Source organism: Phoenix dactylifera, chromosome 10 (genome assembly GCF_009389715.1).
Source record: "Phoenix dactylifera cultivar Barhee BC4 chromosome 10, palm_55x_up_171113_PBpolish2nd_filt_p, whole genome shotgun sequence".
Classification (NCBI taxonomy): Eukaryota; Viridiplantae; Streptophyta; class Magnoliopsida; order Arecales; family Arecaceae; genus Phoenix; species Phoenix dactylifera.
The window spans coordinates 15,558,051-15,630,139 of NC_052401.1; the positions used below are offsets into that span (position 1 = coordinate 15,558,051).

The 72,089-nt window shown below is 36.1% G+C and overlaps 3 protein-coding genes across 9 annotated transcripts; all 3 read right to left on the bottom strand.

Annotated features, from left to right (window-relative positions):
- Window positions 1-3,484: 3,484 nt before the first annotated feature.
- On the bottom strand, window positions 3,485-5,644 carry LOC103723185 (zinc finger protein WIP3-like). The gene is made up of 2 exons (XM_008814022.4): window positions 5,027-5,644; window positions 3,485-4,250 (listed from the first exon to the last, which is right to left on the bottom strand). Exons 1-2 carry the CDS (start codon window positions 5,465-5,467, stop codon window positions 3,795-3,797), a joined length of 897 nt encoding a protein of 298 aa, XP_008812244.2. The 5' UTR covers window positions 5,468-5,644; the 3' UTR covers window positions 3,485-3,794.
- A 15,992-nt stretch (window positions 5,645-21,636) lies between these two features.
- LOC103723182 (chaperone protein dnaJ 20, chloroplastic-like) lies at window positions 21,637-25,562 on the bottom strand. The gene is made up of 3 exons (XM_008814017.4): window positions 24,965-25,562; window positions 22,037-22,184; window positions 21,637-21,927 (listed from the first exon to the last, which is right to left on the bottom strand). Exons 1-2 carry the CDS (start codon window positions 25,451-25,453, stop codon window positions 22,038-22,040), a joined length of 636 nt encoding a protein of 211 aa, XP_008812239.1. The 5' UTR covers window positions 25,454-25,562; the 3' UTR covers window positions 21,637-21,927; window position 22,037.
- A 29,016-nt stretch (window positions 25,563-54,578) lies between these two features.
- On the bottom strand, window positions 54,579-67,139 carry LOC103723181 (serine/arginine-rich splicing factor 11-like). Of its 7 annotated transcripts, none has more exons than XR_005513730.1 (6): window positions 67,031-67,139; window positions 65,822-66,803; window positions 59,507-60,011; window positions 57,242-59,123; window positions 57,002-57,074; window positions 54,579-56,229 (listed from the first exon to the last, which is right to left on the bottom strand). XR_005513730.1 is itself a non-coding variant. In XM_008814014.4 (4 exons), the coding sequence occupies exons 2-4, from the start codon at window positions 66,777-66,779 to the stop codon at window positions 58,229-58,231; spliced, it is 2,358 nt and encodes a 785-aa protein (XP_008812236.4). In that variant the 5' UTR covers window positions 66,780-66,803; window positions 67,031-67,139; the 3' UTR covers window positions 55,958-58,228. The 7 variants fall into 7 exon arrangements, 1 of the variants encoding a protein (XP_008812236.4); XR_005513728.1 differs by having other exon boundaries at window positions 55,958-56,229; window positions 57,169-59,123; XR_005513731.1 differs by having other exon boundaries at window positions 54,579-57,369; window positions 57,577-59,123.
- Window positions 67,140-72,089: the final 4,950 nt, after the last annotated feature.

The following is a 72,089-nucleotide window of genomic DNA, read 5'->3' on the forward strand; positions in this document are numbered from 1 at the left end:
GCAAGCACAACTTAGGCCCAAAGGGCAACCTCGAATTTCTCTCAACATGGGGAGAGGTGAAGGCTAGGGTCAATAACCTAGCGAAGGATAGGATGGAGGTGATGTCACCTAAGACATCAGGTTGCCAATGATGCTAAGGGTAGGTAGGCACATAAGAGGCTAGGTGTTGCCAGCCATGTGGAGCCGATAGTGGCCAAATAACCAAGGGGTTGTTGGAAGTAGTGGTGGAAGAAAGAGTTGTTGGCGAAGTTGACATAAGTGGCAACATAGAGGTTGTTGCTCCAAGTAGGAAGGAGGCTGAGGAGGAGAGAGGTGTTTACACCTCATCTCAACAACCTAGGTGATAGTTAAGAGCAAGCATTATGTTGATCGGGTTTGATGAAGCTAGAGCATGTGAAAATCACATGACCCTTGCTAGATTGGGAGGGTTCAACTATGATAAATTTTACCAAGTATCGAGATATACATCGAAGGAGGAGAGTTTTAGCAAAAGTAGGCCGAAAGCCTAGAACCTAGCTATGATCAATCACAGTATATGACAATAGATCGAGGTAACTAAAGCGGTCTTGGGTATAGTCTCAAATGAAGTTATACCGTAGACTAAAAAGATATGATTATCAACCTAATAGTTTTAGAGCAACTATGTGATGAATATGTATAATAGAGAATAAATGACATCATCTACCAGAACCGCCACGAGTGGAGACTAGATGTGAGAGCAACCGCCCAAGTGTACAGTTATTATATGTTAGTATAAATAAGTAGAAATTGTACTTTGTAAAAGGATCCTTTGACAATCAATCAATGCATCTTGATCTTATCTTAACTTTATCTTTTATCATAGGAGTAGGTATAACTTACCTTTCTACAGTAGCCCAATACTACATCCTTCTACTGTAGCCTAGCGTTACACCCTTTTATAGTAGTCTAATGCTATACGTCTTATACATTGAACGGTGGTCTGATGGTGGCAAAAGTCTTTGAAAATTAAGGCACCTAAATCGATACTACTCTCTATTCTCTATTTGATCGCTTTTCGGCTGATTTGACACCACTGACAAGCCCACACGCACCAACCCTCAGTATCTAGCTTATCTTCAGTCTTTTCTTCTACATCCAGATCACTGACATGCCATATGACATATCCGGATGAGATGGAAAAAGCACCAACAAGCCTTGTAGCATGCCTTGTGGGACATCGTATAGTCATTATCACACTGTCAAAGCAAGCCAAAAAACTAGCTATAGAGAAAGCGGCCGCTATACTAAGATGAGCGGTATACAACATCTTTGGTATTGGTAGCTGAACAGTTTGAAAAACTTGTTTACTTGGTGTAAAGTCGATATGCAAAGTTACAGTACATTCCGATGAGTTCTACAACAAAGATGGTCGAACCCATCCTTGCGATAGACAAATTAGCTTATCAACCAATGTATGGAAGTACTATAGTGTATGAAGAATCAGAATTGGAGACTTCGACTCATGAGGAGATAATAATCGAAGATGATGCCATAGAAACATTGGAATCTACTGATGGAGGTATTGTAGAAGTCATGCCAGCAAGGTTACAACCGACAAAACTATCGAGAGATGTTTCAGTCAATACCGATCGAATTTTGAGATTGTCGGTTATGGTGCGCTATAGAGGATCATTGGTGAAGTCAGTAAATTCTTATCAACATTAGTTCTTGATCGCTTACACAAGAGCAACGGGCAAAAATATAATGACTTTATAATATCATCCATAAATGTCGCAAGGGTTGGGCGGCAACCTTATCGAAGGATTATTCCAAAAGTTTTTTATCTGATGCGTATTCTATGTACGAGGGAGCAACATAATAGCACAAGGGTCGATTTGTACTGGTACCCATAATTACTAATGATCAAGAATCCTCGAATGCATTATAGAGAGTGTGATCTCAATGCTCCACCGAAAAGCTGTTGGAAGATCGAAGAAATAATGAATTCAGCACCGAATGGGACTCTACCAGTAGACATTGCGAAACATCTAGACAGGATGGAAAGAGCGCCAACAGGAGGTCTTGCCGATATCATGGGACTCGTGGAGGAAGATAGAGAGCAATGGGTTGTGACATGTGGTAGTGTTGCATGTGGTTCTTGAGCGTTCTCTTTAGGATCGGTTGTGGGATGATCCACCATGCCCTCACCATTGCCCATGCTGCCAGATGTCCTGTGGCACCCCTTGGCTTCCTTGTACGAGGTCAAGCTACCCAATCCCTTGATGAAGCAAGAGGAGACCTAGCATTTGAGGAACTAGTCCTTGATGAAGCAAAGAATGAGAATAGACTTCCAGGTTAATGTATCACCTAATAAGACCTGGAACTACTAAGATCGAGATCAAGCATTAGAGAATTGGTACTAAAGCTAGAGAAAATTAAAGGCAGGGGACTGAGAGGAAGCTATGGTTGACTCACGAGCTTGCATTGGATTGTTGTGGGTGATGGTTGATATGCGAGACTCACATAGAGCTTTGATTAATATGAAGGACCAAGAGGAAGATGGGGTTTTGAAGGGAGGAGAATCAATTGAACTCATACTGGGCGTTCTCCACTCTCTACCCTATACCCATATTTTCATCCTTTGTGGATGGTTGTCAACAACATTCTAGAAACGATGGCTAGAAGGATCAAAACAACAACAAAATATAATATCGGGGATCTCATTAAAAAAATTTGAAGTGAAGGAGTGCATATGAAAAGTGGATAAAGTTGAGGGAGTCAAAAATAATTTTCCCGTATTTATTTTGAAATGAAATGCCTATGATGGCTAATAAATATCTCTTGTAATTAGTTTTCTAAATTTTGATGAACATATAAATCACCAATCAAACCTAATGTGTACTTGGTAGAATTTACCAAGGGTAGCGACACCTATACTCATTCAACCTAGTACACATGGAATTCATTTTTGTTTTTATTTGGATGACAATTTACCCTAGAGATGTCTGCAAGAGTAGTAGATGGAATACGATGCCCACCACCTGGACACCAGACATATACCTGGTGGAATCTGTGAATCACATTGCAAATTAGTCAACATACCATAATTCACAATGAACATTGTTTTGATTCCTAGTTCATGGGTCAAGGATCATGAACACCTGCAGTCAAAGGGACCTTCAAGGCAATTAAACCACATCAATTGATGTACCCCGAGCATGTGTACACAAAATGGGGTAGTATTGGATAAGTCAGGTGCCTTTGGGCCTCAAAGTTGGACTGGAAAAAGTTTATTACCTAGACTATAAAAACAAGGCATAAAATATGGGTTTTAAATGATTGCATCCATAATTTATGCTTTGTGCACTTGACCTAGTTCTAATGACATGTTCATGTTCTCATTGTATGATCATACCTCCATCGATCTTACTTATGGTTGAATTGCAGCTCAAGAAAATATATATTTGCGCGGGAGTAATAGAAATATGCAATGAATAAAAGTTCATCATTGTAATGACTCAAATAGTCTGTGAATTTGGGAAATTTTCTCCAATACAAAGATTACACATGAGTTATTTGGCCACAGAGTTTTATGGCACTTATAACCTTGAGACAGAAGAAAATTCAGCTACTTCACAATCTTTTCATAGGTATTCTCTCTTTTATTTGCTGCATAAACTAACCAAGACACCACATTTTAAATAGTGTACTCATCATTATTCTAGTGCTCCACAACAAACTACTCCCTTCTATAGTCTTCTAAAGCAAAGACATCCCTAGAGTTTTTTTTGTTGCTGAGCACAAGATTACATAAGCCTAATATCTTCGAACTTTCATGCAGTAGAACGATATTTTCCTTTGACCATTTCATCATCAAAACTTATGATGCATTCCTTCTCTACCTCAGAAATCTTTGGAGGAAGGTAATGAGAGTGACCCTTTCCTAATGATCTTATATGATCACTGAGCGACCTTTTGTGTTTGAAATCAAACCCACATGTACAAAACCACAGCTTGCCACAGTTCTTCTCATGGGTTCTCCAATCTCCTCTCACAGCAAATGGCTTGCTGCACTTCTTACACTTGAAGGGCTTTAATCCATGTTTCCTCTTGTAGTGAGTCTGAAGGGTTTTGAAGTCCTTCAGTGGCTTCGCTCGAGGGTTATTGATGTTGTTCTTGCACTCATGAGCACAACAGTAGCAAGGAAGTTTGAGTATTGCCATCGGCTGTGTATCTTTAAGAGATTCTGGTCCCTTTTTATACTCTGATCCATGGCCCCACATATGCATCTATAACAATAAATATCACAAAGCAATTATACTTAGCTATAAAAATGGAGAAGAATCAGATGGTCTCACATGATTAATCAAACATAGTTATTTAATTACTTGATCTATCTTTTTCTTTGGCTATGTGTTTGCCAAGGACACTGCCAATCAGTCACTAAAACTAATCTGATCAAACAAGATGAAATAAACAGATAAAATAACAAAAAGGCTACATAAATTGTAATTTCGATCAGATATTTCTTTCGTATTAAAATTATTATGTTTGTGGAACACTTGTGAAAATCAAAAAAATAAAATCATAGAAAGAAAATTTGGACCAGCCTGAAAATATTATCTGCATATGTGATTAGAAGCATAGAGAAAGTGAAACAATTACAAGTATTCGATTTGTCAGACTGCAATTAAATCTACATTTTCTTCACTTCAGAATTTTGGAATATATGCTTAGCATCACAAGAGGTTGATGCTGCTCGAAGGATAAAATAAATTTATAAACAGTTCTTTCCTAATTCTCAAAAGATCTGATAAAACTCATCAAACAACTTATAAATCCTGTCAATAAGAAAAGAAAAAAAATTATAAAAAATTAAATTTCTAAAAATTGAAAAATAAAATAATTGGCCTTCGTATTTTTAAGAAGAATATTTAGTCTTCTATGGATTCAAGTTTGGAAGAATAAAGTTTTACACATTCAGACACCATAATTAGAAAGTAATAGGAAAAAGGAAGCAAATCAAAGGTTCAAATATATTTCAAGGAACTGTTGAGAGGCCAACCTGCATATTATTGTACCGATTGAAGCTCTTATTGCACACGGTGCAGGAAAACTGCAACGGCCCTGTGAGGATTTGAGCTGGCGTCGGAATCCAAAATCTTTTTTCTTTGCCCGAATCGCAAGCCGGCGATCCCTCCATCTCCTTCTCTTCTTCTTTCTTAGAGTACAAAGGATCGGTCCCTCCATCAAGCTCTCCTGAAGCACCTGGCAGTCCAATGTTCAAGGCCACAGCGACCTTTTCTCGGGGGACATCCTTTCCCAAGGAGTCATCTTCTTCCTTGATGGTCTTCTTGGGCTCTTCAAGCCTACTCAAAAGAGGCAAGCATTCTGATGCTAGGGGTGAGGATGAGGAGGAGGAAGGTGGCATGAGCCATTCAAAGAAAGGAGGAGATTGGAAGCAGAGACTCATGTCTTCATCCATGGAGTACTTCCTTAGGCCCATGTTGCCAAAAGCTTCTTCTTCCAAGTCTCCTCGGTGAGGGTGGAGGATGGAATCCCAGGGCTCTTTTTTGTCAAGGCATGCAGGCTGGAAGAAGTGGGGAGAAAGCTAAGGGGAGGTGGCTTGGTCAAGTCTTTGAGGGGAGGTTTTGCTGCGCATTTCCGGGTTCTTTTGTGCAAGAGGTTTCACATGAGAACCTTACTTCGCAGCACACCACTAGTGTTGTATCTGTAGAAACACAGAGGGGTTAGGTGGGACCTAGAAGGGAGACACTTGATGAAGGTGACATATAATGGGAGAGTGTGTTTAATCTGTTACTTTTTGTGGGCTCAATTCCTTTGGAAAAGTGGTACCACATTAGTTATCTTATCAATTTGTCCCACCTAGCTCAAGTTGATTGTAGCGTGTACCGGCTGTTGCTGTCGAACATCTGACGAGTCATATAATTTGTTGGTTGTTTTCTTTCTAATCTTCTCATGTTTGGACATAAAAGTAGTGCTTGATTCATTAAAAAGCATAAATAATTTGAGATGGAAAGATTAGACTCATGTTACTTCTCATTTTAATGTAGTATGTATGATTCTATGCTAGGTCTGCCTTGGATTCTCAAGTGGGGGGATTTCAATATAACATTTGAACTAGAACAAAGTAGTCGTAGCTAACAAACTTTTTTCGTGATATCTGGCGCTTATGTGAAGGCCTTTTTATAGAGCCCAGAGAGCTTTGGACTGGAGCTACTTGAAGTCCATTTTGAGTGGCCTGAGCATTATGGGGATATTCTTCCCTCTTGATGTTTCATGGAAGTCCATCTTATTATATATATATATATAGAGAGAGAGAGAGAGAGACACAGAGCTGAACATAGCGGATCTCTATTCAAATTCAGTCATAACTATATTTGATAATGAGGGTCTCACATCAATTATCCGAGTTATTGGATGTGATCTACTACCTCTAAATTGCTTATATAATTTGGAAACTTCTAACCTATGCATGCATCAGAGGATCAGAAAATTATGTGATAAAAAATCACATACTTTTTGTGTACAAACAGTTTAAAGGTGGTAGATCATGTCCAATGATTCGATTAATGTGCGGTCATTATCATCCAATATATATACATAAAGAGAGAAAACTAAACTAGGCTACACTCGAGTTGATCCCCACTTAGATTTGATTAAGTCTAAATCTAACAATGAAGTTCCACTTGATGATCTGAGTTATTAGATATGATCAACTACATCTAAATTATAAATTCACTGAAAATTATATGATTTAGAGACCCTAGCCTATGTATCAAGTAATCATATATATATATATAATTTCATATTATTTAGATTGTCCAAATTTTTTGGACACTTGATGCAGAGGCTAGGAGTCTCTAAGTTACATAATTTTTGGTGTAAAAGTAGTTTAAAAATATTAGATCACATCCAACGATTCTGATCATTGATATGAGAACTCTATCGTCTAATCTAAATCTGACTGGATCTGAGTAGAGATCTACTTGAGTGGAGCCAAGTTTAGCTTTCTCTCTCTATATATATGCGCGCGCGCGCACACACACATATAATATATATATATATGTATATATATATGTGTATATATATATATGTGTGTGTATATATATATATATGTGTATATATATATATATGTATGTATGTATGTATATATGTATGCATGTACATACATATATACACACACACACATGACACATCTCATACCTAACTAGTATTTGTTTTCTTTTTCTCATGCTTTCTCTTAGTTAAATTAGTTCTCAATTCATGCAAAAGGATGTACCATTTGTATGGATGGCTAGAATTAGACTCAGGATACATCTCAACTTTATGCCATGTTTATAAATAATGGGGTCGTAAATGATACTCATAAAATCCAAGAACCAAGCCCAAATAAATATTTCATTAATCTAATAATTAGATAAATGAACTGATAGATTATTGAATTGCATCTAGATGTGACTCATAAGTGAACTGATAAATTAATGGATAGTTTACTCAACAATAATTTCTGTGCAAAAATAAATACATACAAATTATGTACTAAGAGATTCTGTATATATATCTGCATTTCACGTATCAATCTATTAACCTATCAATCTTAATAATCAGAGCTGTTGTTATTAAGATATTTAGGATCAATAATACATACATACATACATACATACATACATACATACATACATACATACATATATATATATATATATACACATACATATATATATATATATATATATATATATATATATATATATATATATATATATATATATAGAGAGAGAGAGAGAGAGAGAGAGAGAGAGAGAGAGAGAGAGAGAGATCTGGACTTGGCTACATTAGAGTGGATCTCCACTCAGATCCACTCTAATATATTTATATATTTTTAAATTTTGAAATACAAAAAAATGATTTTGGAAATCAAGTAATCCAAACTTTAGGTTTGAGTATCATCACAGGCATGAAATGGGCCGCCTCCTTTCTCCGTTAAAGTCTGAAACAAAGATGTTTCTTGCTGTGTTTCTTTCTTTTTCCTCATCATTAGTCACACATCTGCAATACATATCTTGCACTGAATGGCTACAAGATCTTAAGGATGCTTGGTCCAATATCTATGTTTAAGAATGTGTTCATCCTCTATGTACAGTAGCTACTCACTATGTCACCAGTATTTGATGTATACGATTCAAAAAAGGAAGCTATAGATAGCAAGATACATCTTGGCTTTAAATTCCTTGTACCATAAGAGAGGCATATATTGCATTTGCTTCTACATTTAACATTTGCACGATTATGTTACAAATTGATTACAATATTTTGCACAATTTTTTCTCTTCTACACATTGGGAGTGGTCAAAATTAAGGGTTTTTTGCATGAATACCCTCCTAAATATCGAATTGTGCATGAATACCCATCCAAAATTGATTTTTGCATGTATACCTTCGTCAACCACTTGTTTTATCATTCTACTCTTTTTTTATTTTTGTTTTTTTGCATATCTACCCATGCTATCTAACGATATTAAAAAATTAATGGTTTCAAATTAAAATGACTAAAATATCCTTAATGGGTAGACATGCAAATAGATCGTGATCCCAATAGCAGAAGAAGAAGACAGGGGCAATTGCGTAATTTTAAAATTTTATTTTATTTTTAATTAATATAAATATGATTTTTTTAATACCGTTATATTACAGGCATGTGTACAATAATAGAGTTTTACAAGGGTATACATGCAAATATTAATTTTGGAAGAATATCCATGCAAAATTCGATATTTAGAAGGGTATCCATGCAAAAAACTCCAAAATTAAAGAGGTCTAAAACATGGGAATGTGACATGGACAAATTGAAAAGGTGCGTGGGAGACACTTTGCGGTGATGATTGAGAACTATTGCAATTTCGTAGTGCCATGCCTAATCTGATGCATGCTGTTGGTACTTGCTCTAGTTCTTCTTAGCCTCATACGGAAGGTATGCTTCTGGTAGTGCCCTTACTTTTTCTTTAGAGTGAAGTAGCTGATCAGGCACTCCAATAGTTCGATCTATAAGTTAGATTTTAACAAGCTTGATTCTTCATCCAAGAAGAGGTCTCAATAGAAGTCAAAGTTTTAACAAGCTTAGATTTTTCATCCAAGAAGAAGTCCCAATAGAAGTCAATTGACTGTTTTATTTTTGAGCCAACCAATTGTCTAGTCAAGGGATGACCTTCTCATCTTTTTAATGTTAGATTTTTTGACCCATATAACCAATCGTAGTTGGTTACTAGATGATTATAGTAACTGACTCTCAAAGAAGTTGTTATAACGCCCTTATCTCTTATGAAAAGATAAATAATGAAAAACAAAACGGTCTCTCTCTCTGCTTATTTAAAAAACACAAAAACAGCCTCCATCACAAGTGTTAAACAAGGTCAAGAGGGAGAAATAACGAATTTCATTGTTCAGATTATTTTAATGGATCCAGATACACAATTATTTATAACATGAAAAGAAATTTAAACAATTATAATTATTCAGATCCTGTGAATTTTTGTTAACATGTGATATCAGAGCGGGTTTATGAATTTTTTAATTATGATATTATTGCGGATCCAGAACGAGATAAACTCCTCTATCATTTTCATATCTCGTTGTTTTCATTCTGCAATGGGGTGATTCGTTTCTTGTTGTATTTGAGAAATTTTGGTGTTTTCGAACTATCTCTCTCTTCTTTTTTTTTTTAAATTTTTCGGATTTTGGATTCTTCCTCATCTATGCACTCTTCTCTACGGCTGGTGGATCCAGCTGTTGCCTGCAGAGCATCCACCGTTCCCTAGAAAGAGTAATGCTACGGGGCCCAACCATCGTGGGAACGAAAGAACGAGCACTACACCATTTCACCCAAAGATCTAGTTTTCTCATCACCGACTGTAGCTTTTGACTTCCGCTTTCCGTCCGCAAATACTAGAGGAAGGGGACGAGTGCGCCCATTGTGGCTCTGCTTGTTCTAGATCTGGAAAAGTAGATCCGCGTCGTCTGGTTCTGTTTCTTCGATCCGCGTGATTCCCATTCCCTGCTCATAGTCTTGCTACTGAGGATGGATGATGGTAATAATTATGGTTATCCTTAGTTCTGCTAGGACTAGCATTGGCGGGCTGTGACGAGGGTTTTGTTTTCTTATATTTATAATAACTTGCTGACTTCATGGATCTTTGTTCTATCATATTGTTGTGGGAAGGGCCTGAATTTAGTCCCATACCGACTAGGCAGCGGAAAGGTCTGTGCCTTATAAGGAGGGAAAACCTCTTTCCTCACGAGGCGCCTTTTGAAGGATAAAACCGTGCGGGTATCCCCCGTCAGCGCTAGATGCGCGGGGCGGAGTCCCAGAGCGGACAATACCTCGTAGGAAACGCGGGCCGTTCTCTATCGTCAGTTGGTTGAGACTGTGCTGTTGTCGGGTCGGAAGGCCTACAACAGATGGCGCTAGAAGGAGGGCCGCCCGCACATAGAAACTCTTCCTAGGCCTGGGGGGCTGTCACTGGGGGGGCTATGTTGTAGGGGACGCAGGCCGTTCTCTATCGTCAGTTGGTTGGGACAGTGCTGTTGTCGGGTCGGAAGGCCCGCAACACAGATTATCTGTTGTTAATCATGACCAGTGATCAGACCTGTTATTATGGGTTGATGTTCTTCTGAAATTATAAGTAAAATTATGTACTGTTGGGATTATATACAACTATCTCGGGTTTTCCAATGCTGACATGATGACCTTGATTTTATCTTTGCCTCTAGTGCATGGACGGTGGTTTGATCAGCTGGGTTGGGCTTTCTCTAGATCTCAATCTATTTCTGTTAAGGTTTTAGTTACCTTTCTTCATAACAAGGAGTTCTCTTTTGAAGCCAATGATTTCTCCTGGATCTGAAAACTATTTGTACCCATGCGAATTAAATGTCTTTGCTGGAAACTTCAGTAGCTTAGCCTTGCATATAAAGACTTGTGATTTGGCAGACCTGTGGTATAGATTAGTATACTTGATAGTTTGATATAACATACATTGTGATCATATATATTGGTAAAGAATTATTTTCATGAAGTCATTACCAATTACTATTGTCAACTACATATTACGTTATATACATATGAAATATAAATTCCATTTTAATTGTCATATTATAAATTGTCAATTATGTGCAATGTCATTATTTTAATTTGATGCCTATGTTATGACATGGTAGTTGCCAAAGTGACCCAACTAGAATATTTAATGGATATCATGTCGTAAAAAAAAAAAACCTTAATACCCTTATCCCAGGTATAAGATAATGAATATTAAGATAATGACTTTGCGAATTATGATTTACAGTTTTCAATCATGAGATATTATGGATTAGCCCAAAGGTACCACTTTCGAATGATTGATTTATTAAGTTAGGATGATTAGGGAGTATCCTTGATTTAATAGGTATTGGATGCTCGAAGGTGACAGGCCTATTTGAATTTGGACCTATATCATTAATTATTTCTGGGTGAATCACTATAATAGTAATTTAGTGTTTCATAATTACTACCCAAAGATATATTATGGTAACACTGTCTATGTTATTCATTATTATTATTGCTAACTCAAAGTATTAATGTTATAAGCAATTTTCTTATTACAAGTATTAATGTTGTAAGCATTTTTTTTATTGCAAGTATTAATGTTGCAAGTATTTTTTTTATTGTTGATTTTCTTATTGCAGTATCTATTCCTGTTTCGTTTTATTCGTAGGCTTCTTTTGTTTCGATCTTTAATGGAACCAATTTCTCAGAGTGGAATGAACAAGTCCAGTTTCACCTTGGTATTCTGAATCTTGATTTAGCTGTCCTAATTGAGAAACCGACTGATATTACTGATACAAGCAGTGCGGAAGAAAAGGCTTTCTATAAGTTTTGGAAAAGATCGAATAGACTAAGCATTATGTTTATGCGGATGAGTATAGCGAACAACATTAAGTCAACACTTCCTAAATGTGACAGTGCTTAAGCACTAGTGAAAACTGTGAAAGAACATTTTCAATCTGCTGATAAGTCTCTAGCAGGGACATTAATGGCTAAGCTTATCACCACGAAATTTGATGGTACTTGTAGGATGCATGAGCACATCTTTGAAATGACTAATATAACCGCTAAGATGAAGGCTCTTGGGATGAATGTGGATCTTTTCTGGTTCAATTTATTTTGAACTCCTTGCCTCCTTAATATGGATCATTTCAAATTGACTATAACACCAATAAGGATAAGTGGAATGTGAATGAATTAACCAGTATGCTTGTCCAAGAAAAGACAAGACTTAAACAGCAAAGACATCATTCTGTCAACCTTTTAAGTCATAGAGCCAAAAAGAAATAGAAGCCAAAAAAGGGCATAAAAGGTGGACCATCCGAGAGTAAAGAGCCTCATCATGATAACAAGGGTCACAAGAAGAAAAAAAATAATGATAAATGTTATTTTTGCAAAATATCGGGACACTATCAAAAAGATTGCCATAAACGCAGGGTATGGTTTGAAAAGAATGGTGAGCCTTTGAATTACATATGTTTTGAATCAAACTTTACTGAAGTTCCTTCTAATACTTGGTGGTTCGATTTAGGTTCTAATGTTCATGTTTCAAATACGATGTAGGGATTCCTTACAACCCGAATGCGAAATCCAAATGACAGTTTTATTGTTATGAGGAATGGGGTCAGAGTTTCAGTTATAACTATTGGGACCTATTGTTTGTTCTTCAATACTGGTTATCATTTAGATTTGCTTCGGACTCTTTATATTCTTTCTATTTCTAGAAATTTGACTTCTGTTTCTAAACTTGATGTTGAAGGATATTTCTTCAAAATTGGGAATAGAAGTCAAACCTAGACTTTACCTATCTCAGTATCTGTGTGGATTGCATTAAATGAAAGCAAACTAAATACACAAAGAAAAATGCCACAATAAGTGAAGAACTTCTTGAAATTATCCATACAGACATTTGTGGATATTTTGACTCCCCATCATTTGGTGGAGAGAAGTATTTTATTACTTTTATTGATGATTTTTCACATTATGGTTATGTCTATTTGTTGCACAAAAAATCTTAAGCGCTGGATGCCTTAGAGGTGTACATTATTGAAGTTGAAGGCAATTAGATAAAGAGGTAAAAATTGTCAGGTCTGATAGAGGTGGTGAATATTATGGTTGGTATGATGAAACAGGACAACATTCTGACTCATTTACTAAACTCTTAGAAAAGCATGGCATACGTGCTCAATGCACTATGCCGAAAATGCCACAGCAAAATGGTGTAGCTGAAAGACGTAATCATACACTTATAGATATGGTTAGAAGTATCTTGAATAATTTTCTATTACCCATATCGTTGTCGATGGAAGCCATTAAGACCGTTGTATACATATTAAATCGGTTCCTAGTAAGGCAGTTATAAAGACTCCTTTTGAGTTGTAGACAGGAAGAAAATCGAGTTTAAGACACCTGCATGTTTAGGGTTGTCCAATGGAGGCTAGAATTTATAATCCGCATGAAAAAAAATTAAATTTCAGAATGATCAGTGGATACTTTATCGGTTATCCCAAAAAGTCCAAAGGGTATAGCATTTACTGTCCTAACCATAGTATGAGAATTATAGAGATCGGTACTATCAGATTCATTAAGAATGGTGAAACTAATAGGAGTGATAAACCACGAAATGTAGAAATTCAACAAGTTAGGGTACAAGTCTCTTTACCTATGATTTCTAAGAAATCATTGTTTCTACAGTTGTCACACAATTTGACAACATTGAACAACAAATTAATGACCAGACACTCCATGATGAAGTTATCACCGCTGAACAGGTTGTAGAAGAATCGCAAGGGATGACATTAAGGATCTTAGAGAGAAAGAAGATCTGCCATTCCAGATGATTATATGATTTATCTACAAGAATTTGATTTTGATATAGGTACAAGAAAAGATCCAGTTTCTTTCAAACAAGCCATAAAAGGTGTTGATTCTGCAAAATGGATTGATTCCATGAATGATGAGTTGAAATCAATGGAATAGAATGAGGTCTAGGATATTGTTGATTTGCCCGAAAGTTGTAAGACAGTTGGATGTAAGTGGGTCTTTAAGACCAAGCTCGACTTAAAGGATAATACTGAACGATATAAAGCCAAACTAGTAGTCAAATGTCTCACTCAGAAAGGAGGTATTGATTATAAAGAGACATTTTCTTTGGTGTCTAAAAAGGACTCACTCAAAATCAATATAGCTTTGGTTGCACATTATAACTTAGAGTTGCACCAAATAGATATAAAAACTGCTTTTCTAAATAAAAATTTAGATGAAGAAGTCTATATAGATCAGCCCGAAGGTTTTCTATTAAAAGAAAAAGAGCACATGGTTTGCAAATTAAAGAAGTCAATATGTGGACTTAAACAAGCTTCCCGACAATGATATCATTAGTTCAATGATACCAATACTTCCTTCGGTTTTTAAAAAAATGCTGTCGATTGGTGTATATACCTGAAGGTCAGTAGGAGCAAGTTTATTTTTGTAGTTCTATACGTTGATGATATTTTGCTTGCCAACAGCGATCTTGGCCTATTGCATGAAACTAAGAATTTTCTCTCAAATAACTTTGAAATGAAAGATATGAATGAGGCACTAAAATATTTTGTGATCGATCATATGAATTGTTAAGATTGTCTCAAAAAGCATATATAGACAGAGTTCTAGAGTTTTGGTATGGAGAACTGTTCAGCTAATGTTGCTCCAATTCAGCAGGGGATAAATTTAGTCTCATGCAATGCCCACGGAATGAATGAAAACGTAAGCAGATGGAAAAGATTTCTTATGCTTTAGCAGTTCAAAGTTTGATGTATGCTCAGACCTGCACTAGATCGGACATCAGTTTTGCAGTTGGAATGCTAGGCAGATACCAAACTAATCCAGGCATGGATTACTAGAAAGCTGCAAAGGAGGTGATGAGATACTTGCAAGGAACAAGAATTACATGCTTATATATCGAAGGTATGATAGTCTTGAGATGATTACCTATTCAGATTCAGACTTTGCTGGATGTGTAAATAGTAAAAAATTAACATTTGGCTATTTGTTCCTATTAGCTGAAAGAGCAATCTCATGGCAAAGTGCCAAACAGACTAGCACTGCTTCATCCACCATGAAAGCAGAATTTGTGGCATGCTATGTGGCCACGGTTCATGGTTTGTGGCTGCGTAACTTTATCTTGGGACTTGAGATTGTCAATTCTATTGCCAGGCCGCTGAAAATTTTTTGTAATAATACTGCAGCTGTTCATTTCTCCAAAAACGACAAATATTCTAATGGTTCTAAGCACATTGAGCTTAAATATTTTGTCAAGGAGGAAGTTTAGAAACAATATGTGTCTATAGAAAATAAAAGGACAGAGCTCATCATTACAAATTCTTTGATAAAAGGTTTACAACCAAAGACAATTAAAGAGCATGTTGAAAGAATGGGTCTTTGTTGCCATAATGTTAATTGAGGATCGTATTATGTTTATTTCTTTGACACTTGAAGCTAATTAATTATGTTTCTGATTTTTCTATTCTTCAAATGTTGTACATGCATGAGTTTGAATGTATGACCACAGGAATTGTCTCTAACAAAGACATAATGTTTGACCATTATGGATACTTCTCATTTATGGACTGTGGTTAAATAATTTGCTGATATTGTGGTACTTGGAAGGAACTTTGTCACTTTGGAGATATGGAACCGCCATGACTCGCACTAGTAAGTTGTTTAATTATGGTATTATTATGATCAAACTAATTGTGGATTGGAATGTTGTGCGCCTAATGTTATCTCATTCTGTTCAAATAAATATTATGATCATATAGGCCAAGTGGGAGAATGTTAGATTTTTTGACCCACATGACTAGTCGTGGTTGATTACTGTATGGTTACAGTAATTGACTCCTAGAGAAGTTGTTGTAACTCCCTTATCTCTGATGGAAAGATAAATAATGAAAAACAAAATGGTCTCTCTCTGCATATTTAAGAAACACAAAAATAGTCTCCATCAGAGATGTTAAAACAGTGTCAAGAGGGAGAAACAAATTTAGACAATTATGATTATTCAGATCCTGTGAATTTTTGTTAATATCTAAGTCCATGAAGCTGAAACAAGATCTGATTTATTTGTCCTTTTACTTGTTCTACTCTCATCAAATTAGCAACAAACTTTAAAGTGTCGCAGAAGAGACATGTTTCTTTACTATTATGAATCAAATTGGGTAAAAGATAAAATGCCCATATCCGAGCTGCTATAAGTTTTGCTAATTTCCAAGAATTGATCCAAATTGAAGAGATTTTGTCCCAAAAATCTAAATATTATCCAACTTCAAAAGAAAAAAACCACTGAAATCAGATGCTATGTGTGAGGATTTGTGCCGGAATATGTTTGGTTTTATATCGGCTATGCATTGGGTAGATCTTGAGTACTTATATGGGGCCAAGCAATCCAAATAATATCTACCGACTAGCATTTTTGGAGGGAGGTCCTGGGATGTTACAAACTGCTATCAGAGTGGATCCGATCCATAACCTATGTGGACTAGCGGTCACTGCAAAACGAGTTTACAAGGGCTGACCATAAGCTGATTGTGGTGCTTGTGATTAGATTTAAATAGATTTGGACCTTTAGCCTAGTGGAGACGCTGAAACTAAAATGCGCGGAGTATGTGAAGATGTATGTGCTAGGTAAATCTTGGATACTTATACAGGGCCAAAAAATCCAAATAATATCTTCTGGCTAGCCTTTTTGGAGTGAAATCCTAGGATGTGGCATCATGTGGAAAAGTTATGATTTTTGAAAGTTGGGCATCACTATCAAGTCGTGGCTCTTGCTTCCAAACCTCATCCAGACCTGTCCAAGATGACCAAATCAATCCGTGGTGGATCCGATAATCCTTTAAAATCAATATAGAATAAATACAAATTACATATCAAGGAAATAATAACAATAAAATGATATAGGGGCAGGGTGCAGTTCTTACCAGGCCTTGGACAGGTCCAGTCCGAGTTCATGTATTCCTCTACTCAACGATCATTCTAATGTGATGCTTCTGAACACAAAGTGCTGTACCTTGAAGTGTTATGGATGCACATATCAATCTTAAATCCAAAATTTGCAGCAGAGCAAAGGCGAGGTCGGGCCCAAAAAGCTTCAAATCCAGGCCAAGGTAGTGGCCCATTTGCTTTCTTCATGTTTCATATAGTAACATCGTCCATGGACCGTGTCCAGCTTAATTTTTCCGCTGGAGGACTCCACATCTCTTCTCGTGGTTGATTTGTATGGGATGAACGGGTCAAGAACGGGGCTTGATGAAGAAAATGAGAGCACACATGCCCACGGATGTAACCGTGTATACTTATTAACATACGTGAGATTACGGCTCTACATGCCCAAGGTGATGCATGAAGATTTTTGGGACAAAATCTCTCCAATTTGGATCAATTCTTGGAAAATTAACAAAATATGTAGCAGCTCGGATAAGGGCATTTACCTAATTTGATTCATAATTTTAAAGAAGCATGTCTCTTCTGGGCCACTTTAAAATTTGTTGTTAATTAGAACGGGAGTAGAACAAATAAACATATGAATAAATCAGATTTTGGTTGATTTTGTTTCAGCTTAATGGGCTTAAAAAGATATAAGGCCAGGAGGCAGGAGGTTATCCATTGACTAAACAATTGGTTCGTTCAAAAGGAGAAAGAGTAAATTGACTTCTATTAAGACCTCTTTTTGGATGAGGAATCAAGCTTGTTAAAACCATACTTATAGATCGAACTACTGGAGTACCCTATCAACGGCTTCACTCTGAAGCAAAAACAGGGGCACTACTAGAAGTATATCTTCCATATCAAGATCGTGATTCAGATCCAAATACGAAGCTAAAAAACACTAGAGCAAGCACCAAAAACATGCATCAGATTAGGCATGGCACTACGAGATTGCAACAGTTCTCAATCATCATGGTGAAGTGTCTCCCATGCACGGGCTTAAAAAGATGCCAGGGTAGGAGGCAGGAGGTCATCCATTGACTAGACGATTGGTTTATTCAAAAAGAAAAATAGTAAATTGACTTCTATTGAGACCTCTTCTTGGATGAAGAATCAAGCTTGTTAAAACCATACTTACAGATCGAACTACTGGAGTACCCTATCAACGGCTTCACTCTAAAGCAAAAGCAGAGGCACTACTAGAAGCAAACCTTCCATACCAAGATCGTGATTCAGATCCGAATACGAAGCTAGAAAGCACTAGAGCAAGCACCAAAAGCATGCATCAGATTAGGCATGGCACTACAAAATTGCAATAGTTCTCAATCATCAGGGCGAAGTGTCTCCCAGGCACCTTTTCAATTTGTCCATGTCACATTCACACGTTTTAGACCTCTTAAATTTTGGCCACTAACCTCCAATGAAGAGGAGATGACACAAGATATTAGGCAAAGTCCCAATCGGTAGAAGAGAAAAAATTGTGCAAAATATTGTAACTAATTTGTATCATAATCATTCAAACAAATTTATCTCTTGTCAAATTAGTAGTCAACTGCTAAGAGGGCCAAAAGAGCACATGAGGAAAGAATAGAAGCAAACCAAGTGTAGCATGTAGAAGCAAATGCAATATAGGCCTTTGTTATGGTAGAAGGAATTTAAAGCCAAGATGTATCTTGCTATCTAGACTCTAGCTCCTTTTTCGAATCGTATAAATCCAATACAGGTGACATAGTGAGTAGCTACTGTACATTGAGGATGAACACATTCTTAAACATAGATATTGGACCAAGCATCCTTAAGAACTTGTGGCCATTCATTGCAAGATATGTATTGCAGATGTGTATGTCCAAGACTAATGTTGAGGAAAAAGAAAGAAACACAGCAAGAAACTTCTTTGCCTTTAGACTTCAACAAAGAAAGGAGGCAGCCCATTTCATGCCTGCGATCATATTCGACCTAAAGTTTGGATTACTTGATTTCCAAAAATCAATTTTTTGTATTTATAAAATTTAAAAATATAAATTTAAAGGATAAAACTTTTAGATGCATGAAAATTTTACTTAATTATGATTTTATAAGAATATATCATATTTTTATTTTTATTTTTAGGAAGAATTCATATTTAGGTGTTGTGCAATGATTTTAGTCCTGTGTCTAAATATGAGAGGTGCAGTATCAAATATTAAAAGTATGTGTATCTACAGTTCAATAAATATATGTCAATTATTTTAAATTTATATATTGCCCATCTTGTACTTATACCTAGGGCGAAAATCATCCCAGAACCTTTAAACATGTATTCTTAAAAAAAAAAAAATCTGATCTTTTCTCGTGAAGTTGATATTTTTTAAAAAAAGTTTCCGCAGAATTTATAAAAGCTTATTCACTCGATTACTTATTGAAATAAGCATTGAGCCGGGATATGTAATAGCCTAAGAAAGAGAAAGAAACAAAAAAAATCAGACTCAAAGATTGAATTTTCAATTCTATGATTTCAAGGAACTTTTACGTGCTCTACTGTTACTCCAAAATTGATACAAAACAATTATTAGAAGGAATTGAAATGAAAGCAAACAAGGAATTGAAATGTTGACATCTGATGCACAAATATCTTGACATGCAACCAGCCAGGAGCTGGATGTGAACAAAATGGCTATGCACAAATTCAGAGAAGTAGTTCACTTATTAGAGAAGAGCGCACCTACTGATCTCACTTTTTTGAAAAAGATAAGAACTGTGATACTTATCCTGTTGCATCTCCACAGGGTTATTAGAACATTCAAGGCAAAATACCATTATTAGAATATTGGAGGCAAAATACCAAAGGCACCTGAAGAAAGTAGATTTGAGCTACTGAAAATTTAATGATCCAGGATATTTTATCAAGTTGATATTTGACAACTGAAGAGTCTATTCAATGATCCAAGGAGAACCTTTATGGCTATCCAGATAGGGTTGTCAAGCAAATGGATCGCCCAAGAAAAGTTTGAATCAAGCTTGGTTTGAAGCTAAACAAACCAAGCTAGAACAAGCAAAATAGGCTCGAAGTTAATTTCAAGCTAGGTCTATAATTGTCTCAGCTCAATCAAGTTCCGCTTAATAACACCCGACTTATCGAAATTATACAATATGGGTTTTATATATAAATAGATCATTGGAATAAAATTTTAGTTGCTATAGATTTTTCTTCTTTGGATTAATTAACTATTAACTTAGACTAGAATCAAACGTTTTTGAAGCAAGCTTGAAACCATTAATCAAGATTTTATTGAAGCGTGAGCCAAGCTTGATTTAATCTCAAGATGAGTTCAAGTTTATTTAGAATCATCAAGCTGATCATGTAAACTTGTGTTCAGCTCCATTTGAACTTAAGCTCAAATTGAGCTTGAAATAACATTAAATAGGTCAAGCTTGAACTCGAAATCAATTTCAAACCAAGCTTAGACACAAGCTTGATCAAACTCGGCTTGGTTGCACTCGTGTCCACGACCATCAATGGAGAGAACCAAGAGTACAATAAAAAAAATTGTGTTCATCACTGGCATTTGTTCATTCAGATGACAGCATGGATATGGATCACAAACATGTTCACAAATGCCAGATTGTTCGCGAATGCAGATACCAAGCCATTAAGAGATGATAAGTGCTCAAAGATATGGTGTAGTAGAAATAAGGAAAATATTCTTTAACCTGAGTTCTTGTTGGTTCCATCTGTTCCGGAAGCTGCAGCAATGCATCTGATAGCCACAAATGACAGATGCTTTCTGACCTGAAAGTGGATGGTGAAACTTTGGTTTGAATGTTTGATAGACTCAAGGGAGCCAAGGCATATGAAACAGTCAGTTTAAACCTAGATATTAAGCAGATCCTTTAAAGAGTTGTTATCAACCACTTGGGAACAAGGTGATTTTGATGGAATTTAAAATCCACATAGATCTTTGGAAGATCATATGACAAACAAATGACAAGGATCATATATTAAAAAAACTCACAGAAAATGTTACATGGTACCAACTGACGTTTTTTTTGTATTAAAAATATGAAGAGAGGCTGAGAAAACAATATAGCCCAAAAGCCTTTTGATTTGCCTAGGGCAGAGAATAACAATGCACAGATGGCTATGATACAAAAATTAATATGTTTCAATATATATATATATATATATATATATTAGAGGATGACTGCACTCTCACTTTTGATTGCTCCACTTCTTTCATCTGAACAAAGAGGGAAAAAAGGAGTTAAGCCAATAGGTGACTTGGTAGAGATGCATGTCACAAACTAAGCCCTGGAAAATAGTTGAATGTCCCATTGGTCGATTAGACATCCATCGAGTGTTTCCTTTATATGTGATAATCATAGAGATTCTTGCATGCAGCATAACAACATCCACCCAGATGATGATGTCTCTATCCCTTTGCTTTTTGCTTTATCTACCAACAGACCAATAAAATTTCTCAATGTTCTCTGCTATTGCTATTCATAGAGTCAGTGGCTGCCAACATCCAGCTAAATAGAGATCTGAACACAACATAAGCTCTCCAAAAATGCAGAGAATCTGATCTACATTGGTTGGAGTTAATTCCTGCGGAGCGCCTCCCATGCATAAATGAATATAATGTTTTAACTAAAACAGCACAGTTATAAAAATACATAGAGCTCCATTATATACACATCTAAAAGGAGTTAAGTATTTACATTGGAGGATGAAAAGTCAAATTAACAGGTTCATGCTGACAGAAATTTGCAAAAGGAAAATAACTCCATGTGGCATGGGTCGATCAAAATATAAAGCTTTTCTTTTTCCTCCTTTTTCTCATCCGAATCCACAAAAGAAATGGTGCATGACTTCAGTAAGCTTGTCAAGTGATTCCATAGGAGGGTGTAGGCTGATAACCCTGGGTTGATGATGAAGTAGATGTCGTGTTTGGCATAGTGAATAACCACCAAATTCAAACTTTCAAAAGGAAAATAAGGTAGAATACGTGTGCATATTATGATAAGGACCCTATTCAATAGATGATTCAGCTCTTCGCCTGCGCATTTGAGCTCCCCAAGATAGGTTATCCTCTGCATCCTTGTTCATGCTCCTCCGCCCTAACTCTGCAATCTGATCCTGCCAACGGTTCCTCCAACCAGATCTCTCATCCAACTCCTACTCAGAAAGTGACAACAACAGCAGCAAAAACTCAGCATATAGAAAACTAAAGTAAAATGCCTTTGGTAAAGAACACTGAGAAAAGAATGATGGAGATCACAAATACTAACAAGAAAACCAAGTACATCGGAATAAACAAATGGTGATGCAGATTCTGATCACCATAGAGGTAAAGGATCACAAACTGGTTAACTTTCTTAAACATAAAATAAATAGGAGTTGGTAAAGTAGACAAATAGCAACATAAATATAACAATAAGACAAATATGAAAGGCAGGATTCAAGCATCTGAAGCTCTAAATGCCCAGGTGAATAAAGTTGAAGGAGAGGTAGCATTAGCACATTAGCTGGAGACTACAGAGTTCTAATAGTAGAGTGAATGGTGCAGACACATAATATCAACTACAGTAAGGGGCACACAATCACATGAAAGAACAGGAAGGGGAGGAAAAGAATTAAACAAAGTTACGGATGTCTAAATATCTGAGGAGGTATCCAATAATTAAGCTATGACCCAGTAAAATACAATGCAAAAATGGAAAATCAGATTATAAGAATAAAAAACTTCAAACTTAACTAATGCTTAAATAATTAGTTAAGAGAGAACAGCTCTTGCAACACAGATTACCATAATAAGATATTCAGACACAGAGAGCAAATGAAGAAAATCAACATATCTTCTATCACTCAACAGATCAATGAAGGATCACAAGCAATAATAAGAAAAACCCCAAAGACCCTCTAGAAATTCAGTCTTTTAAAATTCAACAAACTTCGCATCATTTTAGAACTTTGGTTGGCAGGTCAAGGTAACCAAAGACTATTATTGAACAAATCAAATCCACGTCACCCTAACTCTGTTTAAAAATATAAGTATTCCTGGAGATCCAAAGTAGCTTCATTTAACTATTAGTCGACAACCATAGCCCACATATGGATGACAGATGATAAAAAAGTACAAACTCTTCTAGAATGACAGACCTTCTAATACCACTGACTTCTAGAAGTCCTCTGGAGAGAGAGAAAGAGAGAGAGAAATCTAAGAGAATATTCTTGTAAATTAAAAAAGGACACAACAATCCTTTGAGGGCCAGATCAACTCTCATCAATGATTTAAAGAAACAAGTCGGAATTTTTAACACGAAACCTGAATTAACAGATAATTCCTGAAATCAATGATTTTCTTGAATGACATAATAAATATCAATTCATACATGAATCTCTAAAGAAATCTGTACTCTTTCACACACAGCCAAAAAAAAGGATCCCAAAAGTCTAAACCTTGCTTATTGGAATAAAATTATAGAAAAACAAAGAAAATCTACATAACCAGATCAAATAACAAAGACTTTAGAATACAAGGAAATCTTCCATCAATTTAGATGAAACCCAGAAAATTCTGTTTCATGTTGGCAAAAAATGTAGCCTATTAATGATGAAGAGCACCACCACAGAATTAGATAATTCTCAAAATGTAAAATATTATAAGAATACCAATCATGTAAGCTTCTGATAGACACAAAATATTAGTTGACAAAAAGAAACCATGTACAGGATCCACATATATTTGCATAGTCAGCAGTTATTAAAACTCTTCAAGACTGTCAGATCTTTTGCCACCACAAATTTCTCAGGCTAGAGAAAAAGAACAAAATCCTAATCAAGGGATAACCTTCATATAAAGAAGGGAAAAGTTTTATAATATGGACAAAATAGGATAAGGCCACCTTCTGGACAACTACATCGAGGTTTAATTCCAGGCACCCGACCCACTTATTTTTGTTGCCTATATAAAGCCATCCCATCAGCTCACGATGGTCCCCTTCTCCCCCGTCCTTGTATATAGTGTTTCTTCTTATTTTTCAAAAAAAATATATATGTAGTAAATCTCACCTGAACTTAAAAAAGGATCCGAACTCATACATACAACAAAAATCAAAATCATGGAAACCCATATTTCTCTTGACTCAAATAAAACTCAAGTGCATAAGTAGATCATATATTGGCTCTCAACTATAAACAACTTTTCCATTATTTTTGATGAAACTGAGAAATTTCTCTGCTAGAACTGAAGAAACCAGATTTCTTCACCCCATATTAACAAGTAGAAATATTAGATAATTCTGTGCAATCATCATATCATACTTCTAAGCTGAAATACCCAATTCCTACTAGAACCATATATCTCAGATTCTCCGAAAGCCCATCTTTTAATCTCTCAGAAAAACAAAAACCAAAAAAAAAATATTTCAAGCAAACACCAAAATCAATAAATACATACTCAGAATTAAATTTAGAAGACAGAAATTCAGATAAGAACCCCCGCTACATAATTATCTGACAAACGTAACATTATAGATAGTACAAGTTGCATAAAAACCAAGAGTCAAAATATAATAGTAAGTTCTTTTCAGAAAACAGCATGATTCTTACGAAAACCAGTACACCAGTTACATATTGCAGCAACAAAAAAAAACCAAAATTGTTCTAATTTCTCCAAATTCCATGCCAATTTATATCTATCGAATGCAAAGAAGAGAATCAAATTCCCGCATGCTAAATCAGAGTTGATTAAATTACACAGCTGAAAAAATCCAAATGCTAAAATTCAAACTTTCTAGCAAACCACGAAAAGTGTTTCAGATCTCAGCAATGAAAAAAGATTCCGACTTTCACAAAGTGCTTATCACAAGCATTAAATTTTTATCATTTTAACCGAAAAAATAGCCCAAATTCTTGAATTCAAGAAGTAATGGAAGCAAAGAAACCAAATTCACCTCGTCCAATCGCTTCCTGGTGGAGAAGGCAAGATGAAAGCCCCGACATAAATCGCAGTCGTAGAGCGCCCTCCGGCCGGGGTCGGAGAGCGTCTCGTAGGCCTCCTGGACCTCGATGAAGCGTCGGGTGTACTCCTCCGTCCGGTCGGGTGGCGAGACGTCGGGATGGTACTTCCTCGCTAGCTGCTTGTAGGCCTTCTTGATCTCGTCGTAGCTCCCGCCTTCCGAGATCCCCAGGAGCTCGTAGAGGCTCCCCTTCGCCCCCACGAACCCCCCTTCCTCCACGGCCGCCAGGGTCCTAAAGGAGGAGGAGAAGGAGGAGGAAGAGCTGAGCCCCGCCGCCCATCCCCTCTCCCTCCTCCTCAGAGCCACTCGCCACGCCCCGCCGTCGCCGCCGATTCTGGTGGCGGGGAGGTGGGCTTGGAGGTGGTTTGGGCAGGGATGGAGGGCTCGGCTGCTGCTCCCAGGAACTACTACTCCAAAGCTCATCCTTTTAGCTCTCTTTCTCCGTACTCTCTTCTGTGATCTCTTTCTCTTATTAGTATGTTACTATGATGCCTGCAGCTTGGTATTCTTGCGGCTTAGTGGGTTGGCCACCAAAGTAGTATGAAATAAATAAGGGCTGGGGGAGAAGGGCAGATTGGGTTTTGGTCCCTTTCAAGATCTGAAGATTATCCAGCTGGAGATAGCTGTGGTTTTGTTATTTATAAATTTACATACTTTTTTATGGTAAAGTATGTACAATATTTTATAGAGAGCGGTTAGATTACTTACTAAGAAAAACGATAAATGTAAAATATTAATTGAACTCATCTATGGGAACAAAATATAGGACAGTTTATATTAAAAAATATATATATTTGTCCATCAAATACATAAACTTTTCCTTGGAAAATTCCGAAAAAGATAGTACTGAAAGTTTTATGGAAGGTAAATTTCCTATTTTATGCCTTTTCCTCACAATTCTCACACTGGGAAAACTCCCATAAAAAATATAATAATAATTGGACTTTTGGCACAATATAATAATAATTTTAGCTACTTGTTTAGGTCCCGGCGTCGGAAGAGTTTGTTGTTGGCATTTATCCAGAAGCGAGGATTGAGGACGGTGGTGGCCGGGCGGGGCAGTTGACGTCGGAAGTATGTCTTAAGAATTTTAAAAATTTTAAAAAATTAAATTATAAAATTTTTTTGACTTCTTTTGTATTGTTTAAAAAGTTTTAAAATAATATTTCTTTTTAGTTCCAAATTGAATATGTAAAAACAAGTCCACTTGTGCTTATATAGATATCCTCGCTCTTGAAGCCCAAGTTGGGCTTTAAGGGTAATTGAAAGTGAATCCTAGGTTCTTCGGTGTTAAGCATGCTGATTTTTTTTTTTTTTATAAACCATTGCTGAACCTGATCGGGTTGCCTACGTACCCCTTCATAAGAGGGATCAAGCCATACGTAGTTCTTTTTAAGTTTCAAAAATGCAGCGGAAAAATGAATCAAACAATTTAATTCATGCATGCTTACAAGATCAAATTTAGAAATCAGCACATTAAGAACATATAGGATTATGCCGAAATCGTTTAAACAATTATGCTAAAACTTTTATGCATGATTAACTATCAGATCTGAAACTTAAGAACTCTATTTTAATTAATCTCCGAATATCCATCGAATGGATTCTGGAGATATCTCCGTGAGGAGCCCCAAAAGAGGGTAAAACCTCGAGGAATCGGACCTAAACCTTGACACCATAATAAATGATTAATGCTAGATTAATATCTTTTATAATGGACGAAACTTATGGATCTGATCCTTGACTTCGCAGCCACGCACACGAATGGCCTCTACGAGAAGTACACGCGAAGCCCTAGGTAGATCGTCTTCTGCGGGAGTGCTAGCTCGCGCAGGAACGCTGCAATGGCTGAAGCTTTCTCCTTCTAAACACTCAACCTTTGATTGTTCTTCAAGGAGATGGAGGATGGACGTGAGGAAGAAGGAGAAGAAGGGATGGAGGCCCTCAGAAAATTTTTTCAGAATTTTTTGAAACCTCTAAATATGGTATATTTTGAACCCAAGGCATGGGGGTCTTTTATAACCAAAAGACCACCCCATGCCTCACACCTATTTTAGCCAACTAATTTGGCTGATAAAATTTCCAAAAAATTCTGGTGGTTTGGCAGCTTAGAGGAGATAAACATATCCAAATTTCGTGCATTTTGAATTCCTAAAAGATAGAAATTCATGCGTCCAAAGTTCAGCCGCAGACCACCCTATTTCATGCACCATGCAATCCCTACAAATTAGAAAATTCATCTAATTTTTCTAGAAAGATTTAAGGCGCCATTTTTATAAGAATTATAGCCCCACGCCTTCTCTCTTCTCACGCCAATTTTTGGCCAAAAATAAAGAGGATAGGCGTAGAAAATATTGAGAATAAATTAAGGTGTCATTCTTCTCCAAGAAGATAAGGATGGGTTCCTAAAATTTAGGGATTCTTCTCCTTATCCAATTCTGATTATTTGGACTCATAATCCTCAACAAATAAGGTCTTCTAATTGATTTGGATCAAGCCCAATCCAATTGGGTCAAGTCCCATCAATTGGGTCAAGCTCAATCTACTTGGGTTGAATCCAATCTAATTAGGTCAAACCCTGATGCAGCCCAAATTGAATCCTATTCAATTTGGCTCAACCTAAGCCCAATTTACTCAATCAAATTGAGTTCATTAGCAATCTAATTGCTAATTAGTCCTCCAATAATTTAATAATTATTTTAATGCAACTTTTGCTTTGGATAATTTGTCAATCGAATTGACCAAATTACCCCTGAATGATTCTTAATCATCAATCAGCCATTTGATCAACCTAGAAACTTCTATGCGTGTGATCTCATAGGTTCGAACCTAAGCCGGTAGTATAGGAACGTCTTCCTATACTAATCGATGTGACCATCTAGCAATGGTACCCGATGTCCGGATAGGCCGAATATATGCGAAGCAAATATTCTGAAACCCTAGACTATGGTTACTGTATAATTCAATCCCTTTGACTCCTAATGCCAAGATGACTTAGAGCTCACTGTCAACCCTATAATTAGTACATCCATTATGTGATTAACTTTAGATATCCCGTGACTCCTCATTGAGATTACCCTGGCCAAGGTTTTGCTAAATTAATCACAAGACATTATCTCCTATTTTCAGGAGGGGTCAATTCCATCTTAACTCACAACTAACTACGCAAGTACTTGACTGCACCCAGTGACCTTCCGTCACTGAATTAGAAATTCAGGTAGTCCGGTACCAAAGTACAGTGAGTTGCTTGCTAGTCACAGGTTGCGGTCTCAGGTCAGAGGGCCAAACTTATACCCATATCCACTCGAAACATCTCTCGACAGTAGAGCATTCCGGAATTGGTCACGTTCAGTGAAATGTACTCCTACACTTCACCTGTATGGCATACCAGTGTCTCCACACTCCTTGGTTAAGAGGACAACCAACGTATATGTCACACAACGACTTAATCTCGATAATGTTGTCGTCCTAGTAACAATATATCATTTGGTCGCGAACAAGTTTAAGGACTCAAAGATAAATCCTTCTTTATCATAATATAAGTCCTAAGGACTTCATCATATAAGAGTTCATTTGAAGATGAAATGATGAATAATGCCAAATAATACTTTATTAATTTATCAATTTATTTACAAAATTCAATCATCAATATGCTGACGATTGACATTTAGGATACAATTCTCAACAGTAATGGGCTGGGGGCCATATGCATGCATGCTTGACTCAGCCAGCTATGGTGAGGCACATACATTTTTGCCGCTTCGGTTCTTCGGACAAAGTCTATAAATAGACTCTAAGTCCACGGTTAACCAACACATCCAATCTCGTCTGTGCACTCTGCGTTTCTAAATCTGTGCTCTATGCTGCTAAGCCCAAGAGAGATTCTCTTCCTACTCATTTCCATTCACTCTCTATTTTTTTTTTCACGGTCTTAAATCTTCTGAGCAACTAAAGGAATTGATCAGGTCTAGCCTCCCAAATGATCATGTTCTTTATTAGAGGATTAGTCCGGGTTATTGTATATGCATGCATGCTTGACTCGGTCGGTCATGGTGAAGTGCACACAATGCGAATGCATACATTTTTGTCGCGTCAGTTTTTCGGACAAAGTCTATAAAATATGATCTAGGTTCAGAGTTAACCAACAAACCCATTGTCGTCTCTATACTCTATGTTGCTAAATCCATGCTCTATGCTGCTAAGTCCAACATTTCTTTATTAAAAGATCAGGCTAGGTTATTGTACCTTAGGAATGTAATTGTCACAAACCTGCATAAAGGGGCGAATCATGTCTTTATGCAATGTTCTTCACATGCCTCAATCCAGACAAACTTTCCATCAATTTGATTTGTAAGGTTTTCTAATTATAAATTTGTCTTGAAATCATTATTTTATTGCAATATAGTAATTTCTAGGTGTCACACCGCCGACAAACTAAGAATGTGATATGTAATCAACCTAGAAACTACTACTAGTTGCTTATTTCAATAGCTTGTTACGTTTGCTTTGATTGCATAGCATTAGACTTATTTGAGTAGCTTGTTACATTTGCTTTGATTTGTATAGCATTAGAGAGATTTCTCTATTATAAAAAGGCTGTATTTTTCACAAAAATTAGCCTTCAAAGAAAATTATATTGCTCTAAAAACTATGAAAAAGAATTATTTTTCAGCTTTAAAATCTGTGTAGAAATTATTCCAAATTTTTTTTCTTTCTGCTTTGATAAACATGCAGAAATTAAAAATTTTTAATTTTGCTGTTATTTTTATTCTTTGTTTCAGTGCATTTATTTCAAATCCTGTTATATTATTGGAAGCCATTAGTTAACTACTTGAACATATAGGAATAAACCCTCCTAAAACTTGTGCTTGCCGAACCAATGAATCAACCAAAAACTTCATAATATAGCTTCTTTTGATGATCATAGTGCCATCAAACTCGAGAAATTTAATGGCTCTTTCTTTAGAAGGTGGCAAAGCTAAATAAAATATTAGCTCACCATATTAGGCTTGATTTCTGCCGTAGAGTTTTTTGATCCCAAATCATCTTCTAGATCTACTTCTCAACCTTCCTCTTCTCCTAGTTCTCAAGAATCTAAATCCACTAGCTTTCATATCAAAACCCCTAAAGAAATTATCTTCCATTGTCACTATAGGATCCTTAGTGTCCCTTTTGATTTATTATATAATGTATACCATCCCACATAATCGATTATGGAACTTTGGGATGCCCTTGGAGCAAAATATGGAATGGATGATGCCAATCTCGATCGATGCATGGTATCCAAGTTCTGTAAGTATTGCATGATGGAATCCAAATCTATTAGTATCCAGATCTATGAATTTCAAGATCTTCGTAGAAAGGTTCAGCTAACTAGTTGCAATTTTTTTGAAAGTTATAAGGTTTAAAATCTTAGTTGATACTTTTCCTCCATCTTGGTCAAGCTTTTCTAGTGAGCTAAGTCATAAGCAAGGTGACTTAAACTTAACGGAGATCATTAACTCTATTAAAATTGAAGACAAGCACCGACTTAAGCTAAAGCCCAAATCTGATTCTGGATCCAAGGTCCATTTGACTGAATATAATCAAACCCATTTCAAACGTTCGAAAAGAATAAAAACCAAAATCAATCAAACCAAATCTCTTCCTCCAAACCTCGTAAAAGCCAAAATTGACCCAATTAGAAGCCAAAAAAAAAGAAGACCTACTTTGTGTCCGAGCGAACTAATTATATGGCAAAGGATTGCTACCATAGGAAGACTATGCCATTGAAAAATGGAGCACCTAAACATCAAGCAAACTGGTCAAAGATGGTCTTAAACTTTTCTTTAGGTTAAATAATCAAAACCCTTTAGTGAACCTTATCCATTTATCTTGTGATTGGTGGCTTTATTTCAGAGTCAATGTACATGTTTGTTTTGATCATTCCTAGTTCTCTACCTTTCAGGAATCAAGTAGAGGAAGTGTAACATTTGGAAATGATTCAGCAATACAAGTATTAGAAAAATATCGACTGGACTTGAAGATGATATCTACAAAAGTCTCAATCCTTCACAAAGTGTTGAACACCTCCAATATTAGGAGAAACCTCATCAGTGGATCTCTTCTTGTATATAGAGGCTATAAAATAGTATTAGGATCAAATAAGCTTGTAATCACTCGTAGTAACGAGTTTGTTGAAGGAAACTTCTATTGTTCTCAATCTTGAATCTTCTAACATTTGGCATGGTAGGCTTGGTCATGTGAGCTTTGATAAAATCCATCACATGACTAACTTAAACCTAAATCCTAAGATCCATAGGGATAAAAAGATCAAGTGTGAAATCTATGTTCAAGCCAAAAGTATCCATAAACCCTTCAAATCAGTTTGTAGAAGTTCAAATCTTTATCTTGTTCATAGTGATGTGTGTCGCTCTACTAAATTAACAACTCGAGAAGATAGTCGTTACTTTGTAACATTCATTGATGATTTCTTCTGATATTGTTAGACATATCTGATCAAATTTAAAGATGAAGTCTTAGGTAGGTTCAAAATGTTTAAGACTAAAGCTAAAACTAAAACCAAAAAAATTCTTAAAAGACTTAGATCTGATCGAGGTGGAGAATATACCATGAATGAAATGATCATATTCTATCAAGAATATGGGATCATTTATGAGGTCACTCCTCCTTACTCCCTGCAGTCTGACAGTGTGGAAGAATGAAAAAATCGTACCCTAACGAACATGGTTAAATTTATGTTAATCAATTTGTGTACACCCAAAAACTTGCAGGGGGAAGCCCTTTTAATAACCTATTGCATCCTAAATAAGATACTTTTTAAGGATCGCAATAAAATACTTTGTACTCTAGAAGGGTAGAACTTCTATGTTGGATTATCCCAAAGTCTGGGGGTGCCTAGCTGAGGTAGGTGTACCTGAACTAAAGAGAAAGAAACTTAATTCTAAATAGTATGTGCAATCTTTATGGGGTATTTCTTAGATAGTAATACCAATATATTTTTAGTAATAAATTTTGGGACAACTAATATCTCTAATAGTACTCTCATGGAGGCTAGTGATGTTATTTATTTTGAAAATATATTTTCTTTTAAAATCCAAGTCTTAAATTCAATTCATTCTAAACCATCGTCTAACCCTAGCCTTGTTAAAACAGAGGTTTTTTATGAATTGAAAAAAAGAAAAAGGTCTAACCTTGATAATGGACCTTTAAAACCTAGAATAAGCACAACCATAAGAAAAAAAAGAACCTTGGAGATTGAAAATGAATCTTCCACTTATGCAGCAACAATATCTTCACTACATGCTCATTTTTGGAAGAAAACCATAAACTCTAAGTTCAACTCAATAATTCAAAACCAAACCTGAATCCTAATTGATCTTCGTTTAGGTAGGAAACTAGTACGTTGCAAATGGGTTTTCCATAAGAAACTTAGATCTAATGGATCAATAGAGAAGCATAAAGACAGGTTAGTGGCTAAAGGATATAACCAAAAAAAGGCTTAGATTTTTTTCATACTTATTCTCCTGTAGCTAAAATCACTATCCTTAGAACCCTTCTTGCTATTATTTCTATCCATAAGTTAATCATTTATGAAATAGATATGATGACTGCATTTCTTAATAAAAATCTAGATAAATATATCTACATGAAACATCCTGAAGGATTCATTAAAAGGACAAGAGAACAAGGTTTGCAAACTTATTAAGCCCCTATATAGTCTAAAACAGGAAACTAAATAATGAATGAAAAGTTTGATAAAACAATCCTATCCTTTGGTTTAACCATTAATGATCATAACAAATGTATCTTTTCTAAAGTCATCAATGATGATCGTGTGATTCTTTGCTTGTACATCGATGATATTCTAATCTTTGAAATTTCTCTTAAAATTATATCTAAAATCAAACAACTCTTATTAAATAATTTTGATATGAAAGACTTAGGTGAAGCTGATGTTATCCTAGGGATGAAGCTGATCAAATTCTCTAAAGGGTTAACTCTCTCCCTTGCTCATTGCATCAAGAAAATAATTAAAAATTGGATATTTTGATCGAAAACCTGTATCCACTCCATATGATCCTATTCATCTTAAAAAAAACTTAGGTGAACTAGTTGATCAAATTGGATAATCCAAATCATAGGATCTCTTCTGTATGTGGAAAATAGAACAATACTTGATATTACCTATATTATAGAAGACTAAGTTGATACACCCAAAATCCAGATAAATCTCATTAGACTACTCTTGAAAGGGTATTCCAATATCTTAAGGGGATCCTTACTCTCTCTTTTGTACATTAGATATCCTGAGGTGGTTGAGAGTTATAGTGATGCAGACTGAATTATTGATTCTCTTAGTCTAAAATCAACCATCATATATCTTGTTCTTCTCAGCAGTGCTACCACAGCTTAGGGATCATCTAGACAAACTATTATATTCTGAAGCACTATGAAAGCTAAGTTGATTGCTCTAGATACTACCTATCTAAGGCAAAGTGGAATAAAAATTTTATCTCAGAGCTAACATTAGTACCTAAGCTAGTTCTAGCCCACATCAATTTCATTGTGACAATAAGGTCATTATAAAATTGACTGATCAAAAAAGTACTAATAAAAAGATGAATTAGCATATCCAACTTCATCATAAATATAAAAGATAACTCAAAAAGAATAATGTAATTTTCTTGAAATTTGTTAAGTCTCAAAAAAAAAAAAACTTGGCAGATCAGTTAATTAGGGGTTTATCTAGAATCGTCAAGGAGGATAGGGCTTAATCCCTCTACTTGGTCACCAACACTAGATATCCAACCTCTGTGATCAGAAATTTCATAAAGAAAGTTCAATATAGTATAAATGAGGATGATTACGTGATCATGTAGGAGCACTTTCTCGGAGTATATCTCCTTCCATCCCTATGATGAATGCTCATTTTAGTGACAAAATAAACTGGAAAAGTTGAGTTATACTTTTAATAGGTCCAAGATAGAAAGTATGTAGGATATTAGATCACAATTATCTTTGAAAGGCTAACCTATGTGAGAACAGTCATATAGACCGCAGCTAGAGATTTGGGCTAATCTTGACAAATTCTTATGAAAAACCCCAGTACTAAGCGCAAGGCTTTTAGTTGGCACTGACCGCATAAAGACCAAATTGATCCATACTATATATTTAATATGTAAAAGTCTGAGAGAAAGGACCTAGATTAAGGTCTAATCTACTATGGTTCCTTCAGATGGATACAAGCAACACTAAGTAAGTTTCAAGTCCATAGGATACCTCACCTATAGCACAGTATAAGTTGCCTAGTTATTTTGCTACCATTATTCAGACTGATGGATACTCTATTATTTTCCTCAGATAGATCCCTATTACATATTAGAAGTTCTTTGATGGATTATGTGGGACTATGGTTGTTATGCTACTAGAATCAGTCTACAACAAGACGTTGCATGCCATTTCAAGAGTCTAGTTATACTCAACATGACTCTTACGGTGATCTATTTGTTACTTGTTATACCAATTTTCTTATCCTTGTAAATGATAATGCTGAGTTCAATGTGGTTACGGCTACCTTCTCTGATTACACCCAACATTACCTTTACGCTGAGCTATTTGTTGCTGGTATCTTAGCTATCTTTCTTTATGATATGGAAAGCATGTTCATCTTCAATTTTACTTTGCTACCTAGCTTCAACAAGTTCTCTTAGTTGGCTTTTATGTTGCTACTTTACATTATGCTGCTAGAATCATTCCAGCCTACTTCATCTTATAGGTATTGCTGCAGACTTTTTGTGCTATAATCTTATTCTTGTCCCTGAAAGTTCTGTTGGGGTGTATGTATGCTATAGTAGTTGATGCAACACTCTATAACCCTCTTTTATTTGGAATCTAAATACAAGCTCCTCTTTTTACCCAAAAAAAAAGTTGCCTAGATATTCTTCTTTGACTCCTTTTTGGTTGTTCAAAAAGCTTTAAAACTCTGTCTTTTTAGTGCCACATTGGATATGCGAAAACAAGTTCACTTGCTTATATAGATATCCTTTTCTTTGAAGCCCAAGTTGGATTTTAAGGGTAGTGGATTAACGGCAACACATGCATGCGCGCATGCGCACTTTGCTTGGGCATGTCATGTGTGTGGTGAGGTGCACATGCATATATTTTTTTACCAGTGTGTGTTGGTTTTTTTTTTATCATATATCCCTCTCTTTTTTTCTATGAATTTTCTAGACGTAAATCTGTGCACGAACCCATGCAAACAGGGTTAAAAGCAGTGGATAGCCTGGTTCCTATAGGCCGTGGTCAACGAGAACTTATAATCAGGGACAGACAAACTGGTAGTGAGATACATGAACTATACTTTTATGCAATCCAAAATAAAATAAAAAGTTTTGGATCCACAACACTCATGGACCATTTGAAGTATAATGCATCCTCAACCTCGATATTATGTATTGAGATATGTCAAAAGCATGTTTATATACAATAGCATCTTGATCGGTGATCTGAGAACCTTTGTTGCCTCAAGTCCTTTGCTGTATTAAATTATCAAAAGGTTTGACAAGCATCAAACTTAACCTACATCCTTAATGAAACAACATCATGTACCATTTGTAATAGAGATTTTGTATTTTACTTTGTTTTTTCTTATTTTTATAAATTTAGGCTAATTTTTACTTTTTTCTATGAAAAGGATCAAATTTTCCTTTTCTCGATGAATTTACTTTTAGCGCTATTGTGCTTTTTTGCAAGTTCCAAATACCAATACATATATAAATACACATATTAGTGCACATATTTACTAGGTGTTTTTCAGCATATTCTGGAAATGTTTATATTCAATCTCCATTGTCCGTCGAACTTTGATCTTTGCCAGTTTCCTTCTTGGATCAACCAGTATCTTGAGCGCTTGATACTTATATTTAGAAAAATTAAAAAAATACACATATTTTTAGGATAGTATTGATATTTTGTTCAAAAGATTATAACTCATATTCAAAAGGCAGCTGGATGGTTGCTTGTAACTTAATTTGAAAAAGATTAATATGATTAAGCTAAATTTGAGATAAATAACCAAGACAATTTCATATTTTTTGATTAAATTTTTTTCTAATGAGAACCACTATGTATTTATTAATGTTCACACAAAAAGTTGGACAATGACTTTGAATAGCAATTGGATTGGTGTAAATTTGGAATCAAAACCCTTAGTTGTCTAATTTGATTAGAAAAATTGAATAGGAATGTCAAAGAGGATGGATACAATAATATTTTACCCATCCTTGGATAGAACTAGGCAGTTTTCACTCAAACTAAATGGTAATAGTTTTGGTGATGGGCTTAAAAATTAAAAACAATTCAGTTTTGGTTTTGGTAATTTTCCGACCCATAATTGAACCTGACATGGAATCCAAAATCTAGCCTAAAATGGAAACATATCCAATATTTAATACCCTTCATATTTAGTATAAATACAAATTACTAACTTCATGAGAATGGCTATCAAATAATTCTAAAGAAACCCTATCCTACTCAATCTAGATGTTCACAACCACATTGCAACAAACCTTAGTATGAAGAGGGGTAGATTTTCTGATGCTTTGCCTCTCTTTGCTATGACTGTAACCTCTTTTCTCCCTAGGACCGCAACCTCTCTCACTGGTCAGCACAATATTGCCGACCTTTTTTCTCCAATCTCTACTTCAATCTAGGGGCAGTACCACTTACTCCGGTCAAATTGTCGTCATCGTTGCCACCACCTCCGCCGCCTATTCTCCACTAGGAAAATCATGGGGCCACCAGTAAATCCACCTCAATCTCCTTCTTCCTCCTCCTTGGTGGCTCCTCCACCCTTCCAAAGCGTATGCCCCCACCCTGTGCTCTTTCTTTCTCAACCATTCGACCTTAGTTCAACGGTTTTCAGTTTTTTAATTATTTATTTTAAAAAGTTTCAAAGAAAAACTCATGTCTCTCTTTTTTTAAGATGTCACACAACCAAAATAAAAAAAATAATAAGATCTCTCTATCTATTTCTAGAAGACAAAAACCTAATAAGACAAAAGATTTTGATAACTGGTCCCCAGAAAACAAATACCTAAGAATTTTAAACCTATTTGAAGAAAATCAAACAAAGTTATGTTATGGACCACTAGGAGAGCTATCAACCATCTTCTCCATGAATGCTTTTAAAAAAAATGTGAACTCAAAAAAAGCAGCAACACTATGAAAAAAGTTAGTCATTTTTAGCACTATGAGACCTGATGGAGAGCATAATTGTGATTATTTTTTACCGTAGTCTTTGATATAATCTAAGAAATGGCATGTGTCTTAAGTATGTACGTTTTGGAGGTGCTAACCTAAGCACAAACAATTTGAATAGTTGTCACATACTTATCAGATATTTTAGTTAATTGATTTTTATCCATCATGGCCATATTTATCTGCTTAAAGCAACAATTTTTGTGTTTAGGAAAAAAAAATCAAGTATTAGTTCTCATTATCTGAAAAAATGGCCATAATTCCTAAAGGCAATTAAGTTCGATAAAAGAAAAACAGAACTTTTAGAGAATTGGTTATTGAAAAAAAAGTTTCATGGGCATTTTTTTTTGTTTACTTTTCATTCTTTTATCATGAATCACTCTCATTTATGTTAGAGCAACATAGAAGTTATGGCTCCATCATTAACTTCACCCATCTAAAATTTTCAATTGTCAACAGCTTTCTCATAATCATAAGGATACAATTAATGGGCATCTAGGGCATTGAATAATTGTTATCGAGCACTAACGTAGTAATTTATTATTTTATAAATACAATTTTTTTCTTTTTTCATCAAAGTGATAATGTCAAAAGAGATTAACAAGAAAGCTTCTACATCAGATGAACCTTCCATCACTACAAGGCAATTTCAAACTGGCAGCAAAAAAAGTCATGAAAATTAATAAGAGTAGATCGAGAAAGAGCCCGAAAAGAAGACTAAATGTAAAGGATGACTTGCACCAAAATAGCAGCTGCTGCTTTCTAGAAAATGCCCATGGACAATGAGGAGCCAAATTCTATAGGGGACCTGAGAGTAGCCTGTAGCTTTATGTGGAAGGAAGCCTCTACCCCTGAGGAGTTGCTCATGTCCATGGGGATACACTACGCTCCTATCAAAGTCAACATCCTACCCACCAGCTATGAGGAGGCTATGGTTGCTTAATGGCATTTGATCTTTATCTCTCATTTTAGATCAATCGAAACATTTTCTTTGCTAGCTATAGTCCTTTGTATCACAAATTTATCTATACCAATTTTTGCACTCTTCCATTATATTTTTGGGTGTGAACTATACAACAGCATGCTACTTGAAGTAGATCAAACATGCTGGTCCAAGATCTAGAAGAAACACCAAATCAAATAAGAATAGAAGAAGAAAAAATTTGGGGAGAGAAATAAATTACTCAAAAAAGAGGCCTAAAATACAGGTTCAACACCCATTCACAAAGATGTCTCACAAAAAATTCTCCCAACTGCACACAAGAAGAATGCCTCAGAGAAAAACTCATGTCTCTCTTTTTTTAAGATGCCACACAACCAAAATAAAAAATATAACAAGATCTCTCTATCTATTTCTAGAAGACAAATGCCTAATAAAACGAAAGATTTTGATAGCTGAGTCTTAGTCCCAATCCACAAAAAGACAAAATCTCCATATCAAATATCAATATATTGGATAGCTTTAACATAAGACTCTTTTATATGATTTGACTCCTCAATGAACAACTGTAGCATCCTTTGACGTTTTTGAAGAAATTCCAAAATTAGTTAGTTCTTCATTCACGATCTCTTCTAAACTTGATATAGTATCCATTTGATCGGACTCAACTTGCTCCAAATTTACCCTTGAGTCTTTGAACTTGATCTAGTCTTGAATTGATTAAGTTCCTCCTACTTCAAATCATCTTTTTTAAACCAATTTCTCAAAACATATTGTTGTAGGAATAAAAGGTCCGAACTTAGTTCCACATCGACTAGATAGCAGAGAGGTCTGTTCCTTAAATGGAGGGGGACTACCCCTTTCTCTTTAGAGGCGCCTTTCGTGGGGCAAAACCGTGCATTGTGAAGAGACTATGAAACCCCCTTCAAAGCGGACAATACCTCTAAAAAGAAGCAGTCGCTTCCGCTGTCTAAGCCCGGTAGGGACTGAGCTCTGGGGTTCGGGGGATACCCTCCGACCTCATCAATGGTGCTTTTGTTGAGAGCCCTTGATCTCGACACAGACCCCTTCACTAGAGGGGCTATGTTGTCGGAATAAAGGGTCCGAACTTAGTCCCACATCGACTAGATAGCGGAGAGGTTTGTTCCTTAAATGGAGGGGGGCTACCCCTTTCTCTTCAGAGGCATCTTTTATGGGGCAAAACTATGCGTTGGGAAGAGACTATGAAACCCCCTTCAAAGTGGACAATACCTCTGAGGAGAAGCAGTCGTTTCCGCTGTCTGAGTCCGATGGGGACTGAGCTCTGAGGTTCGGGGGGATACCCTCCGACCTTATCACATATGTTGCTGCTGAGGTCCTGAATCATAGTTAGATTAGAGAGTAATATTCAACTAGTCCATATCAATTTCAAAACTAGTTTTATCAGTCATATATCGATCATAAAACTTTCAAATATTCATAAGCTTTGAAACATGAGCAACAGACTGGGTTGCCTCGTTTGTTGCCCGGCATTCTGGGGACTTCATTTGGACAACTATAGCAGATATACCCTCTTCTTTGCACTCTTTACTTTCTTTTGATTTGGCAGGCTATACCCATGTTAGAGCTATATGAAATGCCGCTTTTATCCAAAAAGAAAAAACAACATGATCTAATAGTTCATTTCACACATTTCCATCATGCAAGATCATACCAACATGCCGTTTTAATACACAAAAATTAAGCACTATGCTAAAGTAAAATGACATGCTTAACCACATCTTAAAATCATTTCTTCATGCAAGGTGACTAAAAATATAATATTTAATTTAATCATGAAATTTCTATAATCATAAAATAAATTTGCGAATTATTGGTGCTATTCACAAAATGAATATTTAAATTTAAATATGAAATATGATGATTTTCATTGAGTCAAGATACAAGCTTTTAAAATTAATTTTTAATAATATCATATGCAATTGCGTGGTAAAAACAACAAGGCGGAAAAAGATACTTACAGGTCAAGAGCAATAACATTGAGAGATTTTCCTTAGTAGAGAGGCTACCTTCGATCTAAAAATAACAACATCAAATTCGTAGGCTTCTTTCAGAATTCCTAATGCACAGTCCTTACAATTTAATGTAATCCCTCTGAGTTGGGAGATCCTTTCAAGCGGTCCTTCCAAGTCAGGAGTGATGATCCTCGATCTCTAGATTAATAGCTCCATCTCTGGATGATAGAGCCCTTAGAGGCACAATTCCCATAGCCTAACATGCAAAAATCCTTAAATATCGCATTAATCAATTAATCTATCCCCCTAACAGGCAACAATTATAATCCAAATATTAATCATAGCCCTATAATCCAAATATTATAGTCTTATTCTTGTCCCTGAAAGTTCTGTTGGGGTGTATGTATGCTATAGTAGTTGATGCAACACTCTATAACCCTCTTTTATTTGGAATCTAAATACAAGCTCCTCTTTTTACCCAAAAAAAAAGTTGCCTAGATATTCTTCTTTGACTCCTTTTTGGTTGTTTCAAAAGCTTTAAAACTCTGTCTTTTTAGTGCCACATTGGATATGCGAAAACAAGTTCACTTGCTTATATAGATATCCTTTTCTTTGAAGCCCAAGTTGGATTTTAAGGGTAGTGGATTAACGGCAACACATGCATGCGCGCATGCGCACTTTGCTTGGGCATGCCATGTGTGTGGTGAGGTGCACATGCATATATTTTTTTACCAGTGTGTGTTGGTTTTTTTTTTATCATATATCCCTCTCTTTTTTTCTATGAATTTTCTAGACGTAAATCTGTGCACGAACCCATGCAAACAGGGTTAAAAGCAGTGGATAGCCTGGTTCCTATAGGCCGTGGTCAACGAGAACTTATAATCAGGGACAGACAAACTGGTAGTGAGATACATGAACTATACTTTTATGCAATCCAAAATAAAATAAAAAGTTTTGGATCCACAACACTCATGGACCATTTGAAGTATAATGCATCCTCAACCTCGATATTATGTATTGAGATATGTCAAAAGCATGTTTATATACAATAGCATCTTGATCGGTGATCTGAGAACCTTTGTTGCCTCAAGTCCTTTGCTGTATTAAATTATCAAATGGTTTGACAAGCATCAAACTTAACCTACATCCTTAATGAAACAACATCATGTACCATTTGTAATAGAGATTTTGTATTTTACTTTGTTTTTTCTTATTTTTATAAATTTAGGCTAATTTTTACTTTTTTCTACGACAAGGATCAAATTTTCCTTTTCTCAATGAATTTACTTTTAGCGCTATTGTGCTTTTTTGCAAGTTCCAAATACCAATACATATATAAATACACATATTAGTGCACATATTTACTAGGTGTTTTTCAGCATATTCTGGAAATGTTTATATTCAATCTCCATTGTCCGTCGAACTCTGATCTTTGCCAGTTTCCTTCTTGGATCAACCAGTATCTTGAGTGCTTGATACTTATATTTAGAAAAATTAAAAAAATACACATATTTTTAGGATAGTATTGATATTTTGTTCAAAAGATTATAACTCATATTCAAAAGGCAGCTGGATGGTTGCTTGTAACTTAATTTGAAAAAGATTAATATGATTAAGCTAAATTTGAGATAAATAACCAAGACAATTTCATATTTTTTGATTAAATTTTTTTCTAATGAGAACCCGTATGTATTTATTAATGTTCACACAAAAAGTTGGACAATGACTTTGAATAGCAATTGGATTGGTGTAAATTTGGAATCAAAACCCTTAGTTGTCTAATTTGATTAGAAAAATTGAATAGGAATGTCAAAGAGGATGGATACAAGAATATTTTACCCATCCATGGATAGAACTAGGCAGTTTTCACTCAAACTAAATGGTAATAGTTTTGTTGATGGGCTTAAAAATTAAAAACAATTCAGTTTTGGTTTTGGTAATTTTCCGACCCATAATTGAACCTGACATGGAATCCAAAATCTAGCCTAAAATGGAAACATATCCAATATTTAATACCCTTCATATTTAGTATAAATACAAATTACTAACTTCATGAGAATGGCTATCAAATAATTCTAAAGAAACCCTATCCTACTCAATCTAGATGTTCACAACCACATTGCAACAAACCTTAGTATGAAGAGGGGTAGATTTTCTGATGCTTTGCCTCTCTTTGCTATGACTGTAACCTCTTTTCTCCCTAGGACCACAACCTCTCTCACTGGTCAGCACAATATTGCCTACCTTTTTTCTCCAATCTCTACTTCAATCTAGGGGCAGTACCACTTACTCCGGTCAAATTGTCGTCATCGTTGCCACCACCTCCGCCGCCTATTCTCCACCAGGAAAATCATGGGGCCACCAGTAAATCCACCTCAATCTCCTTCTTCCTCCTCCTTGGTGGCTCCTCCACCCTTCCAAAGCGTATGCCCCCACCCTGTGCTCTTTCTTTCTCAACCATTCAACCTTAGTTCAACGGTTTTCAGTTTTTTAATTATTTATTTTAAAAAGTTTCAAAGAAAAACTCATGTCTCTCTTTTTTTAAGATGTCACAAAACCAAAATAAAAAAAATAATAAGATCTCTGTATCTATTTCTAGAAGACAAAAACCTAATAAGACAAAAGATTTTGATAACTGGTCCCCAGAAAACAAATACCTAAGAATTTTAAACCTATTTGAAGAAAATCAAACAAAGTTATGTTATGGACCACTAGGAGAGCTATCAACCATCTTCTCCATGAATACTTTTAAAAAAAATGTGAACTCAAAAAAAGCAACAACACTATGAAAAAAGTTAGTCATATTTAGCACTACGTGACCTGATGGAGAGCATAATTGTGATTATTTTTTACCGTAGTCTTTGATATAATCTAAGAAATGGCATGTGTCTTAAGTATGTACGTTTTGGAGGTGCTAACCTAAGCACAAACAATTTGAATAGTTGTCACATACTTATCAGATATTTTAGTTAATTGATTTTTATCCATCATGGCCATATTTATCTGCTTAAAGCAACAATTTTTGTGTTTAGGAAAAAAAAATCAAGTATTAGTTCTCATTATCTGAAAAAATGGCCATAATTCCTAAAAGCAATTAAGTTCGATAAAAGAAAAACAAAACTTTTAGAGAATTGGTTATTGAAAAAAAAGTTTCATGGGCATTTTTTTTTGTTTACTTTTTCATTCTTTTATCATGAATCACTCTCATTTATGTTAGAGCAACATAGAAGTTATGGCTCCATCATTAACTTCACCCATCTAAAATTTTCAATTGTCAATAGCTTTCTCATAATCATAAGGATACAATTAATGGGCATCTAGGGCATTGAATAATTGTTATCGAGCACTAACATAGTAATTTATTATTTTATAAATACAATTTTTTTCTGTTTTCATCAAAGTGATAATGTCAAAAGAGATTAACAAGAAAGCTTCTACATCAGATGAACCTTCCATCAGTACAAGGCAATTTCAAACTGGCAGCACAAAAAGTCAAGAAAATTAATAAGAGTAGATCGAGAAAGAGCCCGAAAAGAAGACTAAATGTAAAGGATGACTTGCACCAAAATAGCAGCTGCTGCTTTCTAGAAAATGCCCATGGACAACGAGGAGCCAAATTCTATAGGGGACCTGAGAGTAGCCTGTAGCTTTATGTGGAAGGAAGCCACTACTCCTGAGGAGTTGCTCATGTCCATGGGAATACACTACGCTCCTATCAAAGTCAACATCCTACCCACCAGCTATGAGGAGGCTATGGTTGCTTAATGGCATTTGATCTTTATCTCTCATTTTAGATCAATCGAAACATTTTCTTTGCTAGCTATAGTCCTTTGTATCACAAATTTATCTATACCAATTTTTGCACTCTTCCATTATAATTTTGGGTGTGAACTATACAACAGCATGCTACTTGAAGTAGATCAAACATGCTGGTCCAAGATCTAGAAGAAACACCAAATCAAATAAGAATAGAAGAAGAAAAAATTTGGGGAGAGAAATAAATTACTCAAAAAAGAGGCCTAAAATACAGGTTCAACTCCCATTCACAAAGATGTCTCACAAAAAATTCTCCCAACTCCACACAAGAAGAATGCCTCAGAGAAAAACTCATGTCTCTCTTTTTTTAAGATGCCACACAACCAAAATAAAAAATATAACAAGATCTCTCTATCTATTTCTAGAAGACAAATGTCTAATAAAATGAAAGATTTTGATAGCTGAGTCTTAGTCCAAATCCACAAAAAGACAAAATCTCCATATCAAATATCAATATCTTGGATAGCTTTAACATAAGACTCTTTTATATGATTTGACTCCTCAATGAACAACTGTCGCATCCTTTGACTTTTTTGAAGAAATTCCAAAATTAGTTAGTTCTTCATTCACGATCTCTTCTAAACTTGATATAGTATCCATTTGATCGGACTCAACTTGCTCCAAATTTACCCTTGAGTCTTTGAACTTGATCTAGTCTTGAATTGATTAAGTTCCTCCTACTTCAAATCATCTTTTTTAAACCAATTTCTCAAAACATATTGTTGTAGGAATAAAGGGTCCGAACTTAGTTCCACATCGACTAGATAGCAGAGAGGTCTGTTCCTTAAATGGAGGGGGACTACCCCTTTCTCTTCAGAGGCGCCTTTTGTGGGGCAAAACCGTGCATTGCGAAAAGACTATGAAACCCCCTTCAAAGCGGACAATACCTCTAAAAAGAAGCAGTCGCTTCCGCTGTCTAAGCCCGGTGGGGACTGAGCTCTGGGGTTCGGGGGATACCCTCCGACCTCATCAATGGTGCTTTTGTTGAGAGCCCTTGATCTCGACACAGACCCCTTCACTAGAGGGGCTATGTTGTGGGAATAAAGGGTCCGAACTTAGTCCCACATCGACTAGATAGCGGAGAGGTTTGTTCCTTAAATGGAGGGGGGCTACCCCTTTCTCTTCAGAGGCACCTTTTATAGGGCAAAACTATGCGTTGGGAAGAGACTATGAAACCCCCTTCAAAGTGGACAATACCTCTGAGGAGAAGCAGTCGTTTCCGCTGTCTGAGTCCGATGGGGACTGAGCTCTGAGGTTCGGGGGGATACGTTCCGACCTTGTCACATATGTTGCTGCTGAGGTCCTGAATCATAGTTAGATTAGAGAGTAATATTCAACTAGTCCATATCAATTTCAAAACTAGTTTTATCAGTCATATATCGATCATAAAACTTTCAAATATTCATAAGCTTTGAAACATGAGCAACAGACTGGGTTGCCTCGTTTGTTGCCCGGCATTCTGGGGACTTCATTTGGACAACTATAGCAGATATACCCTCTTCTTTGCACTCTTTACTTTCTTTTGATCTGGTAGGCTATACCCATGTTAGAGCTATATGAAATGCCGCTTTTATCTAAAAAAAAAAACAACATGATCTAATAGTTCATTTCACACATTTCCATCATGCAAGATCATACCAACATGCCGTTTTAATACACAAAAATTTAGCACTATGCTAAAGTAAAATGACATGCTTAACCACATCTTAAAATCATTTCTTCATGCAAGGTGACTAAAAATATAATATTTAATTTAATCATGAAAGTTCTATAATCATAAAATAATTTTGCGAATTATTGGTGCTATTCACAAAATGAATATTTTAAATTTAAACATGAAATATGATGATTTTCATTGAGTCAAGATACAAGCTTTTAAAATTAATTTTTAATAATATCATATGCAATTGCGTGGTAAAAACAACGGGGCGGAAAAAGATACTTACAGGTCAAGAGCAATAACATTGAGAGATTTTCCTTAGTAGAGAGGCTACCCACGATCTAAAAATAACAACATCAAATTCGTAGGCTTCTTTCAGAATTCCTAATGCACAGTCCTTACAATTTAATGTAATCCCTCTGAGTTGGGAGATCCTTTCAAGCGGTCCTTCCAAGTCAGGAGTGATGATCCTCGATCTCTAGATTAATAGCTCCATCTCTGGATGATAGAGCCCTTAGAGGCACAATTCCCATAGCCTAACATGCAAAAATCCTTAAATATCGCATTAATATTAATCTATCCCCCTAACATGCAACAATTATAATCCAAATATTAATCATTTATTTATTCCATAAAATAAATATTAAACAAAAGAGAGTTTATAGATTATCTCAATGGCAGGTTAGACACCCAAGATGGATACTCCTCGAATATGGTAAGCCCTAGCTTCTTGGTCTGAGTGAGAGAGAGAGGGATCAGATCATGCATGTGTAAATAGAGAGATGCCGGAATGGATCCAATGAAGAAGAGGGAGATCATAGAGATGAAGAAAATAGCTTCCCAATAGATGCAGGGAAGAGAAAAGAGATGGTATAGGGTATAGGATGTGGCGAGGGAGAGATGGAGACTGTCATTGGTGAGAGAGATAGAGAGACAGAGAGGAGATGGTGAATTGGTGGTCGCTGGTGCCAGAAGAGAAGATGGTCGACAGTCACAATGAAGATGCTTAGCAGCGTCATAGGAAGATGCATGGGAATGCTCACACACGGAAAAAAGATCAGAGAGGATAACAAATAACAGGAAGTTGGAGTCTTGGGGTGGAAAGAGAGAAATAGAAAAGAAAGTGGAGAGGCATGCAGCACAGAAGAGAAGAAAAAGGAGGGGCACTGCCTTGCAGAAAAGAGGAGGGGGTGCAGGGACCATAGCATCCGCATGAAAAAAGGAAGAAAATAAGGAAACGCATGGGTGTGAGAGAGGGTGCATGGGGTCGCAAGAATACCGCATCCACATAGAGCATTGCGACCATGCATGGAGAAAAAAATTGTGACAAGATAATTCTGTACAAGTTGTCCAACGTAAATCAGATTTGCTAATGAACTAGGTATATAAAAAAAATGGATGGTGATAATGGTGAAGAGTTTGTAATAGAAATAGATAATTAATATTCCAACTTTCTCTATGGAAAGAGACTATCCATTAGATATATGAACTTTTGAACCCCAACAAATGGGACAACCTGAGTTCTCAAATAATAAAGAGAGCAGCTTGACCTATATTATTAGCATCTATAAGATCTATTTCATTCCACATCAACATAATTGCAGAATAAATTTTTGAGTGCTCTTTGACCTCCTATTCAAGGAGCTCCCATCTTGCTTAAGTTGATGCAGTCTTTCCTCATTAGACTGTTGATGCACCCTTTTAAGGTACTCCAACATCTACTTTATAGTCTGCAAAGGGCTCAAACTAACAGCGATGCAGCTGTTAACAGATTTCATGATCCATGTCTTATCTTTTCCAATATTAGCTACCCACTTTCGAGTTGATATTCCAATGGAGCCATCAGCATAGCTCCATAGGTCGCGGCCTTCCAAAAAAAATTGCATATAAGAAGCCCAAAGAAACTCTCGCTTACCTCCCTACCCCTCCCCACCCTCTCGCTCTTCCTCACATTTCCATTCTCCTACTCCACCCTCCACCTCCCTCCCCCGCCCCCCATCACTCCCCCTAGCTCCCCTCTTAAGTGCTACATCCTCCACCTTTATTTATTTAAATACTTATTCTTTATTAAATTTTATCTATATTATTTTATATTTTTATTTGCTATATCCAGTATATTCTTAGTTATACTTTATGTGGTAATTCATAAAGTATATTCTTAGTTATCTATATACTTTATTTGCTATAAAGTATATTCTTAGTTATTTATCGGACCTCTCCTAGCCTATTATATCGTGAAATTTTTTCTTCTTTTCATGGGACTCGAGCCAGCCCACTCCGAAAATATTCATCTGAATTCTATAAATATAACTAAGGCCCGGTCTGTCATTATAAATTCCACTGGATTGCATAGGATTATCCAAACATCCATTTTATTTTATCTATTCTTCAAGTACAATGCGGTCGGCGGCCTTATGAGTCTTTTTTTAGTTTCTTAATTTTGAAAATAATGGAGAAGAGAATGATCCTCTCCTTCTTCTTGTTTGCTTTCTCCGTTTGTGCCAAAGAACTTTATATTGGACGATTCATCTTCCATTTTCACATTTTGTCAGGAAAAGCGTGTAAATCATTGCAACTTTCATGGCCTCCCCTTTTTTTTCTTTTCTTTTGCTAGAAAATGGCCAAACCTTGAGAGGGAATTTCCAAGGTGTAAATCAGGTTTCAATATTTTATGAAATTTCATTACCTCTAGAAGAGAATGACCCCTGATTGGTGTCGGATACGTAAGCACCTTCTCCCTCCATCGGTCTTTTTTTTAATAGATTTTCCATTAACAAGGACATCAACCATTGGTCTTCCAATTGCGTCCTTTCTTATAACCATTAAGAAAAGCGGAGCTCTTCTCCAGGATCTACAGTCGCTTCTTACAACGACTACCAAAGAATTATAGACTTCCAGCTTTCAAGATTACGACTACCAAAGAATTATAGGGAGTTCTCGACTTCTAGCTTTCAAGATTGGATATCTGGCTATGTTCAATACCACAAGATTGCATATATTAAATGTAGGCTTTATTTAAATATTTCTAGAAAATTAAACTGAAAATCATATAGAATTCGTGAATTGGACTATTCATTCAAGTACATCTCTATCCACGACACGTTTTCCCACTCAAACTCTATAGGAAGATTTCCTTTCTACAGTCCAAAGATTAAGAGCTCATTTGGTTCACAAAAAAAAAAAAGGAAGGAAAGTGTGGTCAACCGGAAAGTAATGAGATGTCTCTTGTTTGATTGGAGTTTTCAAAGGAGAGAGAAGAAAAAGTTGTATTCCCATGAAAATATAATTCCCACATTTCATGAAAAAGCCTTTTCCATAAGAAACATGGGAAAGTTCTTTAAAGATGTAAATTAGATGGACCAATGAATCTGATTCTACAAAACTTTCAAATCCACTCTGGTGGAAACATTCAAACAAATCTTTTATATGATTGTAAAAATTTAATCTGATAGTCCACCAACAATTAAATTCAAGATTGGGCATCTGGCTATGTTCAATACCACAAGATCGCATATATTAAATTTAAAATTTATTTAAATATCTTTAAAAAATTAAATTGAAAATGGTGGAGAATTCATGAATTGTATTATCCATTCAAGATAATCTCTATCAACAACAAGCTTTCCCACTCAAACTCTATAGGAAGATTTTCTTTCTAAAGTCCAAAGATTAGGATTTGGGTAGGTCCTTTAAAGATGCAAGTTAGATGGACCAACGAATCTGATTCTATAAGGTAGAAATATTCAAACAGATTTTTTATGTGATTGTAAAAATTTAATCTGATAGTCCACCAACAATTAAAATTCAAGATTGGGTACCTGGCTATGTTCAATACCACAAGATCGCATATATTAAATTTAAAATTTATTTAAATATTTTTAAAAAATTAAATTGAAAATGGTGAGAATTCATGAATTGTACTATCCATTCAAGATAATTTTTATCAGCAGCATGCTTTCCCACTCAAACTCTGTAGGAGGATTTTCTTTCTACGGTCCAAAGATTAGGATTTGAGCTGGTTCTTTAAATATACAAGTTAGATGGACCAATAAATCTGGTCCTACAAAAATTTCAAATCCACCCTGGTAGAAATATTCAAACAGATTTTTTATGTGATTGTAAAAATTTAATCTGATAGTCCCCCAACAATTAAAATTCAAGATTGGGTATCTGGCTATGTTCAATACCACAAGATCGCATATATTAAATTTAAAATTTATTTAAATATTTTTTAAAAATTAAATTGAAAATGGTGGAGAATTCATGAATTGTACTATCCATTCAAGATAATCTCTATCAACCACACGCTTTCCCACTCAAACTCTGTAGGAAGATTTTCTTTCTACAGTCCAAAGATTAGGATTTGGGCAGGTTCTTTAAAGATGCAAGTTAGATAGACCAATAAATCTGATTCTATAAAAATTTCAAATCCACTATGGTAGAAATATTCAAACAGATTTTTTATGTGATTGTAAAAATTTAATCTGATAGCCCACCAACAATTAAAATTCAAGATTAGGTACCTGGCTATGCTCAATACCACAAGATCGCATATATTAAATTTAAAATTTATTTAAATATTTTAAAAAATTAAATTGAAAATGGTGGAGAATTCATGAACTGTACTATCCATTCAAGTACGTCTCTATCAACAACACACTTTCCAACTCAAAACCTATAGAAAGATTTTCTTTCTACAGTCCAAAGATTAGGATTTGAGCTGGTTCTTTAAAAATGCAAGTTAGATGGACCAATGAATCTGATCCTACAAAAATTTCAAGATAGAAATATTCAAACAGATTTTTTATATGATCGTAAAAATTTAATCTGATAGTCCACCAATAATTAAAATTCAAGATTGGGTATCTGGCTATGTTCAATACCACAAGATCACATATATTAAATTTAAAATTTATTTAAATATTTTTTAAAAATTAAATTGATAATGGTAGAGAATTCATGAATTGTACTATTCATTCACGTACGTCTTTATCAACAACACACTTTCCAACTCAAACTCTGTAGAAAGATTTCCTTTCTACAGTCCAAAGATTAGGATTTGAGCAGGTTCTTTAAAGATGCAAGTTAGATGGGCTAATGAATATGGTTCTAAGAATATTTCAAATCCACTCCGTAGGAATATTCATACAGGTTTTTAATATGATTGTAAAAATTTAATATATTGGCAGTACCCTAGATTTGTGGAGAAAGTTCATATGTGCTAAGTTGAGGGCCCCCCACAAGTAGAATTTTATTCAAGGTGTGACAATTAATGACACTTCATATTTATTCTATGATATAAGACCAGCCCTACGTACGGCTACCCGTGCGAAGACTTTCCACGCTTCCCCCACCTCCACTTTTGTCAAATCACAAGCCCCACACTTGCCACCCTGTAATTTATGCTCGTAATACATACTCATTTGCTCTTGCAGGGCATTGCATTAAAAAAAAAAAAAAAAACCATTTGAGGCAACCAAAAGGCATAGTCCACCAACAACTAAAATTCTTGAAGTATCTTCGAACTTTTTTCCTAGGTAAATGATTCTTTAACTTGGTTCTCATCCCCATGTAGTAGCTTTGCTGCAGTGGCCATTTGAGTCATGGTTAATATATTACAATGTAGAAAAGCATATGAAAATGACGGTGCTGTATTGAACATGCATCTAGATTAAGGCCTGACCTAGGGTTCATGCAAATGAAATGCGAATGCCGATGAATTAATGGTTTGCATCTCCATGAATATAGCACTCTTCAACAAAATGATACAAGTTCCATGGATATGTTATTTTAATAAATAATTTTATTTCTATATATAATATTTGTTTTTGTTGATCCATTTTGAGAACATGAACATAAAAAATTTAATCTAAATACTTTGTAGAAAAATCAATACAGCACCATATACCAGCCATTATTGCTATAATATCATGTTTTATGGTTTTAAGATATGATAATAAAATCTTGTCCTCCGCCAAAAAACTTTGGACAAATTTGTTGCATGCATGATGAACTTATTTAAGGATCAAGAAATAATGGTTGTGGTACAAATATATTTAGTCATTTTTATGTCCATTAAACACCAAAAGGGACCAATACCTAATTATCCGTTGGTGAGATCTTGGGAGAGGCAAACTGGCGATAGACTTATTTTTTATTTTTTATTTTTTTTATTTTTTTAAGATTTGAGCCTGCACAACTGCGTTTATTGGCCTAAACTTTTATTATTGCACCAAGCAAGGACTGATCTTCAAGCCCATACTGAAATTATATTAGTTCTATGCTATTCATATTTAACACTAAGCCCGTTCGCATAACTTGATATCATTATGCTCTTCAAAATAGATGTCCAGTGTTACTTAACTGCAAGAAAATGATATCTTGAGATACAAGATATGCTTAATGGTTCTAATATAATGAAAGTAACATTATAGCAGGCATCAATGACTAATAAGCATTTATGGCATCTTCAAACACATGACACAGCATGGATAACACTGCTACAATGGAATTCAAAATGGAGTTGATTAGATCAACTGTTCCTGAAAGACCAATGTGCGATCAAGATAGGCTTGTACACTTTGACAGATAATGCTACAGTAACACTGAAATTTTACATAAAGATGTTAGATGGCGTGTAGCTACGTTAGATGACATGTAGCTTTCCAACCTAACCTTTCATTGGCAATCCGTGTCTTATTAGGCACCGGCAACCTAACTTTCTTTATTGGCCGACATATGAACACGCCAATCTGGACCTAATTTTCCGAAGCCCTGGTCATAATATTTTGTGGATGTGCTGGATATATAGTCCAAGTTCATTTGCAACAAGCATTCATTTGTAGGCGTGCTGAGGGCCCATCTAGGCTCAAAGTAGCTCGGTCCAAAGCTTGAAATAAAAGTAGCCGTGTTCATTAGCACCAATCACCGGATCTGTCTCTATCTGGGGCCTTTCATCTTTTCATCGTCATTTGGGTATACTGTCACCATGCTTTTGATTGATGGCCAAGGAAGAGAGAAACCTTCATGCAAGGTACACCATCTCCGCATCGGATCCTATACCAGTGCCGCCCAATTACTTTGTCTGTACGCCTGATACTAGAGCCAGTTTGAAATACCAAATCTTGATCTGCTTCTGGTTCTGTATCCCATACCGTGTACCGTTACCGAACTGATACGATATGATATATCTTGCACTATCTAATTCGGTATGGTATGGCATACCTTACATACACGTCTTCCAACATCAGCCCAATCTCCATTCCTTGATGGGAAATAAGCAAGGCCGTATGTTTATATAAAATATAGCCTCCTATGTCAACCTGCTTTTGCTACTCATACTTCTTACTTTCCAATATGACTAACAATCTGAATCTGTTTGCTTATCTTATATAATCTAATTCAGTTAAGCAATAGTTATAACCTGAATATGAATTAACTAGAACTTCCATCAACTACTATTCTAGCACCAAGTTGTGTCATATTTTTATTTTTTGATTCAGATATTCCTTTGATCCATTCTTCTTTTTAGATTTGGCTATTTTTGAGATCTTCTTAATCAGCCTATCTGTATTCTTATCCTATAGTGCGGAGCAAATCTAATTTCCAGAAGCCAAAGCTTGACATCTATTGTAGAAACCATCTTTTATCAGGAGACATGACCTGGTGGTCCCTGATCAAGAATCAATAGAGCATAGGGCTCTTTGCATGATCACCCAATGCTCATGCTCCTTCACCAAAGATCGCAGGTTCATTTTCTAATGCTGACGAGAATATTAAAAGCCCAGGCTCGGAGTAGGCTTTACAAGCATTTTACAATGAGCACAAGGATGCTATGGTTCTGCATGAAACATCAACGTACACGAGGTGATGCTTTCCCGGGAGGTATGCCAATTGGGTGAAGTTAGTATTTGACAGGTAAACGGAATAATAAAACAGAGAGATGTGGAAACCAGCACAAAATTCCTATTTACAGACACATGTATGTCTAAAACTAGAAGTGTTGAAATCAAGCACAACGTTCATGTTTACCATTGTAAGTGTACCTAAATTCCCCCTTCTCTTGTATCCTGGAGCAAACATGATTAATTGTTTGAATAAGCAAAAATAAGCAGGGATTGTTCCACACACCATCCCCAACCATATAAATTCTCTTTTACACAGAAATCAAATGGAGAAAACCCAGCAGATGTATACATCTAGGGCATGCTGAGGTATTCATTTAAGGCATGTTTAGCTAGAGGGAGTTAGGCTCTAGTTTGAGAATATGAATAACTCTCATTCTAACCGTTTGGTTGGAAAAACTCATTCACATTCCAATTTTAGGGACGAATAAAAATGCCTAATTCTCCAAAACCTTAACCCAACTCTCCCCTATGTTCAAATCCCATTCCAATTCCAATTCTAAACACAAACCAAAAATATGACTGCTCGAATTCCCATTCCAATCCATTTCAGTTTCGATTCCCGTCGCAAACCAAATTCATCCTTAAATATATAAATGGTACCCCAAAACTCAATAGCGCATCTTCTGATTATTTTATCAAAATCTAGCATTGATCGAAATCAATTTTTCAATAATGGTATTCGCATCGAACTCAGATTTAGAATCTAAAACCCCAGTAATCTGAATTTTGAGAAAGAAACTATATACATACAGTATATTTAAACATAGAAATATTTGTATTAATTTGTTTTCTTCATAGTTGGGTTACATATATTTCTCACACTTGCTCTCATCTATTTTAGTCTTAACTTCTTAAATCCCATCCAACGTTTAGATTTTGGTTAAAATCTCCATGAATCCAAAGATTAGGCAGACTGCGAAACCAAATCACCTATAACATTACAAACAATGTCAGACTGCAACATGACTAATTAGTAGAATTTTATTCTATCATATTAATTACATTAATTATTATTTTTACATCTTTTTTTCACCAAGAACCGCACCAAGCAATTACACTATGAGTTATTGTGATGTCACAGTCCTCTTTACTCCTTGCCTCGGTATTACTCATAAGCCCCAAGCCCGTATCTTCCCCTTCATCTCACTCGAGTTGCTAGGAGGAATCAAATCATACCACCTCTGACGAGTTGCAAACCCACAGCTCCACAATAGTAGTTAAAGGGTTATCACATCCGAACGTGAAATCATATATAATTAGATAAGCCTAAGGCAGAAAGACTAGCAAAACATTACCAGCTTATCAGTGCAGAACAAATAATCTTGTATAAATAGCCTAACGGATAACAGTTTCAAACCGCAATCAACAACTCAGTATATAAAAAAAAATAAAAAATCAGGGAGGGCCGAAGAATGGAAACAAACAGCTATGATAGTTGGGCCATTTGGTCATTCAGCATATATATATATATATATATATATATATATATATATATATATATATATACACACACGCTTTACTGCTTCAGGGATAAATATAATGCAATTGAAGACCAGTAACAGAGTTTGTGCTCAGCAATTATTCAAGAAATTGCTAAGCTCACAAAAGAAATTTGGAAGATTCGAGAGAATTGTGACCTCAACAAAATTAAAAATCAGTAAAATAATCAGAAAAAAAAAGGAGAATAAGTCGCTATGACAGTGCACAGAAAAGCAGCAATCAGGGAGAGGCAGTAGTAATGTAGAAACTCAAAATCATCAAAATGAACATCAAACATTAGGATTAAATTTATAATTGTTTACCACTTTGGCTGTTCCGTTATACCTGGAGAATTCAATTTTTGGTTGCACAAGATTCATTTTCTGAGTAAAAAATTCATGCATAATTATTGAATTCTCTACAACTGAAATTATTTTGACTTCTCAGGATTATGCATCTAAGAGGCCAACCAATAGGTACACCATAAAGTCAAACAGCTTCTAAAATACATAGATGTCCACGGGTAATTACAGATCATGCAGAACCAGATATTGTAAATGGAAATGGATCCATTGGTTCTCAGAGGATATGTCCGAACCAAAGTAAATTTGGCATGCACTAGGATGCATATATTAAATTAGTCAACGACAGCATATTCTCGGATAGATCATTAAATAACATCGAAACAAAGGTTCTAGATCATGATTTGGCTAAATGTTCTAACATAAGATGGTCAAAGATGGAAGTGATTCACATTCTTACATGGCTTCTTTTTCCACGAAATCAGTTCATGTTTAAATCTGATATGATAAAGCACCTAAAAGAATAGACAATTTTGAGCAGAAAACGACAATTGACAGAAAAAAGATATAAGAAAGCAACTTGCGCCATCATTCAAACACTGATTGTTGCTGAACGCTAGGACAAAAATCGTAGCTTGCATAACAGTGCGTGCTTAATCCAACCAATCCATGATATTACCCTATGAAAGCAAATGAAAAAATAGCCAGAAAAATAGGCATTGCTTTTGGGCCAATGCAGCACATATCAAGGGATGCTGACTGTCGAGCAATTTTTAGGCACTATCTGGAGAAGAATTGTCAACTCTGCATCTTACCCTCTCTATACAAGTGAAGCAGATCCTAGTTTAAAAGGACAAAAAAAAAAGGGGAAAAAGCCAAGAAAAAAACAGAACTTGTTAACAATATATTTCATAACACACATTTCTATGTGATCAAACAAACGGCTAAGAGCAGCAAAATTCACTCTATTGTTAAAAAGCTTTGTTCTGTTTCACAGATGTTCATCTTCATTGAAATTTGAAACAGAACATTCACTCCATTGCTAAACAGAAATCTTCATTATTATAGTTACCATTATTAATACTATGATTTACTATTAGTTCTACTATTTTCATAAGTATTGAACTCATTGCGGTTGAACAGAGAAAAAATATGTAAAATCATAGCTAGCAAACAATGTAAGGAAATACAAATGTAGAAAACCCTATTTTTCAAAATTTTTGATAGCAAAGTAAAACTTTATTTGATAAAATGAGCAGTTAACTGATATATCAAATATATTTCGATAATCTCTTGAAATAACAGAGGCTAACAAGGGAAAAGAAATTGGATTCAACCGGTCTGATCAGGGTCGCATGGTGAGCCCACAGTTTTTAAGTTTGACCCAGCACTGTTGTTCATATATTCCACTATATATGCAGCTTATCTAACCAGAACCGAAAAACACCAAAAGAAAAAAGACCAGGTGTAAAGGAGACAAAATAGATCATGATTTTATAATCATTCTAGTATGGTTGAAACACATTCCTGAAACTCATTTGAGTTCACAAGCTTTCCAAAAATGTTCTGGAAAATCATTCAAGTTGACAATTATCAAGCTTTATCTGCATACCTTTCCTGCATTAGAGGCAAAACCTAGACAACTTGCTCTGAGAAATGCTCCATTGATAATCCACTTTTAACACCTGCACATGTTTTGGGTATGACAACAACCATTACACTGGTGAAGCTATATGAGAGATTAGTACAAACTTTAGAATGGCTTACAACGAAGCCAACCTTTTATCCAGCCAACTGATAAAATGTGGCAAAAAATGAAAGGGTTAGAAAGGAGGCTTATATATGAAGTTACACTGCTTATATTGAAATACAAATCAAGCAGTCCAAGCAGATGCCATGCTGACCCTCAAGGATGTGATTGCTCAGACAACCAACAGTTATTTCATGCTGATCACTTATACTGACTCTTAATACAGCAGCCTGTTACTCAGAAATAAAAAGGGGGGAAGCAAAAGAAAAGAAAGGGGGAAAAAAAAAGAAGAAACTGGAATCACCACAAATGGAAGCCAACACACTCAATAAAAACAGTGTAAATATTCCCTGCAAATTCAACAAATAACACTATAGACTATGTCAAAAAGTGATGCACCTCAAAAAGTAATGCTTCAAGGGATGTTGATCCATTACCATTACCATCCTGATACCTGTTGATCAGATCAGCTGCTTCTGCTTGACGGTGTTTTTTATTCTCAATGGACTCATAATTTTCCACCTTCCCTGGCTCCAGCTCTAAGTTTTTCCCTTCGCTATTATCTGTTCTGCCTATTATAATTTTCCCATGGCCCTCTGATGCTGGGCTTTGCTTGTGGGTCTTCAAATTATGGACACTAAAATCTTCCTTCAGTCCATCAAAATTACCATCAACATGATCTTGTTTGTTGGCCATAGGGTCACTGCTCTCCAAATGCCTATTATCCCGTTCTAACATTTTATCTCCCATTTGATCCCTGATTCCTTCTGCACTCCACCTTCAATTGAACTTGAACCTGACACATCAGGCTTCAGCTCTTGAGAACCCTCAACGTTTTCTGGCCTTCTATCTGAAGTTCTAGACTCTTTGATGACATCATATTTTTCTTGAGGCTTTTCATACTTGTATTTTGGTTTCTTCAGTTTGTGCTGATCTACTTTATCCCTGGAGGACTTTTCTCCCAAATGGCGTGAACTTCTGTGAGATCTCAAACTTGAATGAGGTGAAGCCCTATCATCCCTCGAGTGTTTAGATTCTCCAGTTGCAGATTCCCTTTCCCTAGAAGCACATTCTCTTCTGCCATGTTTCTTAATTTGTTCTTGATTTCCTATGCCTGCTCAAATCCAGATTTTCAGCATGATTATCATCATCATTACTGGCAGAACTTCTATGTGATTTTGATGTCGTAGAACAAAACCTCTTAACTTCACTGGTCTCCAAGTCTTCCACAATGAGATTTTCATCCTTTGCCATAGAATCAATTCTCTCAGAACCTTGGTCATCCAGTTTAGACTTTTTATGTTCCCTAATGCCGCTCTCATTTTTCAAGGTTTCCTCATTTAATAAGGACACCCTCTTATGACTGACTACAGAAGAATCAGTAGTATTATCTTCCTTTGGTTCGCTTGTACCTTTTGCATTTTTATTAGTTGCATTACTTCCATCAGATCTTTTAATATTCTCCTTCCGCCTTTCAGATTTCTTTGTATCTCCTTTTTCATAATGATGCCTTTTCTCAGCAGATCTTGATCTGGAGTGCCTACTAGAGTGAGAGGACCGATGGTCACGTACAGGAGATGATCTGCTTCCTCTGTGATGCCTTGGTGACCTTGAACCAGCTCGAGATGATCTCTTTGTTCTGGGACTTGGAATTTCTCTACGACGCTTTGGTGATGTCGGAGTAGCTCGATATGATTTTCTCAATTGAGGACTTGAGCTCCTCCTTTGGTGTCTTCTTGAATGAGAGGAATAACGATCATGAGATCTTTCTCTTTCTTGCCTTCCACTCCTGCCATAGTTGTCCCGATCAACTCTGTATGATCTTTCAGTGCCATGATTTGAATGATGTGATCTTATTGGTGATCTTGACCTTCGATCTCGGGAGCATCTTCTTGGTGAAAAAGAGCGAGACCGCCTGCTTCTACGATACTTGATAGGTGACCTTGACCGAGACTGGGATCTCTGGCAAGAGGAAGATGGTGACCTGCTTAAAATCCCAAGCAAAGATCAAACATCAAAAAACAATGATTAGGGTAAATGGAAACACCAAAATGGATCCTACACCAAGCCAACAAGACTTCCAACTTAAAAAATTAAATAAAAATCAGAGGCCAGAACTCATAAGATAAACAAAGTAGACAATTGGTCAATAATCATAATGGTGACTCTGATCCTGACTATCAAATGAAATCATAGGCTACTATTTTCTTGACAAGTACACAAATGAGACTAGATAAATCATCATAAATCAATGTTTCAGTCGCATGACCAAGCAAAAAGTAGTATGTTCTCATTCCAACATGAAAGCCATCCCCTACAATCTCATCATTAGGTATGACATAGCAAAATAAGGAGCAATTAAATTACCTGGATTTTCTGTTAACTTCCTTATCCTCGCTACCAAAGCCCTCTGCTTTCAATTTTTTGCTTATTTCAGCAGCTCTGGCTGCTGCCATCTCTGTTGCAGATTTCATTGTTGCTGCTCGCGCAGCAGCCTGCTGAGAGGCTATTGCTTGTTGCATCATCAAGGCATGTTGAAATTGCATCTGTTGCATAGCAACTGCTTGCTGCATCGTCAATGGTAACAAAGGGTTGACAAGAGCAGTTTTGGAAGGTAGGGACTTTGCCATTTCAACATTCAATCGATGGCCACCAACATCCATGTTGTTCAGTGCCAAAGCCACAGTTGCTTCTTCTGGCTTAGAGTATTCTATATAAGCAAAATGTTTGGAATCTGTGATGAAACAATCAACAACAGTACCACAGTAACCAAACAGCTGTTTAAGTTGATCCATGGTAAGAAGGGGGCTAAGATTGCTAACTTGTAGAGTTTTCTTCAGAGTATCAGCCTTGGCAGCCTTGTCAGGTGAACCTGTATCATATATAAAAATTAGTGATGAAGGAGGATGATATGAATTTCCAATGCAAACTATCTAGCAATGAACAAGCAACTCAGATTTCCTTTTGCACTTTTTCTCACTCCCATGACAGGACATGTTAATCATTTCATGGGCAGGCAGCCAACTGCACAACGCTCCTGCCACTGCAGGGTCTGGGCATCAAATGCAGCCTTACCCTGCTTGTGGAGAGGGTGTTTCCTTGTTTCAAACTTAAGACATCCAGGTCACGGTAGAGCAACGTTACCATTGCGCAAGGCTCACCCTTCATGTTAACCATTTCATGCCAATAATAAATCAGCTGAAAAGGTCTCAACACAAAATTTAGGGCTTCCTACAATAAGTACGTGAAATAAGCAGCATCAGGTGTAATTGGATCTGATGCAATTCCAAGACAATCCGGATCCTATAATGTACCCATGTTGAACATCCAGCAGAATATGTATCAATATATTACACAGAAACACAAAAAGCGGTTTCTCTACAGAAGCCATTTCTTTAAGTGATATGATGAGGACAATGCTAGTATCTCTAACAAACTTAACACATAAATGCTTACATGCCAATTCTCATCCATGTTTTCAAATGGTCTTCCAATAAAAAGATAGGCATCACAATTACTAGATCCACTCGCTCAATTCTTTCTCATCATTCAACATCTAATTCTAACATATATCTTGATATCAAGTGGAGAACTACAAGACCGAGAAGTCGAGAACCAATGGAACACAGATGTCTTCATTACTATAAATCACCTCAAAGAAGAAGACTGATTTTTGAGTACCTTTTTTAAAAATAGTGTGCCTGAAATTTTAGCACAAAACATAGGAACTATTGTCATTTTTAAAGATTAACATGTACTCACTAGTAAAATAGGTTCTCACATGAGTGTTTAAGTGTGTGCATGAATTTTCGTTTTGCTCAAAAATTAACTTTGTTTATTTCAGACTTTAAACTTGCTTTTATCTAAATTTATGAATTTTATTTACTTTAAAATGTCTATATCCATGCATTATTAAGAAAATGTCATGATAATGATTGCATATCGTCCACCATTTTACTAAATTCAAATTCGAACTCCACTAATTGTGTTAAAAAACAATTGAGTTTTTATAAGATTTGAAGTCAATCTTTTTCTTTCCCACTCTACAGTCTACCCATCCCTCCTAAAAACTCCTCTCGGCCATGTCCTCTCCTTGGTCTCTATTTAACAAAATAATAAATCCATGCTTGGTATCTCACTCATGTGTATTCGGCAGATCCCGCGTTGCAATTCTTGCCTAGTTTTCACTCTTCCTCACATGTTCTCCCTTTCTCACGTCTCATGCAGCACAAACCCAATCAAAGCCATGACATGGCAGCAGCCCAAACCCAATCAAAGCTCATGACAAGGACCCCACTCCTACATCCCCTTCCCTTCTAGCTTGCACGTGGCATGAGCAGCACCCTTTTTCTACATGGGCCCCGTTACCTAAAACCACTCACCCACCCTCTCTCTTGTGTTTTGAGAGAGAGAGAGTAGTGTGGCATGGTAGAGCCCATGTTGCCTCCATATGTGAGAGAGAGCGAGAGGACGTCCAAGTAGGGTTAGTGGGTGGGACCTAGTGGTTCATGAGTGGTGAAAGATATTGCGGGTGGGCCTGCATGGCATGTGATGCCCTGCATGTGAGGCAGAGGGCATACCAGGTTAGCAAAATTGGTCTGTTGAGTGTACACGAGAGAAATGGGTGGAATGGATACATCAAAAATGAGACGACAGGACTTTAAGGGTAACGTTGGGAAATCAAAATTGTGACCAAATTAAGATTTACCAATTTTATTTGAAACTGTTAGACAATGTCAAGTTTTAGTAAAAAAGCGGGCCAGTGGTGAATAAAACAGCCACCCAGTGGGTTTTCATTATCACAACTACATGCAAAGAAAATGACAGATTCGAAATAAAGGAATATCATCTAGATTTCATCTGTCATTTTTTATGCTGAACCTCCCACTTTTCCTAGAATGTGTAAATTATCCCACCTAAACAATTTTGAGTGATTTTAGATATGTTGTTGGGAAGTGTTTTCCCAAATCAAATGAGATGATTCCAGCTGTTAGAAAAAGGAAAAAGACCCACCCCTCAATACTTCTATCCCCATCCATCCCTGATTTGATTCTAGCTAATAAAGAAGCAAAAGGGGAAAATTGTCCTCTCAAACTCCTTCCTGAAAAACAATTTCACCCACCTAAAACTCATTCGTAAAAGAAAAAGAAAGAAAAAAAGTCTCAACTGATTAGGTGCGCAAAAATATGAAAAGACTTTTCGAAATCCAACCCTGACAATAAACGGTCCAATTTAATCAGATGCTAGTAACTAGGAAAGGCTTCCTAATAAACAGACCTGCCCAATCAAATGCTAGTAGATATGGATAGTTTTTTCCAAATCAAACCATACCAATAAACAATCATGCCCGATTCTATGCTAATAAATATAAAAAGTTGTTTCTAAAAGCAAATCCTACTAGTTCTTTTTTGGTAAATAAAATTTATTAGTTTAAAAAAAAAAATTAAGACCATTCACATAAACTCTCCTCTCTTTTTTCAAACATGCATTGCATGTGGTTGGTAGTATTTATAAAAATACCAAACACGTAAGTGCCCACAAATGCACACGCATTACATAAATGCATGTGAGTGGTACCTTGACTGCTCGCACACCATCACTGCTTTTTAAAACCTTGTGTCCAACAAGTAGATTAGACCTTCCCTCCACATTAAAAAAAAAAAAAATCACTGGGACAAGTAGTGAACCATTTACTGTAGGATTAAAGCCTGCTTAGGATGGTCAGGTGCAAGTTTAAAAATGGGAAAGCAGGGTACAAGATTGTATCACTTTATAATAGCTAAGCTAAGATCAATGCATATCAAGTGACAAAACATCACTTCATGTCAAGGCATATTGACATGAACCAAAATACAAGTATTGAGGCATGCCATCCCTGTAACATGCCTATGACCTTCCATCAAGATATATATCATACATATGTCAAGTACAGATGGACATTTTACCAATCTTTGCTCCTAAAGTAATGAAGCTCATAAAAGGTTACCAAAGAAGGAAGTTTCTAAAAAATATACTAAAAAAGATGAAAGATTGAAAAAGGCCTTTTTAACATAACATGAGCTCTTACCCCTTCTTGCAATGATATTTTCCTACTTCAAACTTTAAGGGCCCTCCACTCTCTCTAGGAAGGGCCTCCTTTCTTTATGAAAAGTTCAATAAGGATACGGAACTGAAGCAGTATCGTTTCCCACCCATCTTCATGAAATTGGGGCCTCAAAATCTTCCTCCTCTCTTTTCTTAGGAAAAAGTCCCAGAAAATCCACATATTAGCACTCCAACTATCGTAGGTGTGGGCTATCTTTGGATCTTTTAAGGATGACATTACTGATGTAATTTCAGCTTTGACTTGAAAATTGATTTTAGAGCTTATTCACTCCATCTTTTCTTCATATGTCTAAATTACTTCATCGCAGACTAAGAGATCACCTCTTTTGAATTGAGGATTTAGTTTCTAGCAAAACTTCTTCTGCAGATCTGAAAGTTGTGTCATTCAGGTCTTAGGGAGCTTGTCTTAAAGAACTGAAAATCAAGATCTTTACAACAAGTTCCCTCCTGAGCAGATCTACATCAACTGGAGTTGCAAAATTGTATAAAGCTAACTGAAATTGTAAGACATGTGCAGAGATGATCCAAAGTGGCCCACTAAGGAGAGCAACCTAGATTGGTTAAAAAGGTTAAACTAAGATAACAAGAATAATAACATTTTTATAAATAACTAGAAACATAGACAGTATCAAAGGATGCAACCCTTAGTAAAAAAAGATGGCAATGGTGAAACAATAAAGTTGCATACACACAAATAGACACATTAGGACATACATACATAAATTCAGAGCATCCACAACTGCACAAACACACACATATTTTGTGACCATTTTAATATTACTGGATATTTATGATCATACACTCTATCAAAGGTCAATGCAAATGTTCACTAAGACAATCAATAGGCACCAATATCATTCAATATATCTGATCAAGAGAAAGAGAGGTCAATTTTGGCGACTGGTGTAATCCAAGAAAGGATCACAACTGCAGTTGTTTACTAATCTATCTTCGGTCCTGAAGATATCAAATAGCTCAATTGTCTAATCGAGACACAAATACACTGAATAAAGAAGACTAGATGGACTTTCAGATGTGATCTCATATAGAAATAACCATGTTGAAGTCTAATTTCTATTCAAGTAATGCAATGGGGAGCCCTTTTTGTGCCACAAGAAGTTCGCTATGCCAGATGGCACCAGAATTGGTGTAACAAGCAGAAGTTGTTGCCGAACATAGGGGATGGAAGAGTAGTAAGCTTCCCAATCCGAATTAGTGGGCTGAGGAACCCTCTAAGAACTTTATATTTAAAATCTTAAAAAAAAAGGGAGAAACAAACCATATACCATAAGCAGCCGGTTCCACTATTAAAGGGCATTTGTCCTGCTAAATTAAGAATTTGTGCCCTTTTAAGGATCTTATACCTTACAAGAGAAGATAAACAAGATCAGCAAACAAGACACTGATTTATATATGTATCTATATGCATAGGTTTGTATATATACATATATACATTCAGAACCTGACTGATCGAATTCTTATGAGATCTAAGAAAAAGTCATAAATCTTCTTTAGTGCCTTCTTGAAGCTCAAACAAGGCTTGCTTTCCAACACTAATGCTACAATCTCTTGGCTGAATCACTACCATGCTAATAACATGTCTAAGAATTTGTTCAAAATGCTAGCATAGACTAGTTTGCAAGTATTCTTTGACAAACTAAAGTATCAAGCTTGCATGAATATGAATAATCATGAGCAAAGTGCTGGATTGGTCAATATGATAATTGAATGTGATGCTTGTACATCAAGTAATCAAAAATTAACAAGAATTCAAGAACTATGTTTATGAATGAAATCAGTCAGCTAGCTTTAGAAAATCAACTCAGCCCTGTATTTTCAGGAAAAAAGGCTTTTTTAACTCAATCTTCTTATCCATGCTGGTGACCTTCTTGTTAGAATATTAAAGATGATCCCTTCTCAAGTTGTACAGACTGATAATATGATTATATCTAGTGATTTGTCCCTTATTCATGATTTCAGCCAAGTGGAATAATGCATTAATTGAAGCAAGATAAATTTTAAATAATAAAACCAAACCAACTAATAAGTATTGTAAATATTCCAGTTTTCAAACAATGCACTGATGCCACCACCTAGTTGCAGATACATATTGATGCCACATAATAATGATAGACCAAATAGGATATTCTGACATTGTAATAACAAAAATTATAACATGACTTTCTTTAACCGATTGGCCCAATTAATACTATATATCAAGCGAGTAAGCTAATGAACTCTACTAAGTTGATATATCCAATGGCAAAAATATTTACTCTCTCATACATGAAATACATATGCAGATTTGGCCAGATAAAAGCCATATCGACGAGAAATATATCATACCATTCGCCCAACCTAACAGAGAAGGTACTATAAAAAATTTAATTGAACAACTTGATAAGGCACTTGCGTTCTTCTAATATCTAAACAGGAATCAAGAAATGAAAAATAGTGCAGATACAATCACTATTTCTTTTATTATGAATTGGAACTAACAGTAATTTGGCACCAGATAAACAAATTTATTATAAAATTTTCTAAATAGATCATGGGATGCTGGGACAGAAGGCAAACCAGGTGCATCTGCAGATGACTGCGCTTGCATCTGGGCAGCATGCGCCTGAAGGGCCTTGGCAGCAACAATTGCCTGAGCAGCAGCCATTGCAGCTGCTGAAGGGGCCATCGGTGCCTGACTTAAGGTCCCCATCGTGGTCGTCGCAGCCAGCATGGACATCAACAAATTTTGAGGTGGGTGGTTGAACCTGCAATCAGTCTTAGCGCACCGCCCGTATAAGTACTCCCGACAAACCTCTCCCAGCGATGCCCCACTTCCCTGCAACACCACTCCACCAGAAGCACCCGGGGCGACACCAGGGATCATCCCGAAAAGCCCCGGGAACGCCCCGGATACTGCACCTGAGTAATTGGGCATATTGGGCATTGTTTGGTTGACCATATTGGAGAACGAGCTCACAGCAGCCGGCAAGCTCGTGGTCCCCATGGTCGTTCCAGAGCTGAAGAACACCGGGAACGGGCTTCCCATGATTGGCTTCCCGTTGCAGTCCACATAGACCATGTAGTTCCCGCGCTTGGGCACGGCGTAGGTCACGGTGTACGCCCCATCCCCCTGATCCTTAACGATCCCCTCCTGATCGGATCCGCCGACCCCCACGCCAGGGGAGATCTTCACCTTGAGCTGGGCGCCCCCCGTGGGGATCTTCCGGCCGTCAGAGTCCTTGGTGACCACAGTGAAGGTGGAGGGGGCGCAGGCGGTACCTCCGGCGATCCCGGCGCCTGCGGCGGAGCACTTGGCGGGGTCGACAGGGCCGAGGGGCTTGCTGGCGAGGTCCTCGCGCTCGTCCCCGTCACTGTCGGAGGAGTCGTCCTTCTCCTTGGGCTTCTCCACGCTCTTGAAGGTGGCCTCGAAGGCGGCCTTCGCGGCGGCAGCCTTCTCGGCCTCGCTCTTGAGCTTGACCTCCTCCGCCTGCTTCATCCATAAGGGTTTCGTGACCGCAGTGCCCCGATCCGCCATAAATCGGACCTTCCTATCAAAATCCTAGGAAACAAAACCAATTTTAGGTGCAATTCAGCGAGAAATCGATCAAAAGGAGGCTCCTTTCGCCCCCAATACGATTTCGATCGGGTATTCGAGGGGAAACTCTGGGTATACAAGAAGAAATTGAGATCGACTGAATCGAAATTCCGGGAATTAGGGTTTCGCAGCGGATAACGAGGGAGAGAGGAGAGAAAGGTAGGGAGGAGAAGGAAAAGGAGGAGACGAACCTGGGAGGGGCGGAGGGGCTCGGCGTGCTCTTCCGTCTTCGGCTCTCTGGCTTTGGGAAAGAGGATAGCAGTGCGAATTTACGGACGGTAGGTTAGTTATACTCGGAAGCCAAGTACGAGGAGAAATTATGGGATAGGAGTGCATCTTTCGCGCGAAATCACCGTTGGATCATCAGCTGTCCGCTTTGAGCGCTGTATCGAGGGGTGAATGACGGACATCCAAGTGCTTTGCGAGCCGTGCAATGGATGATCCTTTGGGAGAGTTTATGCGAGGGTTAATTATTCTTCCGCGCAAAAGACAAAATACACTACCACACAGTGGTCTACGACGTCATGCACTCCTTTCCATATAGGGCGGGCAGTATGACTTGATCCACCGATCTAACTCATATTCGATCCATCATAAACAAATTTAGATTTGAGCTAAATGGATTCAGATCATAAATGAATCAACCTATTTAACTTGTTTAATATTCTGATTGCATTCAAATTTCAAACTTCTGACTCATTTAATCCGTTTAATATCCCATCGGTTTGAGCCGGATAACCCGTTTTCTAGTAAACCATATGAACTTTAAATGGCCTGGGCACCTAAGCCATGGATGCTCTGATGCCCTCAGCTATTCGTCGATCCCGAATGCCGAGTTTCGAATTCCAAAGTCCAGCATGGGCCCATGGCACTCCTCCACTCCCCTATCCCACTCATGACTGATGCCACGTCACCCTTTTACTACCCACCCATCGCGATTAATGAATTGAGAGTGAGGACTTTGGGACTTACGGACTTAGCGTTTCAGACTTTCAGTTCCTACTTCTCTTCCATTCTCTTGCTTTTGGCCAACTGAGTGCCTTGTGCAGTTGCACAACCCCCTTCCCTCATCGATTGGGTGGCGAGCCGGCGATTTCTCTCGCCTCTCAGTCTATCCCGATTCCCAATTGGGCTAATTCCTAAGCGGAGTGCCAAAGCCCCCTCCCACCTTGCATCTAGCTGTTTAATGTTTGTCGTAATCTTATTTAGGGTTTAGGTTTTCTCTCCCCTATTTGGCCAGCGAGCGACCCCTTTCCTTCTACGATCTTGCTTCTAGAGGATTAGAACTATTCTTCCTCTAGAATCTAGATCTAATCTTCCATCTCAAAATCTAACACTTTCAAAACCTCCATCATATTCCTCAAATCTCAACTCCCTTCTTATTTTCCTCTTTCATCGCTTAGTTATGTACTTATGGTTTGCTTAATCTAATATAGTGTCATCCGTTTGTGAAGTAGTACTTGTACAACTACAAGATCAAAGTACCCTCAATCTTCAATGTGAGAAACACTGGACAGTCTGGATCATTGGCTCATTGCTTATCTTCAGCATGAGGCCAGTTTTCCTATTTTTGTTATGTTTTTGAGTAAATTACAAAAATCTCTTTGAGGTTTGCATTTATTACATTTATACTTAGTTAAATTAACGGTATTAGTAAATCTATTTACCTAACGTGAAAAGCTAAAATTGCCCTTCAGTGATGAGTGAATTATAAAAACTCTCTGAGATTAGGGTTAAATTATGCTTGCATCCAATAATTTGAAAAATCTATGTTTATCCTCCTGAGGTTTATTTTTATCCAATACTTTAACCCATAACTTAATAAAATATTAGCTAAATTATTAACTTAAATGGAACTTAAATACCACATCAGAAAAAATTTAGAAAATGACAAAATTAGTTTTATGTGATATAACATCCACTCAAGAAGGAGAACAGTCGCGTGGCACCATTTATCTAAAGCTTGATCTTGATAAATCAGTAGAAAAGAGTTATGTGCCAAGAAAAAAGTAATCTAGATTTCTCAAACAAGTGGATGTCTCTAAAATTTTCTACTATATGGAACTAGTATCAGAAGTTTTGTCATTTGAGCCACCCTGTTCATGGCCCAAGTCATACTATGAACTGCAACTAATGCATCCTCTAAAAAAAAGAGTTCTCACGCATGCACTAATTTAGATCTTTTTAATTATAGACTGCCAGAGCTATCATAATTCTGTATGTAGACATAGAAATCCTCATCTATGATGATAATGTTAAGAAATCATATCTACAATATTAGACAAGTAAAACTCAGAATCAGCAAATGATACATCGGCATCTCCAATCTTTGTGATATGGTGGGTGAGGAAGCGAGAACAAAAACTAATTAAGAAGGATACTCGTTGTCGGATGCTAGTCGAAAATTAAGAATGTTCACCGCCGAATGCTGGTTAGGAAGGAAGCTTATCGTCATTCGCTCGTTGGGAAGGGACGCTCATAGTGGGGGGGTGGCGAAGTAATAAAGAAACTTTGGCCACTTAATCTCTAAGAGAAAAAAACTCTTAAAGATGGAAGACTTCGAAGAGATCAGAAAGTCAGAAAAGTAAAAAAGGAGCTTTATTTTCTTATAGAGATAATTTTGACTTTTTATAATAGATAAATAGTTTTACTGACGTTGTCAATTTAACTAGATATGTAGGTTTTACAAAATATTGGATGTAATGTAATAGATATAAATCTTAAGGAGTTTTTTTGTAAAATTATTTTGGTTATTTTAAAAACTTTTTTTGATGTGACATGTGGGTCCCATTAAAAAGTTAACGATTTGATTAACATTCTATTAACTTATGGGTTAAAGTATTGGATAAAAATAAACCTCAAAAAGGTAAATATAGATTTTTTATACTATTAGGTGTAAATATAATTTACCCCTAATCTCAAAGAGGTTTTTATAATTTACTCTTCTTTTTATGTTTTTATTTTGTTCTTAAAATTTTGTTCTCTTAGATCTATGTTAGACTGTTGGTTGTGCAAAAGAACATTTTAATACATTGTCTTCTGTTCGATCTATGTTGATTTCTAGCATTTGATTTCATACACCATTTTCAAAAAAGGTTGTTATTTTGAACAAATAAGAAAGGCTCTTAACCAATCTTAACTAATAATAATCTAAACTAGTAATAATCTAAACATAAGAAAGGTTCCTGTTTTGCACAAATGTCAAGAGTGATATATTTCAGCTTTCTGAATCAATATTCTATTTTAAATATGATTCCTAAATCCTAAATTAAGTATTGAAGCATTCATACATTGCTATTTGGTAGCCTGGCATTCGCACTTTACATAACATGACATGCTACTGTTTAGCATGCAGTAGCACCAAAACATGCCAAGTAGCGGTATATAGATGATATGCAGCTGTGTCCCATGCAGCTTGGATCATGGTTCTTGGATATCATTTATTTTGACTCAAAAACATGAATAATAAAGATTGATGCAGTGCAGTCAGAATGGCCTACCATTTGAAGTGCATTATCCTTTTAGTTTCAAGTCTCTAGAGATAACATAACCATAAAATTTGCATTGAAGTGCACCGAAATTTTCAGTTTTATGATATATTCAATTTATTATTGAAGTATTTGTTAGATGCCCTTTTACTTACCTTATTATTGAAGTATTCGTTAGATGTCCTTTTACTTACCCCTATAACATTTCCTTATTCATGCCATAGTATCCATGTCAATGGTATCATAAGAGTCAATTATGTTTATCATTGTAATCTCATTTATCCATTCATATATAGCTTCTGAATTTTGTATCAGGCTAGAAGAGAAATGTAGTAGTTGCACTAATATTTTAGGCCCTTATATGTAACTACAGGTCTGCAACTTCTTCATTTTACTGTTGTAAAATTCTAATCTTTGTATAAATTATTGTTGTAAGATTATTCTGGAGTTCTGATTGTCTATTATATTTGGTGTTGTTTTCTACTAGATCTAGGACAACTCCATGGGATAGTTTGTTGTTATATTAAGTTATTAGAGCTTGTTATAATGGGGCTAGCCTTCGGCCATAAATGAAATTGCTTTGAGGTTTGTATGAATAGGTGGGAATGATTCTTGGATGAGATTTTGCTGATTTGTGAAGCAAAAATCATCTATTTTTGATGGCAACCAATCTTGGATGGCCTGCTTCTACAGGAAACCGATTATAGCCATTTTAATTTAGCTGCAAATTAAATGATGGATCTAAGCCTCCTCGTCCTCTTACCTTCGTTGCTTTTTAAATATTTGATGATTATATATGTTGGTTTCTTAATTGTTTCTTTAATTTCTTTAGCATGATTTATTTATTTTTTTTTAGATCTAACATTTTGTGATTCTAATAGAAGAGTTACTTATATAATTTTCCATTTCAAAGCCCATCATTTTCTTTCTAGATTAGTTTTCTAATATAATTTTAAATTGTATGATAAAGATTGATAAACAATTCACTATGAATGTAGAGTAGGAGAGTGATGGTGATATGGAAAATGAACCGACGCCTTTAGGTTCAAATAAAGTTGTAATAGGTGACTCCACACACGGCAAACGTAAAAGAAAGCTAACTTCACTTGTTTATCAATTTTTTCATATAAATGAAACATCCCAAAGATGCAAGTGCATGAAGTGGGGTGCAGAATATCCATATGGTGATAAGATTGGGATCAGAAATCTGAAATGTCATTTAGAGAGTTATACAAAGAATCATGGTAGAGGACATATGATCTTATCACAATCTCAAGGGTCTATATCAATGCTTTCTACTAAATTTGATCCGAAGAAATTCTGTGAATTGGTAACATTTGCAATTATTAAGCATGATCTACTATTTCAATTTGTTGAGCATGATCTACTATCTTAAAGAAAAAAATCAAAAGCCAGGAACACTTCCTACTAATAGAATCATCACTTCCGTGATTAAACAAATTAAAGAACGAAATCATGCGCGGCATCCTCTTTTTTTCTCATCAAGCCTCTCCAGCCATCCTCTTTTCTATCAAGCCATCTCTCCCATTCGTGAGATCTTCCTTCTCTTTTCCAAGTTTCTTTTTTTCCTCCAAATCTCTCTTTTCTTCCAAGGATCTTTCACCTAAGAATTTATAGAATCCATGGAATGATATGTATATAATTTTTTTATGTTAGACCTCACACTGTGCATTGTGTACTGGTACTAATGAATATTATGATTTAAAAACTATGGATCGATTTATTTAGAGATATATACTAG

Excerpts from the sequence above, each read along its gene's own strand:
- LOC103723185 (XM_008814022.4), bottom strand. The coding sequence starts at position 5,467 with ATGGGCCTAAGGAAGTACTCCATGGATGAAGACATGAGTCTCTGCTTC. Across the intron at positions 4,251-5,026 it reads ATCGGTACAATAATATGCAG|ATGCATATGTGGGGCCATGG; the intron begins GTTGGCCTCTCA and ends TTATTGTTATAG.
- LOC103723182 (XM_008814017.4), bottom strand. The coding sequence starts at position 25,453 with ATGAGCTTTGGAGTAGTAGTTCCTGGGAGCAGCAGCCGAGCCCTCCAT. Across the intron at positions 22,185-24,964 it reads CCAGGAAGCGATTGGACGAG|GAGTTGGATGAGAGATCTGG; the intron begins GTGAATTTGGTT and ends CTTTCTGAGTAG.
- LOC103723181 (XM_008814014.4), bottom strand. The coding sequence starts at position 66,779 with ATGGCGGATCGGGGCACTGCGGTCACGAAACCCTTATGGATGAAGCAG. Across the intron at positions 60,012-65,821 it reads GTCATCTGCAGATGCACCTG|GTTCACCTGACAAGGCTGCC; the intron begins GTTTGCCTTCTG and ends TATATGATACAG. Across the intron at positions 59,124-59,506 it reads GAAGTTAACAGAAAATCCAG|GTCACCATCTTCCTCTTGCC; the intron begins GTAATTTAATTG and ends GATTTTAAGCAG.